A 72,089-nucleotide genomic window follows, 5' to 3' on the forward strand; every position below is an offset into this window, starting at 1 on the left:
TGTGTACTCACAATGCTTTTGTTCCCTGAGTAAGTCTCCTGTAGTAAAGATACTTTCAAACTCACGATAACGATCCCAGGGTAAAATACAGAATATTCCAGCAGGGGAAGGAGATGCTGCTGAGCTGCTAAGCTGGTGGGTGTGAGCTGCATACACGTGGCCGCCTTTAACGAGCCACAAAGAATGAGAGGCAGGAAGCCTCTGTGCTGAATACAGGAGGGCTGATGCAGAAAGGCCGGGTTTGTAAATCATCCCCCTTTAAATACTTCATTTTGAAAGTCAAACTGGCTAATAGGCACTAGCAGCGTTGTTCTGGCCAAGGAATTCAAAGCTTTGTCCCTCCTTTGCCCACACAGGCAGCACAAGACACCTGGCAGGTGGTGCTAAACCCCCTAGCCCTCAAGGCTTTGCTGGGGCAAAACCCTTATTGTTTGCTCATCGGACTCACTCGCTGACCCTGGCACAACAGGAGGAGGAGAGGAAGGGTTAAACCTGCCTGGCAGGATTAATGCCCTACCAGGACAGTAAGTAAGTACTTTGATATGCAGCAGGTATTGCACTCGACATGAGGTAAATCTGTACGTAAATAAATGACTTGGATTTTAATGATCGCTTAATGCTATTTTTTAAACCAGATTTCTTACAGTATAAACAAGCACAGAGAAGTGCTTGTTTATACTGTAAGAACAAGCACAGAGGAGTTGTACACATATAAAAATAATACATGCACACAGAGACACACACACATGTATATATATTTATGCATAAATACAACCCGATCCAGTATCAGATGCCTGTGAGTCACTGTGCCTGGCAAAAAAGGGAAACAGAGGGAGAGGTGGTTTTGAAACTGTTATGCTTGTTTCAGGGACCAATAATTGTAGCAGTTTAGAAATAAAGAAAATCCCAGGGGTTTTAAGGAAAGATGAAATAAGATAACAACTGTTACAAATAGAAAATTTCATAAGGAAAAAACTAAAGATATCTGTTAAAAATACATCACTAGTATTGCTAAGGATTATATTAATAATATAAATTAATAATATAAATTCAATGCTAGGTAGGTATAGTGTAGGATGCCAAAAGAATGAGTACTCTGCTCTTGTTCAAAGAGGGGAAGTACGCTGTCTGCGATGATACTACTAACAGGCAACATAAGCTAAAAAGTGATACAGGGTTTGATTTTTCAGTTTAAGAATGAAAGAATGCTTATACAGTCAGTGAGAAGGAATATGATTTTATGAATAGAATTAGCTATAGATACTCTGAGGTTTCTGTTGCATGTGGGATCCTGTTGAATAACTGAAAAAATTAGATGATATAAATTAAATGTAATACTTCAAGGAGATTGAGACCACGACGCTGTCATCCTGGCACAGTGAGGTCAGTGATGAATCGACATTGAAATGTTGAGTTTATAGTGAGGGTTAATGACACTAAATGTCTTGAAAGATAATCTGTAGAAAATATTAAGTTATATGTTAAAATTTGAAGACAAAAATATACTTGTCAGTATTGTCAAGAGCAGGATCAGTACTAAGCCAGTTACATCCAAATACAAACCCATCCTGGCTAAAAAATAACACCTCTGAAAAGATTTTGTCAGGGTAATAGACAAATATTTTAGTATGAGCTCCTGTGTGGTGTCATAACTCAAAAGCATAGAAGGGAACAGATACCAGGGGAAATGTTACAATTTGATATGAAATTGAAGATCACACTGTCTGCTATGTTGTCACTTCTGAAAGAATGTTGAACAATTGAAAAAATAGACAAACAAGATAAACAATAAATCAAGAGCTACAAAAGATGCTTTAAAGAGTGTAGTGATTGTGAAAAGAAGTTGCAAGAACTTTTCTACAGGGGGAGACAAGTGTGTCTGTCATGGGCTGAGTTGAATCTGCTGCTGATATTCAATACCATGCTGCTGCCATGCCAGCTTCAAAATGAATGTGCTGGCTGGAGCAAAGCATGATGGAGCTTGAAGTTCAAATTGTAACATGGGAGACTTCCTGTTCTGGTTGTTGCTTTCAGTTTCCAAGTTTGTGGTGGTCTTTTCTGCTGGGTGGGCTGCTGGTCAGGAGGTGAGTTGGGTTGCTGGCATCTGCTGCTGCTTCTGCATTTTGCTGAGCTTTTCTGCAAATAAGTTGAGGTAGCTGTGCATTGTATTGTCTCATTATATTCTTTATCTCGAACAAAACAGTATTTTGGGTGCTATTTCCCCCCGTCTATGTGTATGTAGTGCAGCTTGTGAGAGTGAACTGTGCTAACCAAGGACAGTGCCAAAAATTGAAATAGAAACTAAAGAAACACATAGCAAAAACAAGGCTGAAAGATGAACAAGAATACAAACAAAAATTAGGAAACTGTTTTTAATAATGATAATGGTTCACCGCCCCCCCACCCCCAGTAAGACTGGTGGATTATTTATTTTGGCATGAAAATGATAGTATTTTTTTAATGAAAATATATCTCACCTAAACAAGACTCAGACTGAATGCTGATTTAGCTAAATAGATCAAAAGTCTTTCAACTCTAAGAAGCAAGAACATTGCTTTATTACATTTTCTAGATGTTGAGCATGCCAGTAGGTTGTTTTTAGAAAGGTTTTTAATGATGTGTCAGTTTCCAAACATTACTTTTGTGACAAAAATAAGCCTTCGAAATATTGATCCTTGATGACAAAAGATTTGTAAAACACTTAAAGCAACAGAAAAAGTATTGGAAAAATATACGTGGAAGAGTATTCAACAAAGTAATGAACTAAAATCGGAGAAATGCACTAAAAAGTCAATGCAAGATTACAGATATCTGAAGTATGAAAAAAAAAGCAATATGCTGGAAGAATAAAATCATAGAGTGTGATAGGACCCAAGCTTACTTTATAGCTAAGAACATCCCTGCAAAAAAGCTAATGTGGTGTGTAATGGCCATAACTGTATTAAAAGCTACAAGGAGAGCTAAAAATATCTCTTATCTTTGAATTGCTCTGTAGCGGGGGAGATGTCACCTTGAAGGTAGGAAGAAAATAGCTATTTACTTTCTAGAAGAGCAAGAAATAAGTCTCTGTTGGAGCTGTGCAAAGCAGGTATTTCCCAATTAAGTCTGATGTACTGAAGGTATAAAGCCTTTGAATATCTTTGCTACCAACAGTTCCAAACAGCCTTGTTCACTTTTATTTTTAATGATTTGCCAAACTGAATATCTATTCTCAAGTGGTTAGTCAATGATTATAGCACAGGGTCAAACTGAAGAGCGGTAGTGGAAAAAATTCTGTAGATAATGATCTTCTTTAGCTCTACAATTGGTACCGACAACTCTTAGATAGAAGGTTTGGTTTTTTTCTGTCATATATATTTATTCATTCCTCTTATAAAACCACTGCTGGTACCAGTTGTGTACAACTAGGACACAGATGAGGATAAGCGCTAGGAAATTGCCATTGCTAGCTGAATATGGCTCTGGAAGTGGTTAAAAAGGAGAAGACACACCAGAAGACTCTGCCTCAGAGTTTCTTCCTCTTCTGAGAATTCTTAGAAATCTCCAAGTATTAAGGAAATTAGAAAAGGAGTATTGCTCATATAATAGCCAATTCACTTTGATCTGTGTTAGATAGATTCCTTTTTTACAATCTCAATATTTTGTATTTGCCTGTTTTCAGGTGTCTTAGAATGATTTTCTCATTTGATTTCTGCAGTGACAGGTAATGAGTCAGACAGTGGCATTGGAGCTAGAATATATTCGCAGTATGCATAAGTTTTGCTAGCTGTGCTTGAATTAAAAATTAATAAAAAGTAAATTTAGAAATAGTTTCCCTTTGGATATTATCACCAGTTGGAATAAGATAATTAAATTAAATGACCATGTACTCCCTTAAGGAAGCTGTGGATTCCTTTCAATCAGTCTCTTAGATACCGTGACTTTTCCTTATAACAAAGCAATTATTCCAGCATCTAAAAATGGACTTATTTCCAGATAGCACTTAAAATAATGTATTTTAATCCACACTTAAACTAGTAGCAGAAAAATGTATCTGAAGAGCTTGAATTTAAGAAAGCGTATTTCTGCTCTTTAAAACCTGAGGTTTTACTTAGAGAAATCTTTATGTAAAAAGCTCTTTGCTCAAGGTGAAGTTTTCTTGCTGAGATACATAGGAGGTTTACCTGTTTCCTGAAGGCATGCATTACTTACTGCAGTCGTCTAATAAGCTAATGACCTTGCCATAAGCCTTCTCACTGAAAACTGACATTTATATTTGTATGGTTAAATAAAACATGTAATGAGGGAAAACTCAAAAAAGAACTGAATATAATTCAAAGAAACATATCACAGATTTTATCATCTTTACTGACAATCAGAACCCATGTGTAATGATGATGTCAACTACAATTGCTGTTAATTTGATCTCCTTTTATATTAGGCTAGATGATTCAGAGCTGTTGTAATAAAATGAAATAAGTGTAGTACATATTTGAGAGGGCAAGATCAGAAATGTAACTGCACTTAGTTATGTTATCAAGCCCTGATGCTAACTGTTACAACCATCAGAGAATTCCTCAGTAGTGTATGTGTCTGAAGTAGATTGTAGACAATAATAACATAATAGTCAAGTTGTACAGCACCCTTGGGCACCAATGTAAACATCTGCTTTCAGTTAACCTGACTTCTTAAGATTCTGGGTTTTATACTGCAATGTATTTCTGAAAAAAAATAAAAATCAATAGACTTCCAAGTAGAGCATACTGAAAATACTGAATAAAAAGTCTTTGCAGCCTGTTGCATTCAGACTTTTGTTTTTAAATTAGCACGTGCTATGCAAACATCTGGTGAAAGTGTGTACAGCACAAAGAGAGGGGATTAAGTATGCATAAGGTAGCAAACCCAAGTAGTGCTGCCTTCTCTTGGCAATCTCCATCAAGCAGTAATGGATAACAAGATGAAATGTTGTAGCTATGTCCATCACTATGAATCATACTCAACACATTTTGAAAGGTTCTGTCAAAATTTCAAGAAGTTTGTGCTTCTTCTTGGGATTTTACTGCACAGGGCATTGTACCACGTACGTACAATTTTGTCACTGCTAGTAGTAGGTTTCAATCTTGGTACTGGCTTTGCAAATCTTCACAGTTGAGAATTACAAGATGTTGCCTAAACTTTCTTTGTTCTGCTTGAGGGTTCATTTTTTTAAAAATCTATTGCTATTTTATTTTATTTAACCAAAGCAGCAATTTTGCAATGGCCTGTTTTTTCTTTTGATTTTTTTTTTTTGTGATAGTCATGACTACTTATGTTCTGGAGAATGGATTTTTTTATTGCACCAATCTAATAAAAAAGTGTAGAGGAACAGGAACAGTAGTAGAGGCCCCGAAAGTGGGGACATTTGGATGCACTCTAGGGTGGAGTGTACAGGAAAGAGATTATAACAGAGATGGACACAGGCTAAAGCCAGAGATCTCTGAACAACTCACCAGGAGATGAGGATCTAGAAGCAGAAGAGAACTGCTTTTCGGGTAACAAAGATAAAGTACCGCAATTATTTTACAGATACAACATACATGATACACAGTAACTTTGGAAGCTGGGTCAGAGAAGGAGGAACAGATGTAAATTATTTTAGCAGATGTGGAAAGAAAACAGGTGGGTTTTGGAATGAAGTGCAAAAAATCATAAATATACTCCTGACCAGGAGGGTGAACATATCATCAGAGAATGAGTGCATATCTGTTTTAATTGTGTTATTGACTACTAAAACTTTGTCTGTAACAGATTTTTTGTTTTGTTTTTATTTTTTTAAATATAAGTTGATCTAAATGACTTATTCTTTTATTAGACATTATATTATCGGTTCCAGATTTCTATAATTTGAGTAATGATTTATTTTTTCTCACAATATTTTGAGAATAGCAGTATGTGTGCATAATATGATGTAGCGATTATGGAGTAGCAGAATGAATTTCATATATCCACACTAATTTTAAAGTGTAATACCACATTGAAGTCTAGTGTGTATAGGTACAACTCTGGTTAAATCGTGGCATGGGCACGTCTATACTGTACTCTTTGTCATACACTTATCTTCAGTAGTAGTCTAACATGCTTGGAGAGAAGCAAAAAGTTGCAGGACACAAGCTAAATACTCACTCTTGGGATTATGACTACAAAAAGCCATATACGCATTGTATTACACCCCTGAAAACTCTGAAATTGGTGGAAGTTTTCCCTGCAGAACAGATTGCTTCCTTTTACTTCATATCTCAGGTTAAAATGTGTGGAGGGCCATTCTGAGACCTGTAGTGTACTTCTCATGTTTTGCCATAGTTCTGACTTTTTGGACTCCCTACTGAGATAGCCAGGAATGGACAGCAGTTGGGGTGGTAGACTTTGTAATGGAAGCCCTGTTATCACAGCATTTCATGTAGGCATACAAATATCAGTGACAGGTAGGCAACCTAACAGACAAATTAATATAAAACTATTGTGTTTTCAATTAACATGGCATCTGGTGAAACAGTCCAGAAGAAAAGTTTCAAGTCTGTGGTCCTATGTGATAGAGCATAAAAAGTGCTTTTAAAATTAGATTTTTTTCTTTTAAAATCTCCTTCTGCTCACACTGTTTCTAACATCAGTTGTCAAGAAACACAGAGGTTTAAATGAGTGACAAATGCAGTACAGGAGAGTTGGAACTAAGGGACTGTGATTTCACTTGGGTTTGTGTCTTGTAGATAAGTCCTACATCTTGTCTGGAGATTTTCTTGTTAAAGGAACCTAAATGATGATCAAGACTTTTCCACACATTCCCACAGATTTTCCCACATTTGGATAGACTTTATTTTATGTAACCTAGTGGTCATATAGCTCTCTCCACTTTTCATGCTTGCCTGAATTCAGTCAGGGGACTAAAACATGAGTGCAAAGTAACAGAAAGACAGAGTAAAACACACACGTGCAGGCATTATCTTCACACTAGCCTTGTTTCTCTAGGATACTCATTCTTCCTAAGAAGGAAAATTATTTTGAACTTGTGATAAGAGACAGTAGTACGGAAGTTGTAATAACTATTTGATCAGTGAAAATCCTTTAGTTCTCATGGTTTTGTGGATAGCCTTCATGAGTGGGCTGAACTTAACAGTGACTGTCTAAATCTGAAAAGAGACTGTGAACAAAACGCATATGTACGTGTATTTGTATCTTAAATGCCTTTATGAAAGTTGAGGAAAAGGGAGAAATGCAGAATCAGGAATTTAATAAGTTCTGGTGACCTGAATCTCTTACATTCTCATGGATTTACAAGTTTCTAAAAGTAGGCTGAAATCTACCTGCTCTATCCAGACTGAGAGCTATAAAAAGAAAAAAAAAACCACCTTCTTATTCTACAAAGTGAATTGACCATTGTACATAACACGGTGTGAAAACAAATGTTGTTAACCCCCAGTGGCAGGTGAGCTGCTTGCACAAAGCATGCCATGTGGGGTAAAAGGGTGGTCTGCCACTCCAGAGTTTGAAGAAACTTCCAGTGAATCCTTTTGTTCACTCAGTCAAAGATCTTTATTTCACCCTCCTCGCAAGGCAATATAAAGACTAAGAGATTGTAAGAAGAGGAAGGAAATTCTTAAAGAGCCCTCATATTTTCTTTCTCCTGAAACTCAGGAATTATGTTGAAGCTGTGGAAAATTATTTAAATTAAGTAAAAGTGGTGTGTAATATTACATAGGCACTTTCAACCTTTTAAAGTACTGCCCGTAATGACCTGAAATCTTTTTGTCCCTCTGTGTTCTGCTTTGTGACTGCATTTATTTGTCTGTGACAGTATGCTGTCTCTAGTCCCATCATTACCATGGACTCTGTGTGATAAAATGCAAGAACAATTTAGCAGTCCATAAACTACAAATATTAAACATTAATTGATTTGTTCTACTTCTCAGTATTTTCTCAATAGTATTTGTATTAATTTTATATAGCTTTTAAAGCACACAAGAGTTCATGCTTAAATTTACAGTATATACAAAAGCAAATGAATGATTATTGTGTTCCTTGAATGTCTGTTATGCAGTTTAACTAGGAAGTACTTTTTTATCAGAGTCCTGAACTTTCTCCTTCCAAACAAATCATACTTTGGGGAAACACCCTTTTGTTTAAATTCCCTGAATATAGTTTCCTCTGGTGTTCATGCTGATTTTCTCCATTCAGATTCTGGTTGTGTAAAATTATGTGCAAAATTATCTCTAGTATTTAGGAACACTCACCTAAATCATATTGTAATCTACAGGTCCTTAATTAAATGAGGGGCCCATAATGCAGGCACTTTGTGTACACAATTGTTGTTTCTAGAAATTTGCAATCCAAACTCAAATGCTAGACCCATGGGCAGTTATGAATGCAGTAAAGAAAAAAAGTGATTTCTTTTCATTGTTTTTGTTTAGAGTGACAGAACTTAAGCACAGAAAATTTCACTCTCTTTCAATAAAGTACTAAATTAGGTACACATTTTCTTCAAGTAAACACTTGATCTAATTCCTTTTCAGTAAGCTTATACAAGTATGTTCTTGACATCTACAGAAATAATTCACAAGCTTTAGTGCTTTTTCAGAATTCCATTCTATTGAGTAGTAAACTCTTCGATATACAAAATAAATTAATATATGAGCTGAATACGTACTTAAAATGGCATAACTGAGCTTGGGCCCGAATAGTTTGTTTATAATCTGTACTAGAGGCATGAACCGAATTTAATGTCTATTTAATCTAGCACTCACCATAAAACCCTCTCTAACGCTGAATTTTCCTGTGTGAAAACACTATAAATGAGTGAAATTCACATGTGGACATTTTCTCTTATTTTTTTTTCTGAAAAGTAATTGCTCAAGAACAACAATCATAGAAAAGGAACCTGGAGAGATTGAGTCTATAGTATGTCTGTAATTCAAGGTCTTCTGGAGCTTTCATATTTAGCATTTTACCTTTGTTTATGCGTCCAACTATGAAGTTTGGTACATGAAACATTTTGGCTGCACTGACTAGATTGCACACTAGTGGTTTTATAAACGTGGCTCTTTCAGTATCTTCATGTCTTCAGTATCTCTCCTGTGGATATTAAGACTTTTACACTTCCGCTTCATTCCTTTCCTTAACACTGTTGCAGCTTTATGTGTCCTCTAGCCCTCCGGTACTCCTTGCCTTTAGTGTGCTATTAAAATTTGCCAATAGTTTTCCCATTTCTCTACCTGCCTTCTGCAGAACTCTAAAATGTAATTCCTCTGAGCCTGAAGCTCTCAATGCTGTGTATAGCTCTAATTGCCTAATTACATGTTCAGTGCACAACGGGGAAGAATTTTGACATTTTCCTTCCTCTGTTTGGATGTCAGTTTCTATCTCCCCCTCCCCCTTCCACCTGTGTTAACCTTCTCAGTTTCCAACACCAGAATATCCCATTCCTCCGTTTTCTGTTTGCTTTCCATAACTGTGTGCGGTGAGGCAGATCTCGTGGAGAAGGGCTAAACTCACTATGAAAGGACACCGCACAATCCAATGTGGATCAAAAGCGAGTGACAACTTTATTTAGTAGACGCATGCTTATATGTGTTACAGATAATATATGCATACATGTAAGAAGCTAAATGGCTGAATCTCTAAATACCCCATTTGCATGGTGCACCTACTTGCTACGTGTAGCTGCAAGCAGCAAACCTACTTCTTATCTTATTCAGAGTTAGCTGGATTCTGTTCTGCTTGAGTTGTCTGCTGACTCGTCAAGGACAGTGCCTCCCTAGCTAGTTATATTAAATGCTGCCTTTGTTTATTCAATGTGGCCTTTGTTTCAGTGTGGCCTAGCACAGCCTTAATTTAGTTCTATATACTCATCCTGGTTGCCCACCTCTAAGTCATGTCCATTTTCCTTTAGCCATTCTGCAGCAACTGTGTAAATAGAAGAACTTTTTACTGTATGTCTTGATTTATCCTTTTATTTCATAAGCTGCTTTTATAAGACACCCAACTGTCCTTATTAGTTTTCTACATTTTGAAGTATTTTTCTATAGAATAATCATTATTTTCTTCCCGTGGACCTTCAGGTGTTTGTGGTGAAGAATATACTTTTCTCTAAACATTCTTTGCTTTGTGTTACTTATGCCCACACTCTTCTTTGTATCAGATATAGCATTATTTGTATCAGATAAGTAGCATTATTATTCATGCATCATTTGTATTTAATAAGTGTATCTTGTACCTATCAGATTGGCTTAAAAAAGTTCTATTTTCATTCTATTTTTACTTTGATTACATGCACAGCATTATTACCTCCTTTCACAGATTCTCTTTTAATTTTATATCCTCAAACATATCATTTGTGCTACTTTGATGTTACTTATTTGCAGATTTAAATGTGAACACTATTTGATATTACATGTGTGCATCTACCCATCTTCCAACATCGTTGCCCCTTGTAATGTACTCTAGGCTTTACCTTGGTAATATTTTCCCCTTTCTTATTAGTACTTTTTATACTTTTATTTGCTCAGTCAGTTATTGTTTACTTTCCCTTTCATTGTTGAGTTTGCACATTGAAACACCTACTACCTCAGTCCATAAATATTTAAGCTGGTGTAGGTTTCACCAGATCCTAATAAGAAATAGTGGTAGTGTACATCTCATACAGACACATACAGTTAGCAAAATATATGTCTTCTATTGTTTGCATTACACATTTGTCTTAAATAACATTTAGTGTTGTAAATACTACGGTAACCTTAAATAAACTTGCTTCACAATTCAGTGAAACCTAACAGTTCCTATACTGTTATGCACAGTATTGCCAAGGAGATAGGTAGTGACCTACTCCCTGTTATCCTTTGGAAAATGCTTTTCTAATCACTTCAAAAGGAGGAAAAGAGAATTTGTACTGACTTTTGTATGGAGATCCATCTAATGAGAAAAAGAAAAATTGTCTGATGAAGAAGTAGTTTTGTGACAGAAAGACTGTTGATATTTCAAAGAGCATTAAAGATTTGTGAAAATAGCATAATTCTTTGGTATTACACAGCTGGAGCTTTAGTTCTCTCTATGAGTCTCATGTGAGCACTGTTGTTAATTTCAACACATGGGTTCAGCCTGGAAAACTACTTTGTTTCATATTTCTGATTAATTTATTTTTACTGTCTCTGGGGCAAGTATTCCATTGAGTTTTTGTGTCGTCTTTGCTGGCAAAAAATGTTCTACTCTAAGATTCACTGATTTTTAGATTGTAAGACTTGTTGCAGTATTATTTTAAAACCCTTTCTACTGAAAAGACTGAAGTTTAAATGTCAAGGGCATTTTCTTTTTGTAGGTGAAATTCTCACAAAATGTGAAACAAGTAAAATAATAAGCAATGTTTGGTAGCAGCACACATAATGTTTTGTCTTCTGAAGAACAGGTAAATTGTTGGGCTTGATGATCTATCAGGTCTCTTCCAACCTTGGTGATACTGTGAACAAAATAAGAAAAATAATGTGTTAGAAATATTTTCACCCAGCCCATTTTCCTCAAAATGCAGGAAATTCAGGGACTCTTTCCTACTCTGTGTAGGAATGTACCTTAAACAATGGTTAGCTGCTTGTTTCAGAGGAACAGCATTATTTCTTAGACTAACCAGTTATGGTAATCATCACTTGTTATTCTCCAAATGGTGTATAAAGCTGCCACTTTAAAGACATTGGGTATTTTGTCTCTGGAATGATCCTGTTTCCATTTCACCCCTTTCAAAGTGTACATATGTGCATTCCTGATGCTTTCTTTGGTATGGATCACTGTTCACACATCATTTATTTATGTCTCTAATACGTTCCTAGCAGCAGTATTTCCCTCTCTCCCTCTGTTTCTCTTTCTTTAGAAAACAGGATAATCTTACTATACTGACAATACTGTTTGTAACACCCTGTGAAAAATTACGCTTCTCTCAAGCTTCTCAGCATTGTGCCATGGTTTGATATCTTGCTGTCTGATTTAAAGCAAGCTGAAGATTAATTTTTTTCCTATGCAATCTCTGACTGTCTTTTCTATTTTTGACCAAAAAATAATATTTTTTAACAGATTTGCTAGTCTTTAAATATTAAGACTGTTGATGCTATTGCTTTGTAGATTTTATGTGCCCTTAGTTGCAGTGAACCAAAACCTTTTAAGATGTTAAGTACTATTTGCAAGGTGTGCTTTTTGGTGTTGAGTTTGTAACAGCAGAACTAACCTTGCTTGCTGAAATGTTTCCTGGTGTAGCCGACCATGCACCGTGCAGATGGTGAAATGAGGGAAACAGATAGTAATCTCAAGAGACACTAGAGTATGTCCATAAAGTGCAATGCACTGCTGCAGAGAATCCCAGAGCTCTAAATGAGATGGTTTTGGAGCTGGAAACATAATGTCATGTGTAAGGTAATTGAGCACCCAGGCTTGGCACTATTGGATATCATGTGGATATATTAGTGCTCTTGGCAGTAATTCAGTCATCTCTAACAACAGCACTGCTATGAAACATCTGTTCTCAATTTCCTATCCATTTCTAATCTGTGGGATTACTGCTGTATGCTTGCAGAACTACTGTGCAGACCATGTTTCATATAATTGGGAGGGTAATCTGGATTTGTGCAAGTGGGTGTGTGTTTTCAAAAACTTTAAATGACAGTTATGGGAAATATATTTTCCTCCTTGTAAAAGTGCCTCATATAGATGACATATCCTTGTCCCACTGCAGCCACTCTTTGCAGCTGCCGGACAAGCCAAAACCCAGACCTTTGCCTGCAGGAGAACTTCTTTTGAGTTTCTGGGACTTGGTTCACATCCAAAACTGAGGTTTAAAAATTCCTTATAACTGTCAGTCATGTAGATTCACTTCTGGTTGCTCAAACAAATATTTTCTTTTTAATTGTTTTTAAACAATCACAATTACTAGATTTCTGGAATTGGAGGGCAGCTGACAATATAGTATAGAATGGGTCAGTGTAGTAGTTGAAAAAAGTACTATCCAAGTAATTCTTTCAGAATTTGAAGCAATCCTACTGTTTCTGATTATAAATAATTAACCACAGTAAGTATTAGTTAAGCATTTACTGGATTATTTGTCTAATTACTTTTTAACCTGCGACTCTGTGGACAGCACATTGCTCTTCTTTTTCATACTGTGTGTGTTCAATTAAGTAAGTCAGTGCTGTTGATTTGCATTCTAATATTTTCAAAATAATGTGGTAGTCATTAGTGTCAGTATGTAAGGATAGGACACTTTTTATTACATCTGGTAGTATTTTTGGATAGAATTTATTTTCAATAAACCTGGACAAAAGTTTGACAGCAGAAATATAGTGAAGTAATCAATCTTTTCACTATACTGTATCTATATTTTCTAAAGTCAGTGGAGTGTCTTCATTTTATGCTATGGACCTATAAGCTTTAGTTGCTTTCTTTAAGATCAGCCGCCTGCTTCAGACAGAAGATGTCAGAAACAATTGTTATGCTGCAGCAAAGTGTTTTGTGAAGTACTCCTGATTTATTTTTGTTACAGCTAATCATAAAAAGAAATGTGCAGGAGCTAAATGAAATAAGGGGGATTCAAAGGCAATAAGTGTTTTAAATTCTTGGGTAATATTGCGAAGTTGACATTCATTGAACGTGTTTGTGAGTGCCCACATATTGTAAACCATTGCAATTGATACATGTACAAACTGCACAAGTTATAAAAGCATAACAATACTTTTTTTTCATGGTTCTACTGACAAAAGAAAAATACTTCAGATTCACTAACGCAGCTATAGTGTCATCCACCATTACTCTTATAAAAGATGTCTCTGTGCTGAGCAGTGGAATATAATTTAGTTTATGCTCTGTCTTACACTTATTGCAGTATCTGAAGAAATGCATGTTCTTGAGTCATTGGTAAGCAGAATTGGCATATCTTAACAGATACTTGGCTTCAGATTTAGTCCTGTGGATGCTGCCAATTTGTAGAGTGTTGCCGCTGGCTTCACTGCTGACTGGAGAGAGTAAGTCTGGAATCTTCTGGATATTGTTTTGTCCTGTAATGTACAGAGTGTTTAGTATTCTGCATAACAGAAATAAGTATAGCTCAAACCAAGAGAAGAATGGTGTTATTGGCTTACTTTCCTGCATTTTTACTTTCTTCAGGCATTCAAATTTACAGTACAGACCAGATGAAATCTAAATCTACCCTTTATCAGTTAAAAGCCATTATTCCTTGTCCTGTCACTACATAGACTCGTAAAAAGTCACTCTCACCTTTCCTGCAGGCCACTTTAAGTACTGGAAGTCTGCTGTTATGTTTTGCTAGAGCCCGTACTTTTCCAGACTAAACTACCTCAATTCTCATTCAGAATCTTGCACTTGGCTTCATTGTTTTTTTGTTTGACTTCATGAAGTTTGCACAGGCTCTCCTCTCAAGCCTGTCAAGGCCCCTCTGGATGGTACCCTTTCACTCTGGCACCACATAACTTGATGTTCTTGGCAAACTTGCTGTGGGTGCAATTGATCTTACTGTTCATGTTGCCAAAAAAGATATTGAGCAGAAGCACTCCCAATACCAGTCACTCAGCCACATCATTTGTCACTGGTCTCCACTCAGAAATTGAGCCATTGACTGCAACTCTTTGAGTATGACCATCCAGCCAACATCTTGTCTGCCAAGCAGTCCATCCACCAAATTTTTTGTCTTTCCAGTTTAGAAACAAGGATGTTGTGTGGGACAGTGTCAAATACTTAGCACAAGTCTGGGTAGATGATGTCAGTTGCTCTTCCCCTATCCACCAATGCTGTAACTGCATTGTAGAAGGCCACCAAGTTTGTCAGGCACAGCCTGTCCTTATTGAAGTTGTGTTGACTGTCACTATTCACTTCCTTATCTTCCATGGGCTCTAGCACAGTTTCCAGGAGGATCTGCTCCATGATCTGGCTGGGCACAGAGATGAGACTGATTGCCCTGCAATTTCCTCAGTCTTCCTTTTCCCTTTCTTTAAAAACAGGGAATTGTTTTTCTTTCTACAGTCAATGAGAACTTCACTGAACTGCTACGACTTCTCAAACATGAGAAGGATATTCACTTGGACACTTCATCTGATAGTTCCCTCAGAGCCCAGAAATACATATCATCTGGTCCCATAGACTTATGTACCTTAACATTCCTTAGACTTTGGGATTACACAAAATTGTTATTTAATACAGGTAAGAAACTGCAAAGCCAAGCTGCTTTGTATGACTCATGATAAAAATGCTACACTTTTTTTTAAACAGTGTTCGATTCTCCTACTGTTATTCTTCCTTGAAATGCTCAGATGTAATTCTTGACCTCATCAAATTTTGTTTGACAAAGTGTGACATCCTCTCTTTTCTAGAGATATGCCCACCCTGACTCTGTGCCTCCCTCCCTTGCCTTCCCACTCTTTGCATCTTCTTTGAGTTGATATCTAAAACCAATTTTAGTTTCTGATAGGATTAACAGTCCTACTTTTTTTGAAATGTAATCTCTCTCTTATGTTATTTCCTTTAGAAATAATAATATTTTTGCCTTGCCTTGTTTTGTTTTTCCTATATCCTCAAGCAAATCATCAAGATCTAATATAAGTAGCTGACTAGCTGACAGGTGGAAGAGATAAATCTGATTGGTAGTCAGTGGTTCTGAAATATTTTAAGCAAGGCTTCTGCATCATTTGGTCAAATTTCAGATCTGCTTCAGTAAATTTAGAAGAAGTCAGTTGTATCCTCACTCATTTGTCTCAGAGGCATTTTGGAGCTCTCTGCTCAAGAAGTACATACTGAATTTTAAGATGAATTGTCTTTTTCTTAGTGTCTTTATTCATCTCTTCAATCATTTGATCTTCCTAAGATGTCTAGAAATCCATTCTGAGCCTCCATTTTTAAGATGGATGTGGTTGTCTGGGAAATGCATCATTTGTACATTTAGGAGACAGCTAAATAGCATGCATAGTTCAGCCTATATGAACAAAAGTCCAGGGAGTCATAGCGTAGTTGAAATTCAGATGTAGCATCCTGTCCTTTTCCCTTGATGCCCATATTAATTCCAAAACAACTTCCACCATGACAATGTAAGCATTTCAAAATGCTGTTAGGTTTCCATTATTGCTATCTCAAAGGAAAGTAAGGCACACTTTGAGTCTATGCGTGTTTCATGAAAATGAGTAATTATAAAAGACTGCATCAAAATGACCTTGGCAGATGTCAACACCAGCATTGCTGATGCATTTAAGTGCCTTTTCTAAGTGCGAGTCATCAGCTATGCAATTATCCAGTAGTCAAGGAAGAAATTGTTTTCATGCTAAGTGAATGGTATAGGACTTACAGAGCTTGTCTGTGTTGCTGCAAGGTACCTTACCATTACTCCTCAGACAGATCTCTGATGCCAAATTCTACGTGTGTGTATGTGTGTTTTTTGGATTTTTCTTTTTGCAAAGCTTCACCATGGAATTTTTAGCAAAAGTAAATAAAGTAGAAAATATTCTGTCACTCTTACAACAAACATTTGAAATACACTAAAAACAACCTGTGGAAGACACAAATCTTCATAACATGAAGTGGTTTTGTTTTTTTTTTTAGTGGAATATGCATTATAGAAAATTGTTCAAGCTGGATTCAAAATTCCTCCTTATTCTTTGAGAGTGCCTCCTCATTTGTCTGAAGAAGAAATATACCTTTTTTCCCTCTGTCCGTATTTAGAGATAGTTTAGCTTAAAAATATTTTGAAGTTGAGTTTCATAGGATGAAGGGTGAAAAACTATGTATTCTTCCCAATGCTAATTTAATCCATAAGTAATGATTATAATTCTCACAAGTCTTAGGTTCACATCTTGATTTCTCTACAATGAAGATATTTTATGGCTTTGTACACCCTTGACTGGCATCCTGCTTTTATAAAATATCAGAGTTGGAATCTTTAGCTTTAGTATTTTCTTTTATCCTAGGTGTAATAACCAGGTCTTTAGCAGTTACTGGTTTTATATGTACATGATTTATTTAAATCATACATGTTGTCCATTATTAAGAATACCACAGAGGTATACAGTCAGACTTGTCTGAAATTGCTCATCCTTGTTACAAACAATACAATCAATGAGTGCACTTTGCTTTTATCCTTAGTCTGCAGTGATGTAGTCATAGCTTAATTTCAGTTATAACAGATATTTGAAGCATAAATATGCTTACAGTTTGTCACAAATGTTAGTCTTTGACCCTAAGACCAGAACAGATATGGGTCATAAGTCAGGTGAATTGACAAGCTTTTGTGCAATCCCACTCAGCAGTACAAGTAGTTTGTCTCTTGAACAGAAATATTGATTAATTGGTATCCTATCAGAAAATCACCCCCAAAACTGTTGGTTTTTTTCCCGTATGTCTTCATGCAATCATGTCAGAAGCCACAGCAACAACATCAGTAAACATATGGGAAACTTATCAGTGGCGTTATGTAAAATTTAGAAGCATTAAAGGAGCTCACTTGAAATATTTGCTTACTTTAAATGCTATGTTTGATGTCTGCCAGGATAAAGTGGTAGGCTGCACACATTGTTAGTGGCCAGAATACATATGAGCTAGATGTAGATTAGTACAAAGGCCTACTATTCTTCAATTTCAGTCTTGGTTTGGGTTTTATTTGTTTGTTATTTTTTTTCTTTGGGTTTTTGCTTGTTTTTATTTTTTTTTACATGAGCATGCCAATACATTTTCTGTGCTTATGTTTCAAATCGCTTCTGTCTTGTGGATCAAAACTGCTCAGTAATAACTGCTTAATTTTGCAAAATTGGCATGGTTAATGTTATGTGGCTAATACTTGTAATTAGAATTAGATAAATACAAAATGAATTTCTGAATGCTACTTTAGCCAGTAGTTTTCAAAAGAGGATTTAAAATATATAATATGAAAGGAACCTGACTCATGAAATTAGGGTGATACACACATTTTAAGTTCAATCAACTGCAGGTGAACCAAATGTCTTTGATGTCTAAAGTAAGATTAAGTGAACATACACACATTATACTCAACCTTGAATGTCCCTGAACATGTCCAAGAACATTAGTAGAATCAATAAAAAACCCATAAATTTAATAGATGTGCATATATTGCAATTATATAAATAAATATAACCTACTTGAATAGAGTCAGTGTGGCCTCTGTAAAAGGAATATTTGCTTCTTGCAGGTTTTGAAGATGTCAACAAATTATCTGTAGAAGTGGTCTCCTTGATAAAATATATTGGATTTTTTCTGTGCTTCTAGAAACATCCCTCAATAAAGACTTATAATGAACTCAGGAAGTTACTCCAGAAGATTCCCCCCCCAGAGTTTAATCGGCATTTAAATTGAATATTCATTTTTTTTCTAAAAATATGACTAAATGACATGAATGCACCTTCCTCATTCACAGTGAAGTTGTTTAGGGAGTCTGTACTGAAACCTGTGCTATAATGACCTAGGAGAGGGAGATGAACAGTGAGGTGGGAATATTTGCTGATGATAGTAGCTGTGAAAGACTAGTGAATAATTATGGAAGAAATTTGTGAAACTGAGTGACTGGCTAACAAAATGGCATATAAAATTAATTACAGGTAAATATCAAATGGTGCATGTGTGAAAAAATGTCTTAATTTCTCATAAGAAATAATGAACTCTGAGCTATTACCACTCACTATTGAGATTTTACGGCACTACTAGTCTTAGGACAATAGCCCTATGCTCAATAACAGTCAAAAAAGTATACTCAATACTATTAGTTACTGAAAAAGAAATAGAAAATCAATCATAGCTTCTTATTATCCTGCTGACCACACCATGAATATATCAGTTCATAATGTACCCTCTTCTCAGATTGCTTTGCAATTTGAAAGTCAGGAAAACAAGGGCAGGACAAGAGAATGTCTTCCCTTTGAAGAACATCGACAAGGAGAAGGTGAACATGGGTGTTTTATTCATTCTCCCTTCCAATATGAGAAAAGGGGCCTCTGAATGACAGATTATATATAGAGAGAAGTAGGTACTTTTTACTCAGTAGGCAAGAAATGTGCAGACCTTTTTGGAAGATACTGTTCATGAGGGCAGTTTAAGATGAAAAGTTAAAAGGACTTGGAAGACAAGTACAATGAGGGCTGCTGAACAGCCAAAGCTCAACAAGCTCAGAAAATCATTCAAGACAAACATACTTGGATTCTGGGAAGTGGTGTTGGATACAGTACTCACATATACTTGTGTTGTAATCTTCCCTTAGCAAGATCTTAAGGCCAGAGGGAGACCAGCATGCTAACCAGACCCTTGGTCAAAATCAATTCAGTCATCCCTGTTTTCTCATGCTGTGGACTGAACTCATTAAGTACCATATTTTTTGATAGTAATTTCCCTGCACTGCTTCTTAGAAGGTGCAAAGGTGTGTTGTAGTAGGAGAGAGCTGAATATGCCGTTGTAGAAATTAATAACCAGTTATGAATATTATGTTCATTATAATTATTAATATTTTAAAAAATTGGGACAATTCCCTGAGATTATTTGGCTTTTCAGTTGACAGGAAATTGTTTCACAAATGGTGTTTATAAACATAGAATTAAGCAGTTTAAACAATCAGAACTTGGAAAATAGGAATGTGAAAACAGGAAAATTTCTAGCTATGTTTATGGAGTCTTAGCATTAACTCTAGCATATTTACTCACAATGTCTTGATCTCTGAGTAAGTTTCCTGTACAAAGATGCTTCCAAACCCATGATTATGATTCTGAGGTAAAATACAAAATATTCCAGGCTGAGAACCAAGAATCAGTTTTTGTGATTGCTTAAATACAGGAACCTATAACCACATTAGTGTGGCCAGGCATTCCACCTGAGTTTTAACTTTGGATTCTGAGGATAGTCCATAAACAGCTCCTTTTTTCAATGGCACTTCTAGATTCTTCTACTATATTGTAAGTGCCTTTTTCTTCAGTAGTCCTGATTAAACTTCTGGAAATACAGAAATTTCATATGGACATGTATCACAAAATAAAATTTCACCTTTACATCTTATATATGGTGAGTCCTCAAGACACTGTATTTAAGGATGACAAGATAAACTTAAGTGCCCAGTTGATCTAACATGCTTCACATCAGGCTTACTGTCTTCAAATTCAGCAGTGCTGGTACATGCACATCTGTTTAGGACGAAGACTAAGAAGCAAGAGAAAGCAGGTACATACTAACTTAATGCTGTAAGCAGTGAAATTGTAGAAGAGAATGCAATCGATTCCATTTTAAACAAAAGCATTGGCACTACTGAATTTTCTGAACAGAGTAAGTCTGAACAAAACTTGCCTTTGAAAATCAGCTAATAACTTAAATCAAAGGGGTAAGCAATTGTTCTGGCAGGGCATAAATCCTGCCAGGCCAGTTTAACCCTTGCTCTCCTCTTCCTGTTGCAAGTCCAGGAGTAGATGAGCAAACAATGGAGGCTTTCGCTCCAGGTTCTTTTGTGTCCGTTTCCTGCACTTGCCTCTTTGGTGGAGCAGAAAAACATACCTAGGCAAGGCAGGACGTGTGTAAGTCTATTTTGGGCCTATCAGGCCTACCACAACAACTCCACCAGTGCTACAGGCAATGTATCTGCTGCCTTGTTCCATTAATCATATTTCTCTCAACTCTTCTAATATTGCAAAGTGTAATATAGTATAAACAGTGATTTATTTCTATATGGCAACATCCTAGCTACTGATACATCAGTTTAATTTCCTCCTTGCTATTATGGAGAGCCTTGTGACTCCTGAGTCAGAGTTTGATTTTTATACTTACTTTGGGTATTGAACATCTTTGATTTTTTTTTGAGAGATGCTACGTATTCTTCACAAAATTACTACATTTGTCCTTATTTCAAAGAGTTGTAAATCATTGACTAATTTATGTTAGTTACACTCTGGGTCCTTTAAAAAATGTAGCACGTGTCCATTCTTTGTTTGTCACTATGGAGAATAATAGAATAAAGCAACAGAGAATCTTTTTATGTATCTATAGGGTTAAAATGTGTTTAAAATCTCACCTAAATTCTGCCTACCTTGTAATCAAATTAGCTTATTAATAATTATTTTGTTTGAAATAATTGTTTAGGGAACAGATATCATGAACAACTGCTCAGCAAATTTTTAAATAGGACTATTGTGACAGCAGAATTAAGACAAACAGCTGCCTGACTGCCATGTAAAAGCAGACTGATCCCATGGGTGAGGCATTCCTTTGGGCAGATTAGCCACATTACTTCCATGCTGGTTCCTAAAGGTTCTGCTGCCCTCTGACCACTTACAACAGTGTGGTGTGGGATGTGGAAAGGAAGCCCAGCAAGCCCAAGGCTTGGGTTGTTTATGCTTTCAGCTTAAAATAAATGATAATAATAAAAATTACTTATTTTTAATAATTTGCATTTTCAGTTATCTGAGGATGGCATATACTAACATTCATTCTCAATTTCTTTCTAATTCCTTGGGGAAGGAAAAAAGACTGCTAAGGTAGGATATGTATCAATAATAAAAAGAATTCTTTACGAGAATGTTGAAATTACTTCCACAGTAAGGATTCAGGTCTTCCAAATTAAAGTTAATCTACCCTTGAAAGAATTCTAATCACTTTAAAATCAGAAGTGTGAGATTAAAGTCACCACATAGTCTTAATTTTGTCCAGCAGTCATTCCTAGTGAGAAAAAAAAATTATCTATATAATAAAAAATATGCCATTAAACCCCAGCTAAATCTAATCTGGGATTTCAAACTTTAAAAATCTATTTTTCATAACCATATGGTTATTACCTCATGTCACTGTACAGCTGAGGTAAGGTTATTGCATGTAGCATCTTAATATATATTTTATCTCGGAGTTATATATATAATTCATATTTATTGGAATAGTTTATTAATATGTCCAAGGTGAGTCAGTTGACCCTGAAAACCTCCATGTTGGGCTTTCTAACTGAAGCTAACAAGGCCACTCATCTGGTGCCATTAATGCAGCCAGTGCTACAAAGATCGGTGTTAGCACATCAAGTGTGCACTGGGATTTTCTCTTACCCTCTCTGTCTGTCTTCTTTGTTAGTGCAGACATGGTGTAGGTAGGAAGGCCAGACCAGGACAATGATACCTATCAGGACAAGACAGAGCTTACTATTGAGAAATATAGTTAATTTTTGTAATTCTCAATATTCATTTGCTTATACTAGTAAATAATTTTGGGAAATTATTTAGAGTTTCATCAAAGTCCAGGGTTTTTCTTATAAAGTCTGTTGATATGGACAAGCCTCATTTTACAATACATTAAAATAAAAAGTTTACGTATTCTTAGGTGTAGTTCCATAGATCTGTAATTCGGTTCTCTGTCTGTAGGGAGGGAGAAAAAATTAAAACCAGGAAGTCAGAAAAGAGGTATTTACTTAATTGTTCAACATCTTTGTCAGTGCCATGGACAGAGGCACTGAGTGCACCCTCAGCAAGTTTGCTGACGACACCAAGCTGTGTGGTGCAGCAGACAGGCTGGAGGGAAGGGATCCATCCAGAGGGACCTGGACAGGCTGGAGAGGTGGGCCCAGGCCAACCTCATGAGGTTCAACAAGACCAAGTGCAGTGTCCTGCATCTGGCATGATCAGAGGGCTGGAGCAGCTCTGCTGTGAGGACAGACTGAAAGAGCTGTTCAGTCTGGAGAAGAGGAGGTTCCAAGGTGACCTTCTTGTGGCCTTCCAGTAGCTGAAGGAGGCCCATGGCAGGGGGGTTGGAACTAGATGATCACAGTATCACAGTATCATCAAGGTTGGAAGAGACCTCATAGATCATCAAGTCCAACCCTTTACCACAGAGCTCAAGCTACACCTTTTCTCTTGTACTCATTGTGGAGGAAAATCTGCAGCCCTGGGGTCTGCATATGCTTCCCTGCCTGCCATGAATCCTCATGCCAGTGATGCATGGTAGGAGTTTCCTTAGGTGGGCTGTGGACACACAGCTGCCTGATTTCCTCCTGCTGCTTCCAGCAACGGGTGAGAGGCGAGTAGAAGTGCAGCTGTAGAGGCTGTCCCCTTCCTTTCTCTCCATCTCCCTCCTTCCAGCACCACCTCCCCTTTCCCACCCACTCTGGGCCTTTCCTGCCCCACCCAGCAGCCTTTTATCCTCCAAACCCAGAGCAGCTGGGTGCTGTTGGAGTCTCCTCCCACCCCAGGTGTCACCAATTAGCCCTCCCTGCTCACTCCCCTTTATAATCGGCCCCAGGAGAGGCAGAAGCCTCAAGCTTGCCCAAGTGGGCAGAGGGATCCTCCTCCTGGCATCGCTGGTGAGTGCCCATGGTGCATCCTGGGTGAATGGGAGTGGGATCTAAAGGCTGGGGGGCCTGGTGGCCCCCCAGCCAGGCAGGGCTAGGCTTGCTGCTTACTCTGATGTCACTGACCTCACTCACAGGTGCTGGTTGGGCTTTCTTCCTTAGTCTGAGCTCCTCTCTGTTTAGCTGCTTCTTTTTGCTCACTCCTGATGAGCTGAAGGACTTGGCTGAACAGGAAGCTCCTGGGGGAGCAGCTTTGTGTTGTCATGAAGTGTTTGGAGAAGCAAGTTTTGGCTGGAGTGAAATCCTTGTGGTCCCTTCCAACCCTGACTGCTTCTATGATTCTATGAATTGTTATAATAATAATCCTTCAGGTAATATTTTTAAACTTAGATGTAAAGATGAGAGGAAGAGTTTGGGCTCAGTGCTTCTCCCATATGAACTCAGTGTGAGAGCAGATTGAGGAAGATGCTGTGGCAGCAATCCTGTCACTGTCCAACTTAAGCCAACTCACAGCAAAAAAATCTCCTTTTTTTATTAGAAGTTCTCATTTCTAATTTGCTCTTTTGTTTCTGAACTTTGGAGGGCATCCTAGAGTTCAGAGTTGATATTAATCCAATCTCAGCGTTATTAAAGGGATAGATTATTTGACTGTTCACATTCATAATTAATGACAAAGGTGTCTAAGAGGGCACTATGCTTAATTAATGATTTCTGTAGTTTGAAAGAAAAAAAAAAAGGTTTTGAAAGAAAATGTGACATCAGAGCCTCTAACGCCTATCATTGAGAAGCTAATTAGAACAGAAAGAAAATTATCCAAGGCTGGATGCACTGTTAAGTGGAGAGTGATGTGAGTAGGCTCCAGCTTCTTGCGTCTGCTTAGTGACCAGATCTGATACTGGCAGTATCCCTAGTCTGAAGCAACGAATAGCTTTGTGAAACTGCTCAGCTATCCTTTCCCCTTTTCCTTCATGAGTCCAGCCTTGCAGTCTCCAGCCTCTCAAATATAAATAGTATTGGAAATGTGAAGAACATAACTGCTGTTATGAAATATGAGTGGCAAAGTCTCCTTGTTGTTTTTCCAACTGGCTGTGGATGCACTCACTCATAGGAGTGATGCATTCATAGGTTGTAGGAATAGTGGTGTTTTCTGTATGTCTGTTCCATATAGGCCAGATTTTTGGGTTGAAGTCATTCTGTCTATTCAGAAATCATACTTGAAAAAGATGTTGCTTCTTAAAGCTAGCAAGTTAGTGATATTTTAATTAAAAAATAATATTTTCATTTAAAATATTGAAATTAAAATAAATTTGTTCAGAGTGAGCCTTGGTAATTCAGTAAGGTCCTGCACAACTTCTCCCATGAGTTAACCTTTTATTTTTTTAATTTATTTTTCCGTAGTGATCCACTCAACAAAATCTTATGAATTTACATGAAGTCCTAGAGGAAAATCATCCTGCTCACAAACCAGGAGCAGGGAAGGGAGGCTGAGGGAGGTTATTGGTGTCAGAAAGGCAATGATGTGACCCTGAGAAATGTCAAGTTATAAAGACAGAGGAAAGTTGTGCTAGTTTGAGGCAAATTGGAATATTTTAATGAGAAAATTAGATTATAGGCTGTGAAAAGGAAACAGTGATGACTACTTCATTCATAGACTTGCTGAGATGCATAAAAAAAAGAACACCAAACAGATAAGGCAGAGCGGGAGAGTCAGTGTGTGTGTCTGTCTCAGTTAGTGCCTTGGGCTGCTTCTGTGTAACTAATCCTTCTGCTTTCTAATCCCCCTTGCCGATCCTCTAACCTCTCCTTGCACATAAGGTGAACTCTGGGATAAAGTAGAAGGATGGAAAGAAGGTGGAAGGATATTTAGAAGCCCCTCCTGGGGACTTGGATTTCTTGGAGGGGTGTTGTGTTTCTGTATGGCTTTTAAATCATGTATTTCTGTATATAGCTGTAAAGATTGCAAATATCTGCTTGTATTTGTGCTAAGCTGTAAATATAAAGCATCATTCCTTAACTTGCAGCTGGCTGAGTTTAGTCTGGGTGATTTCATAAGAGTTGGGGAGCAGGTAACTTCCAAACCATCACAGAGGTGGTAAAAGAAGTTTGAAATGGTGTATGAAGAGCTTATTCTTTCTGTACACTTTGACTGTTCCAGGTCTAAACAATGGTGACAGACATGGTAGTATCATTGCACAAGATGGATATTAACTTATCTAACTTAGTGGCTCTTGAACTTTCTGCCACACAACTTTCTTTTCAGTCCTTCTATACATGTGAGATAAGGCTGTTGCTCAGTGCTTTCAGTAATGAGGATAGGACAGGCAGTTGGGACTAATAGGTTGAAAACTCATTTGTTTTCCTCTCACAAAGGCGCTTTTATCTTTCCCAATTCAGAAAACCAGTAGGCAGAATTTTTTTATAGTGTTTTTGTCTTTCATATATCTCCAGAAAAAACAAACGATGAGCGTCAGATCACTTGCCACCTGGGAAAAATTAATCTTTGTAAAACAAACCTACCAAAAATATTCTTTATAAAGCCACTCCATACAAAAATTGTGTGAAATGAACAAGCAGAGTTCCCCGCAGGTAAGATAGGTCTATATAATTGAGATCTGACACATACTGAATATCTCTAAAAATAATTTAATCACAGTCTGATCAAAGTTTCATAAAACAGATAGTGCTTTACATTTGCTGAAGGCTTATGACAGTTAATTATAATTTTGATTATACCACAGTGCTTTAGGCTTCTTTATGTGCTCCTCTTATTAGATAAAAGTAGTTTACTTTTATTTTGCTTTGATGGGTTGCCACTAGAGGACAGGTACCTGGTGCCTCTCATTTGGGTGCATATGTTCAGTAATGTCTTTGGGTAACAAACATGTCATCAACATATGTGTGTATATATACAAAATATTATTATTTTACGTGTATCACATAATTTATAGACTGATTATGTGTGTTTAGTCAAAATATACAAAATTAAAACAGCTGTGTTATACTTTTGGTTAACCAAACCTAGCAAGCATTTTGTTTGATGGCACTTCAGTTTCTTTATTGCGAAGTTGAATGCAACCATCTAGTTCTGAAATTAGTTTCATATAAGGGATTTAAGCTTTGGCAATGCTTTTCTGTGTGGGAAATTGAAAATGTTTTTGTTTTTCAAGTATGCAGTCGGGTATTAAGGGTGTAGATCATTGTTAATAACAGTAGCTTACTCCTGTCTCTCATCTCACCTTGTAACCAATACTCTTGTGTATGGCATAGATGTAGTTATGAGATGAAGACTTTGCATGAGGAAAAAATGGTGCTACTAATGCTTAGAAAGTGCTGACTTCCTGATTAAATGATAAAGTCATTACTGAATATGATACATAAGATGTGATAATAATAGCATAAATCATAGTGTTATTAAAGACTGCTGTAATGGAGAGTATTAATTAATGCAAGATGGGATTTTTTCAAAATTAATATTGTTCATTAATTTTGATATACAGGACTTCCTCACCACCCACCCATTAATTTTTAGTAATATTTAGGTTCTTTGCAGTGGTCATGAAAACATTATATAAAGGAATAACTGGATTTGGAACAAATAACTAGCAATAATACATTAAACTCACTTGAACTGGAAGAGAAGTTCTTGCAGTCAGCATACCACTTTCCCACTAGATGGACTCAAGAGGCTCCTTTCTGTTTAAGACAGAAGGCTCGGATTTAATTAGATTCAATTACATAGTTTGCCACAGATTTGCTAAAGAGGCTTTTCACTACTTACTGACAAAAAAGTTATTTCTTGACTTGCAGAGCTAACTACAGATTTTAGACAACACCCGTACTTGCAGAGAGTTTCATCGGTGGCTTCTTAACCGTTCCTGTCTTCCCAGGCTCTTAGCGGGGGTGCTGGGAGAAAGCAGACAATCTTTGACCTGGTCCTGGTTCCTCTTGGCTCCAGACTCAGCAAGGAGGCTTGCAGAGGGGCAGGCAGGATGTCTTGTGGATGTGCAGTCTTGTCAGAAGACTTGCAGGTGTCATGCTGGCTAAGCAAGCCTATGGCGTGGAGGCATTTGGTGCCTATTCCTGGTAAACTCGAAGTAGTTTCTAGGCAGACATGCGCCTAAAGTATCAGCATTTGTTACTTTATAGCAGAGCTAGCTTTATCTTAGCAAACATAATGCTGTAGAGCATGGCAGGATGCAATAGCAGTGAGGCAGACCACTGCCAGATGCAGAGAGCACGTTAGGGCAGAAACAGTGGCAGCAGCAACAAGCAGTAAGCACATTGCATCTACCTGCTCTCTCTTTTATCAATGTAAGCTGAGTCTAATGGGCCTTTGGACACAGTAGCCAATCAGAATGGTGGTTAGCCAAGCTTAACCATATTTGGTGAAGTCAGGGCTTGCTTTTACCTTTTAGGGCAGAACATGAACAGGTGTATAAATATGTGAGGGTACCCTGTAAACAAATTTGGACAGACATGGTGGCACTAGGCCCTTTTGTCTTCATTTCCAGCAGTTGCTGGACAGAGAAGCAGAAAAAAAACATGATTGGGCAAGTCAGGATGTGTTTAGGCCTATTTTGGCCCACTTTGGCCCTCCACAACAACTGGTAGTTGAGAAATCAAGTGTTAGGATAAGCTAATGGAGGAACTATGGTATCTGCTATGCTGAAATATCATTACTATGATACCAACTTGTTAAGCCAGCAGGAAAACCCATTAATATCCCTTATATTAAAGCATGTAAGACCATCCTCTGAAAGTAAAATTAGACTTACCAAAGGGCTATTGAATTTGATGTGAACAACATGATATTTGAGGGCTGCTGACTACAGACTTAGATTCTTAAGACGCCAGTCAGGCTGCTAAACCCAAATTAAGCATCACTGGCATTAAAAAAAAAAGGAAAAAAAATCTCATTTCAGCTACTGAAATTCTTTTGTGGTGCCAAGAGTCCCTCAACACTGAATTTACTGCCAGGACATGTATAGAGCTGCCTAAGTCTTTAATTGCCTGTTTTTTGCCGTATCCTTAATCTGTGAGAGATGAAAAATAAGGCATTTTCTGACTTTATCTATCTTGCACGGCTTGAACCAGGAGATGATCAGAGTGTACTGCGTGTGTAGTTGTGATTTTGTGCCTTAGAAGGCAATGACTAAGAAATAGAAAAAGGGCTAGAAATGCTTGGAGGAAAGAATTGCTTTAGCAGTCACAAAAGGCAGTAGCTCCTAGAAGCAAGACCAGGAATTAGGTTGTGTGTGACATGTGGGAAACTGAAACTTCTGTCACATGAAAATAATAATGACATTTTTTAGGATCTGCAGGATATGAGGTGTTGTTTGATAGTTTCCAGAAATGATGAAAGGTGGAAGTTAGATGTTAGACACAAGTTTGTAAAAAAATAATTATGTAATCCTAAACAAAGCGCAGCAGTGAAGAGTTTTTTTATATGAAAACTGAGACAGATCTTATGTACATTGTACCTGAAAAATCAATAACGTGCCAGTGGAAAGGAGGACATCAAGTGTTATTCAAATTAAAAATAGCATCAAAGACATTTCTAAAAATACTTTGACTTTATTCCAACTGCAACCAACAGAGTTGATAGACACCCATCCTTCTTTCAGGGCAGAAAAACCTCCTGTTCAGAATCAGTTACAACTTTCTAGGAAAAACTTGTTAAGGTTTTAGGTTTGTTTCCAGACCAGGATTTCCACCTAAATAAGGGGGTTTGGAAAAGAGAACACACTGCTTATTGTTGTCTTGACATCAACTAAAGTCTAATGTTGCCTGAGAGAGTTCTAATTGTTTTCATTATTTTCTCATTGACCATTCATTTTGCCTTTCCAAAGAACTCCATGCAAATTTATTCTGTCACCTTGTAATACTGCTGAATTAGCTCTCAATGTGTTAAAAATAGCTGGACTTTGGTTAACTTCCAATTCCTCAGAATCTCTATAGATCCAACTAAACTAGTCATAGTATCAAATTTTATTTGCTGCAACATTTTGTACATTCTGATGAAGTGGCTGGGATAGAATTTTCCTTTCTCTTTCATAATCGCGTTACTGTGCATTTTAATGTGTTTTTCAATGACCACAATGTCTGCAAGATCCTCCAGTATTTGTACATTATAATTCACTACAATTTTATCTGGGCTTTCTTATATTTGATACCTTGCAGAACAACCAGAACAAGCTAAAGCTCACAATGATACCACTAATTTATGTTCACTCTGGACAATTTAGTAAATCCAATTACAATAAGACTAAATGTTGCTGGGGCTTGGCCACATACCACGCACTCTGGACTGACAACTCTGCTACCATCTGTCTTTTTTTTTAAACGGGTTTTTAGGAGAATATTTTTTTTCTTGCACATCCATAAAACTCTCAGTTTCTCTTCACAGTTCTTATCTGACAGCCCATTTATAATTAGTGACAATCTCTTTTCTACTTTTCCCAAAACCCCATGCAGGTCTTTTTCTATCAATTTATGTCCATGTACATCTATTTGCTGCCTGACTAATGAATTTTCTTAGTAGGACTGTATTTCTCACTTAGTTTTGAAACTGAATCCAGCAGCTTCTAGCCCATGTTTTTTTTTATACAATTACACACCTTCTTTCACAGTATCTTCTTCCAAAGTATGTTTTTCAGGCCACTTCCTTTATACATCACTGTTCCTATTCTGCTGTCTATATATGTTACCATGAATACCAGAACTGAACAAGGACAGTGGGAACCAAAGTTCAAACACACATTGACTTACTGAAGTCTGTTTGGTTAGTTCAACTTTGCTTTCAACAGACTCTGTAAGTCCTAAAGTATTCTTTCTGGAGTCTTTACCTCTTATTATGAACTTTTTGCCCCTCAAGAATACTTAAAAGCTTTCAATTTCCAAATTGATGTTCTATGACTCCTTTTTGTTCTGCTACTGCTGTAACATTTGTGCAGTTCATTTAAGCATCTTAAGACCATTAAAATAAAATAAATAAATACTGTATACACCTGTAAGAGAAAGGCAATGAAGAATTAGAATAAGAAAATACTATTAATTTAGCTTCTGTTATCTGACACTTCACCTTTATATGCTAGGGAAGGTATACTGTAGCTATTACATATAAATGCCACCAACACTCTATACATGTTCATTATTTCAGCTGCTCTTAAATGCACACATGATGCACTAATTATGTATCTTCATATTATCTATTCAACATACATGAAAGGGTTTCCACTTTCTTCAAAATAATTTACTAGTTCCCACTCTCTGACAGTCCTTAAATATTCTTCTCATGAGTTCTAGTGCTGAAAGAAACCCCATTATGTTAAGATAAACAAACCCCAAACAGCTCACTGATGAATCTGATTTCTGTGTTTTAAGCTTTTACCTTCCATTATGTCTGTCCTCTGTCATTCTACTGAGCATTTCTTCTTTCCTATTCACTCCTGAAGCACTATAAAAGCTTTACTTTTACTTCAGTATTCACAAAAAAATCTGTTGCCATATTCTCAGTCTCCTTGTCAAATGAGCAGAAAAGTATCCAAAGATTATTTCCAAATACTGCTGATTCACCATTTTTATTTCTGCTATTCATGTCAATAGCTTCAACTTTACTCAGTTTCAGCGATATTACAGTAGGAAGTTTAACTTTTTTTTCCTTGTTCTGACTTGCCACTTTCTCTTTTATTTCAGCCACTAGATCTCATCACTCATCTTTTTGATGACTGAGTCATTTCTTTCCCATGACATTCTCTAATACTGCTTTATAATCAGGACACTACCACCCTAGGCTGTCTTACTAATTTATTATATTTTAGAAGTCACTTTTTCTGGTAATAGATTAATAGTTTAACAGACTCAGTACATGGTAACACACGAGAAAATGTCCTTCTATTTTGTTTAGCATTCAAATATTTTCTCTAGCAAATTGTGATAATTTCTTTTCCTCTTTCCTCTCATTGGTTTGGTTAATTAGAATGGTCACCTACATTTACAAATTATTCCTTTAGTAAAGTTGCCAGCAGCAACACACAATCTTTTGATGTTCTTGTAGTTACGTGATGGTGAGCTACTCCCACTTCAGTAGTGCAATAAAACCTGCCAGGCTGTATATTCAAAGCAACATCTTTATGATTTACATTGGCATTTTAATTAGATTCTACTTCACTATGTTGAGAATGATGTCTTAAGTGTGCAGTATTCTTGCTTCTAGATCCTTTGGTGGTTTTGTTGTATCATTAACCTAAAACCAGAGTCTAATAGTGGATCACAAATTGCATTCTTCTATGGAATGCAGAGAACTAAGTATCTCTGACTTAGAGAGGGAAAAGTATCTCTGACTTAGAGGGAGAAAAAAATCCACCATACAGCTATAGCCAGATAAAAGTGAGAATATGTGAGGAAAGGAATTCTGCAGTGACCATGATTAGTGAAGAAGGAGGGTAAGGAGACACTTCGGGCATGCTAGAGATTACCCTTCAGGCTATGGTGAGGACCCTTCTGTTCCCCTTCACCCCATGGAGGTTTGCATTGGAGGGGATATCCACTTGCAGTGCATGAAGAACCCCACACTGGAGCAAGTGAATGCCCACAGGAGACTGTGCCCCTGTGGGAAGCCTAAGCTGAAGCAGGGTCCTGGCAGAACTTGTGGACATTTGGAGCGAGGAGTACATGCTGTAGCAAGTTTGCTGGCAGGACTCATGGTGCCATGGTGGTCCCATGCTGGAGCAGTCTGTTCCTAAAGTACTGTACCCCACAGAAGGGACCCATTCTAAAGCAGTTATTGAAGGACTGTAACCTACAGGCAAGACTCATGGTCCTCTGGATGATCTCTGTATCTCCAGGACATCCCGTCCTGGCAGGAAACTTTCAGATGTAGGCAGAATGTCTTGTGATGTGCAGTCTTAGCCTGCATAGCCAGTGTGACATCATGCTAATTGTGTGGAGGCATTTAGAGACTCTCCTGGTAAACTCAAGACAATGGAGTTTCCAGGCAAACAATAAGGCAGTAAGCAATGGCAGCAGGCAGCAGCAGGCATGAATACAATGGCAAAGCATGTTGTTAAATTGTGTCACTTTTTATCAATGTGGGCTGAGACTAATGGGCCTTTGGACACAGAGTAGCCAATCAGAATGGCAGTGATCCAAGCTTGACTGTATTAGGTGAAGCCATAGGCTTGCTTTATCCAAATTTGGGAAAAGCATACGCCTCACACGAGGAGGCACAAGCTAAGCCTGAGTACCTTGTTTACCCCAGGAGAAAAACGTGCCTGGGCAAGCCCAGACGGGTATAAGCCTATTTCTGGCCCATCAGACCTGCCATGACATTTGGCTTCTGCAGTCCAATTTAAGCAAAGAAAGTGAGAATATGTAGCCAGTTAACAAAGGACTGAGGTCTCTTAGCTAGATGTGTACACAAATTAAATTTTTCAGTCTGAGAAGATGTTAGTTTGCACATGAACTTAACTCTGGCACCATATACAAATTTTCATGGGCATATGAAACCAACGTTTTAGGCTCAGAACATGAATTATCTTAGTCGATCATGATGAACCAGATGCCAAAGCCATGTCTGAGTAACTGCATTCTGTTTCTTTCACTGCTCTGGAAAACTTTGAGTGCATGATCTGTGTTTGTGCTGCTAGGAGTGGCCATTTGATTTTTTCTGTTTTCCTTCATGAAAAATAAAAGTCCCTGCGTGTAACAGACACACCAGAAGAGATGACAGAAGACCAAGTACTACCTGCTGTGGAGGGATGTAGCCTGCAGCTCTGCGTTAAACAAAGCTGCTGCTCTATAAATGAAAGTGAAAACTGGGATCAAACTTTATCTGTATTTGTGCCTTGTATGGTTCATTTGGGACAGATATTTTTAGTTAAGACTCAAGGCTGGTTAGGGACCTAGCTATAGACAAACTTGGCAACATAATCAAACCCATAGATAACTTTACAGAGTAAGTTATATTCTCTAAAGAAGACTGAGTAGGAAGAACTACTCTTATTTAAGTTTCTTAAGATCATTTCAATTTATACTTTAAATATTTCTGACAAAATACACTTATTTATACACTAAATGTATTTTTATGCTACACTTTATCCTGACAGGACCTAGGGAGCTGCTACTCAGACATTCTGATTTAGTTACTGTAAGTTTGATTTCCATATTGCTGGTTGGCAGGTTGTATTGGAACACTGCCTTATATTCCATTGTATCCTACTTCAAAATGACCCAGCTCAAGGTGGTTTTTTTTGTATTGTTGTTGTTTTTTTTTCAGAGCACAAATATTTTATGAGTATACTGACTGTGGCAATAGCCTGGGATGATTTCTGAGATGCAGGGCTCTTTGGTCACACAGGGCCAGTCTGAGAAAGCTTTCATGTGTGAGAAGTGGGGAATGAAAAAGAGGAAAGGCAGGCTGGCAGTAAATAGCAACTGCCAAAAGAGAGAGGAGTTCTGCAATATTTAAAATGAGAGTTTTTCACTCGGCAAATGTATTCTTCAGCAGTGCACGAGGTTTTCCTGACAGTTTGGACTTTATCCTATGAGGCCATAAAAAATGAGCTTCAAAAGTCTTCACAGCAATGAAATCATCAGTCTTTGCTCAGTTCTATCATGGTATTTTATAAATATTCTGAGAAGCTGCAAAAGCCACCTCACTGTTATTGTACCTGGTGGAGCTAGTGAACCAGCTGGAGAGCCTATGTGGGTTTGGGAATCAGTGCTTTTCATGAGTTTGTTCTCTCAAAAAATATTCTAAGATGACTGTCTCTTTACAGTCACCACCAGCTTTGTGATAATTTTTGACCTCTCCTTTGTAAACATCTGTAAAAATTTGACAGAGGGATGGACTGCAGAGCTTCTGAAAATACTAAGTAGTACCAAAGTAATGACTGGATCCAAAGTAGTTTAAAATGAAAAGTTTATAGGCAGGTTAGAAAATACAACAGAAGCAGCCCACCTCTTTTCCTAGCATTGAAAGAATAATTTTTAGTTTTAAAAAGCAAGTATTATTTGGATTTTTATATTCACTGAAAGGTTATTGGGAAAGCAGATTTAAAAATCAATGTTATAATCTCCCCCTCAAAACACATGTATACTTTAGGAAGAAACTGTGATTCCTGAGAAGCAGCATTGCTTCAGTGTAGTCTGTGGTTGCTTTAAGGTAAAACAAAATAGACTTTGTAAATACAGGAATATTTACTGTCAAAGCATTCTTCAAAGGTACTGTCTTCCTTGTTCAGTCTTATAACTATCAAAATATGTAGATAAATATCAAATATTCGTTTCATTCTTCCTTTTCCATGCCACTGTTGAAGAGAAAACTATCTGCAATCCACATCCAGAAGAGTATCCAAGTCACAACCCGGAGATTCCACCTTAGTTAAATAGTAATATTTTTTTATTTGAATCACAGTACTGTTGGTGAGTGAGTCTCTAAATGAGCCTTAGCACCAGGTAGTAGTTAATTAACGGAATTGATTGTCCCTGAAAAGAAACTGCATTTTCTTAAACCAAAATTATCTTAAAGGAGAGGATAAGTTTAGATAATTTGAACAAATTGTAATTATCTACTGCTATGTACCTCTGGGTGTAAGTGAATGATTATTTTTAATGACTTTTCTCCTTTTCAATGATTATTTAGATATTATTTAGTCATCTCTCCTCATAGCATATGCAAATTATATTCTTTCACAATGATGACATTATAATTAAGAAAAGAAGTCACATTCATATCATCCTCTGTATATTTTGACAAAGCACAATTAAAAGCTTTCTGTGGGGAACAATAAAACAAATGAAAGAAAATGTCCCACCAAATATTTCCCCTTTGGTGTCTCCTGTTAATATTTTTATGAGCCTCTTAAGCTTATCTAAGAGATTTTTAATGCAGTAGGGTATGTTATTAGGTTTGTATTTTTTTTTTTCACAATATCATACATTTCAGTCTTTATCACAGTGGGAACAATAAAATAACAGACCACAATGCATTAGCATCATAAAGAAAATGTAATAAATGGCTTTATAACTGTAGTAAAAGTTGCATGAGCACCAGCAGCTGTAACAGAGATGTTGCTACAGCAGCATTTTATGACCTGATAGCACTCAGTGGGCTGATAATATTATGTGTGTGTGTGTGTAATGCCAGCAGTTTCCAATGCCTAGATTTCAATTCAGATAAATAATTGAAAGCACTTTTAGACTTTTCCATAAATTGTTTAATAAGAGATCAAATCTTTCCTCCCTGTAGTGGAAAATTAAAGAGTTTTTACAGGGATGATGAAACTTACTATTATCTGCAGAAAGAGAGGGTATTGTTTTTATTTTTATTTTTTTAATGTGGTTGTTGGATGTAAAATACATTTGAAGGAGCTCTTGTTGGTTTTGTTTCTGAGTACCAGTGATAGAAACCTACCGTTTCCATTTCCTGGTATTTGAAGACAAGGGCTATAATAATATGATTTAGTAAAATACTTTGAATATGATAGTAATCATGACACAATGTGTCTGTATTTCTGGAATGAGTAAAGAACAGGAGGGCTGCAGAAGAGTCAATCTTCTGAAAATGATGGGATTGGTAATCATAGAGTAAAAATGTGCAATTCACCTGGGGTCCTCCAGCTTTTCTAAAAAAGGGGGGGGGAAGAAAAGATAACTATTTTCCTATCTCCTTCTCAGAAGAGATGAAATACAAAATGACTGCTGAATAAGTGGATGAAAAGATCATACAATGTACAGTCTGCAAATTAATTTATAGCACACAAACCCCACAATATTTTGGTTTTTTTGCTTGTTTATTTGTTTGTTGGTTTTGGTTTTGAATAGATTTTTTTGAAACTCTGTCTCACAAAGGAATTATTTGTCTTAAAAGAGGTGACTGATAGTGAGGGATATATATTACTTTAACTACCGAATGGAGTGCTTGTTTGGCACATAAGCCTGCTCTTTCTATTCTCAGCTTTTGAATGCTTACATGCTGACTAATGCAAAATTACTTGTTTGTCATATTGCTCCTTCTTTGACCATCTTGCTTCCTTTCAAACTGATAGAAGTGGAGCAACTTCAAAAGTGTAGATATTCTGAACTCCCATTTATTTCTCACTTGGAAATTTCATCTTTATGCTTTAGCCGCAGTTAAAAGCAGATGGTGTAGCATAAAAGACTAAATTCTCCAAGTGTTATTAATTTTCCTTGTCTTCCATCCTCTCAAAAAGAAAAATAATTTTAAAAAAAGGATTTTTATAGTCATCAGCAGAAAGTTATCAAGGTCACTTTAAAACAATTTTATCTTTGTATTCTGGAAAGGCTGAAAATACTTAGGTAAAGGATAATGCCTTATGAAGCAAAGAGTACAGAGAAAGAATGAGAGGACACTCAGAGGTAAAAGAGAAGGGAATTGAAATTTACATGTTGAATTCTTTTTGGAATGATTACTTTAATGTGCTTCTGAATTTTTATATTGTGAATGTTATAATAGATCAAATAGATCCTCTGAAAGGACTTCTTTATTATTTTAAACCTAAATGAATTAATATAGTAATAAAAAAGGATGGAAATATATTTTTTAAAAATTCATATATATGCAATGAAAAATCCACAGAATTAGTTTTGGATGAGTCTAATGCAGCTTTTGGTGAGGCAAAGCAATTCCTTCATGCTAATCAAATATAAGTATGTAGAGCCTGATCTCATGCACCTTCAGTTCGGTTGAAAGGTTTTTGCCTTCAAACTGGGACAAAACATAAGCTGCACATTCATCTTTTACTGTTTTCTCTTTGCAAAATAGAGAATCTAATTTAGTGAGAAAAAAAAAAGGATGTTATGACAGCTGGCTTATTGTGTTTAATAAGAACGTTAAATGGACAGTTAAGTTATTTAGTCTCATTTGCTTTTAAAAGAAAAGGATCTTCTGTTGCTGACAAGCTCTGTGAACAGTACTTGGTGAGAAGAACAGTATTGCAGTTACTTTCATTTCTGTTGGAGAGAGTTTGTTTCAGCTACATCTCTGCTACAGTATAAACTACAATTGCTTTAGAATTGACTATAGAGTCAGAAAATCTTTACTTTTCACAGGTCTACCACAAAGACTTTACTATTTTCAGTATCATTTTTTCCTTGTGTAATATGGAAACTAACACAAGTTACCCCATCTTCCTGACACCCACCCTTTAAGTATTTATAAGCATTGACAAGATTCCTCTTCGATCTTCTTTTTTCTAGGCTAAAAGGCCCCAAATCCTTCAGTCTTTCTTGGCAAGAGAGACGTTCTAGTTCCCTAATCATCTTCATAGCCCTTTGCTATGTGCTATCAAGCAGTTCCCTCTCCTTGAACTAGGAAGCCCAGAACTGGACACAGTACTCCAGATGAGGTCTCACCAAGGAAGAGTAGGGCAGAGCTTATCAAAGCCTTCTTGACGCACCCCAGGATGCCATTGGCCTTCTTGGCCATATGGGCAATTGCTGGCTCATGGTCATCCTATTTTCCCTCGGGACTTCAAGGTCTTTTTCCACAGAGCTGGAAATAATTGTGCTCTTCTGTCATGTTATACTTGTTGTAAAACAGGATAACAGAAAACTGCAGTTTATGTTGATTGAGCTTTAAGAACCGAGTACTAACTATTCATATTTCTCCAGCTAATTAAATCAGGTGAACATAGGTTTCACGGTTGAAAGTAGGTATTTAGATTAAATTTTAGAACACTTTAATTATAATGGTTGAAAGGATTCACAAAGGGCATGGTAAGAGATGTGTTTTCCAGATTAGGACTCTCAAGCTCTGTAATAAACACTGTATCCTCATTAAAAAGTTTATCTTAGTTTAATGGTTAAATATGGAAATACTATCAATTCAGTTTACCAACTTAGCATTAAAGAATTGTTCTTGTGTCTTGTCAGAGAATGGGAAGATCTAAGACAGCTAAAGCTGCTAAGCAACATATAATGACAGGGGGAAAAACTCAACATAATTAGGGGCTTGCTTATATCCATTTTCCCCCCACTTCCTGGCTTATTTTCAGTCTGACTCTTAAGCATAACATATGAAGGCAATGCTGTTGGGATACTTTTCCTCCCCTTCCCCCCCCCACAGATGTTTACAGTGCTCAGTTTTCTTCAGCTGCACACAGCTTTCATACTGCTGACCATTGCTAGCTTTGTATAGGTAATTTCCTTGTAAGCACAATGTTAATGAAGTGGAAATGAATTCTGAATTTCCTCTGTAAGCTATTAGACAGTAGGCTTAGATAAATGATTTTTCTGTCCCTAGAGAAGTTCTTCTCCATCAGGGTGAAACTGATGCTTGGCTTCATCTATTTTCCTTCTGAAATTTGGTTTCTTTTTTCTGAGCTTGACTGTAAACACAGCTGTGTCTGCAGGAGCTTACACCTTGTGGGTCTGATGACAGATAAAGTGGTTGGGAAGTCTCTGAAGAGATGCTTTTAAAGCTGGTTTACTTTGTGAAAGAGAATAAGCAGATCCTGACAAGAGAACGGAGTATCCACAGAAAGTCTTTTGTGTCCTAAAGAAAGTATTGTAGTATTTCATGTTACATGTGTCTTTCCCAACTTTAGTCCCTGCTGACAGATAACCAAAGAACTTTTAACTATCAGCATTGTGTGAAGGAATACCTGCACTCACCATTTCACCCACTGCGTGCTGCAAACCCTGATTTTCCTTCCAGGTTGCAAGGACCTCTATGGCTACTATCTTAGTTTCCCTAGAAACCACCTCAGATTCATCCTCTGTATGTTGTACAGAACGAAATCACCTGGCTTTTTCTTTTGCTGAAAGAGACTGCTTAAGGTCTCTAAAGGTACTGGTGACAGAGCTGTCTTGACAGACAGACTTTACATAAGGCATACTTTGTTGGTTTTCTTTTTCTAAGAGGATATACCTTGATATTTGGAGCATGTCTTATTGTAAAGTTGTCCTTTGTATTTGGATTTTATTGACTACTGCTGTGGATAGGACAGGAGAAGTTCAGTTTATCTGCCAATAGCTAATACAGTTTGTATATGCATATCAGCATATTTGCCCCAGAATAACTAATGTTTTCATCAATTAGACTGTTTTAGGTTGTATCTCAACACATCTTTATCTTTTATTTCTGTGTTACTGTTTCTTTTCATGCAACACAAGGGTATTTGATATTTAATTTTCTGTTGACATTTTCTTTTTTGTAACACTTATGCATGTTATCATGCTGATTACAAAGTAATTAACGTAATTGAAAACAAAAAGCCTTTTCCTGAATTTAAAAATTATGAATTTCTATGATTCTCTGATTTTATATTTTCTTCTGCATGTGTGTATGCATACAATATATTTGCATTGTTTCCACATAGTGCACGGATAAGCTGTGGTGACAGCCAAATTGCAGAGAGCTCCAGCTCTGACTCAAGACACTGCAGATGCTGAAAAATGGTTCAAAAAGCCAATGAGGTGAACTCGTGGAAGGAGAATCGTTTAAGACTCTAAAAAGGTGAGAGCCACACCTAGAACAGGCTACTGAAAGCTGAGGGGGACATACTGGGGAAGTATCCCTGGATGTGTGCCCTGTTTGAATAATTTCCTTAGATGTCTCTATCAGCCAGCATCAGAGAAAGAATGCTGAAACTGCTGAATCTTTCATCTAAACCAATGTTCAGTCTGATGGTTTCGCACATTAATGTTACACTCCATTATGTGCAACTTCAAGGCTATTCCTTCCTTCTTTCACAAAGAAGCCATCTCTGAGAAATTCCGTAACATGTAATTTTAAAGAGAAGACAGCAACCTCCATTTGTTTTGTCTTGCATGCTTTTCTTCATTAGAGCAAAGATGTTGATTATACTCTAAAATTATCCTTTTCTCTACAATTACTATTCTGACAGATGCTAGTTTACCCTTGCAGGAACAAAACCAGCAACAAAATAAATGCATTAAATTGTGTCTAAAATCTGCTAAATTAATTGAGAACTACAGTTACTGAAGCAGAAAATAAGGTTGGATTTGAGTAACAAATGATGTCTGGCTAATGATACTGAACACCATTAAAGCAAGAGAGACACAGTTTTCCCCACATAGACTGATTGGAGAGTGGTTTAGAGTTGGCAGAAGGATGTGAGACTAGGTGCTGAGTGAGAAGAATGTTATTCACTGCAGAGAGCAGTTAGGGAAGTTCAAGAAAGAAGTTAGAAAGGAAGAGAATAACAAGCCCATGGGCCCTGATGAGATGTACCCAAGGGTGCTGAGTGGAATGGCTGATGTTATTGCTCTGCCACTCTCCATCATTTTTGCCAAATTGTGGCAGACAGGAGAGGTGCCTGAGGACTGGAGGAGAGAGCCAATGTCATTCCAGTCTTCAAAAAGGGCAAGAAAGAGGTTCCAGGGAACTACATACCAGTCAGCCTTACCTCCATCCCTGGAAAAATGATGGAGCAGCACCTACTGGAGGGCATCTCATGGCACTTGGAAGAGAAGAAGGTCATCAGGAGTAGTCAACATGCATTTACCATGGGGAAATCATGCTTGACTAAACTGATAGTATTCTATGATGCCATAACTGAATCTACCCATTGAGAGGACAGAGTGTCGGCCCAGCAAGATTGCTGATAACACCAAACTGGGAGGCTTAGCTGATGCAGCTGAAGACTGTGTGGCCATCCAGTGAGATTTGGACAGACTAGAGAGCTGGGCACAGAGGAACCAAATGACATTCAACAAGGACAAGTGCAGAGTCCTGCATCTGGGGAGGAATAATAAATTCCACCAGTACAGGTTGGGAGGTGATCTGCTGGAGAGCAGCTGTGTGGAGAGGGACCTGGGGGTCCTGGTGGATAACAAGTTAACCATGGCTCAGCAATGTGCCATTATGGCCAAGAAGGCCAATGGGATCCTGGGATCTATTGGGAAGACTGTGTCCAGCAAATCAAGGGAGGTTTTCCTACCCCTCAACTCTGCTCTGGTGAGACCTCATCTTGAGTACTGTGTTCAGTTTTGGGCTCCCCAGTTTAAGAGGGACAGGGATCTGCTGGATAGGGTCCAGTGGAGGGCTACGAGGATGATTAGGGGACTGGAGGTCATGGCTTATGAAGAGAGGCTGAGGGACCTGGGGCTTTTTAGTCTGGAGAAGAGAAGAACTGAGAGGGGATTTGATAAATGTTTATAAATATCTGAGGGCAGTGTGTCAGGAGGTGAGGGACAGGCTCTGCTCACTTGCTCCCTGTGATAGGACAAGGAGCAGTGGGTGTAAGCTGCAGTACAAGAGGTTCCACCTCAACACAAGGGGGAACTTCTTTACTGTATGGGTCACAGAGCACTGGAACAGGCTTTGCAGAGAGCTTATGGAGTCTCCTTCTCTGGAGACTAGACTTTTGAGGCCAGTATGGATGTGTTTCTGTGTGACCTGAGCTAGATTATTGTCCTGCTCTGTCAGGGGAGTTGGACTCAATGATCTCCTTGGGTTCCTTCCAACCTCTGACATCCTGTGATCCTGTGAAAAGAATCAAAGAGATAGAAAATAAAGAACAAACCAAGGTGAAAATTGAGATGATGCAAATCACCAATGTCAAGCATCCTTGAATTGACATTTCCAGAATGATGTGGTCTAGAAGCTGATGTGAAATAAAGATTTTTCATTATCATGACTGCCAGCAAAATGACCCAAGATTATAGCATCTGTTAGATATCTCTGTATTCCCCTGACCTCCTTCCCCAAAATGGTCATGGAAAACTGTATGGGCTTTTATTGTGTAAGACCAATTTGTTTTCTGTAATCTGTGCATACAGTGAGATAGCATCACAGATGTCTTTTATTTCAAACCTGATGCAGTCACAGCAAAGAAATCTTTGAGTATTTGCTCCTTCTTTAGCTTAAAGTTATGTGGCTGATTTTTCAGCCTCATTAGTTGGCTTAGCTCTAGAGACATGGATAACACTGCAAAATAGCCTCCTTGACTTGTCTGTAACTGAGCTGACCTTGCCTTCACTCATGTGTAGCACAGCAGGTTCTGGAGACAGAGCTCATGGTCCATTGCACTGCAGCAGAGAGAGTCTCAGGGAGCTCTTTCCCTGTGACCTATTGATTAGCATCTGTTCATTTGGGTACAAGATATAGATTGTGGGATAGGGAGACTGAAGCCCTGTGTTGATTATATTTTTAAGCTGTTCATATTAACAGGCCAGGCAGCTGTGGCACTGTTCTGTTAAGTAGGCAGCTGTTCTATTTCTGCAAAGGACTGGACTTAAAATACCAGTTCTTTTCAGCAATTGAGTGTTCCTGCTTTTAGTTAGCTAAATGTTTTAAATGCTGAAAGCATCCTCAAAGATGCAAGTTGCTTGTTGTTTTCTGTTTGTTTTTTTTTTTAAACTCTAGAGCTGTTTGTTCTCACTTCTGTGGATTTTATTCTAGGATTATGAATGAAGCTACTATAGAAATGCTATTCTTTCTCTATAAGAATAATGATAGTAAGATAAGTATCAGACATTTAACTGACATAAGGACTCAAGTGCTTCACCTGCACTCTGTATCCTTTTATTTCTTTATCTATAAAATAGACAAAGACTATATAACTACCTCATAAATAGACCTGCTAGGAAGCAAATAAAATGGTTGTATATTTGGTATTTTATTGAAGCAAAGGCCACTGAGGTAAAAATGACCTAAGGTTTGAGAATCATTAGCTGCGTACATAAGGCTTATTTCCAGTACTTCAACTTCTGTCAATCAAGACACAGCTTAACATGTATAGAGTCTCTTGACTTTCCAGGATTATGAAACTGGTTTTCTTTTCACTGTATATGTTTTAATTTTATGATAATGTTCCAGCTTTCTTTCCTTTTCCTTGCTGATGAGTACCACAACATTACTAGGTGTGCTTCTGTCTAACAATATCTTACTAATTTCATTCAGCATCAAAGAATTGGAAAGCATCCTTTTGTTTTTCTCACTTAAGCTGACCATACTTTGTTGCAACCAGGACAAGAGGTGTTGAAAAACACTGGCATGACACTGATTTATGATTTCACAACAAAAGCGAGATGCTGGCTTGGGAAAGCAGTCTCAGATGACAGGATGTCTACTTTCCTTAGATCCAAAATTAAGCTGATGTTGAGAACTTATAAACCCAAGAATTTGTGATGAGGAATTTTTTTATGCTTTGTAAAGCTCTCTACATACCAAATACTAATTAGTATGAAATGATAGCACCTGCACATAGCTGAGCTTAATTTGTTTTTTTACTTGATACATTTCTTGTTTCAATTTTATTCTAATTAAAATGTGGGCCAATATCCATGAGTATAGGCTAGGAGACCAGTGATGCAGAGCAATGAGCTGGAGGCCACTGAGGCATGGCATGAAGCTGGAGGCACCGGTGCGAGACAGAAGTAAGACAGTTTTATGGAGTAGCATAAGAGACTCTAGGGAGCAATGATATGTTAGAAAACATTACTAAAGTACCATAATCTGAGAATTACTAGAGGAAGACAGATGGATGGGATGACCAATAAAAGACAGAAATCTGTAGAATGGCTGATTTGAGAGAACTAATAGGACGAGCCTATCAGGAAAAAAAAGCACAACAAATGTGGAAGCCCACTAGTGGTACAAATCACCAAAGTATGGGACAGGTGAGCTTTCCAAAAGCTTGATTAGCAGAGTACACCCTTTGGTTTGCCTGAGCAAGTCACCCAAAGTAAACCTTGAAACCTAAATATTAGTCAGGGCAGCCAAGAGGTTAAAACACACATTCTGCATCAGGTCAGAAATGATGGACCAGGGAGGAAAAATGCATTTATATTTTTACAAGTGATTGTAGTGTGCTGAGCCATGGTGATCGTGGTCATTCAAGTGGCAGACCTCACTCTCTCACAGACGTGTCAGGGTGAACTAGAGAACTAGAGAACTGGGAAAGCACTTGGTAGCTATAGGTTGAAGCTTGTCTCTGCGTAGATTTGAACACCGTGTGATGCCCTGCTCTTTGGAGGTCACAAAGCAAGCAGCTCAGTGCTGCAGAGAACACTGTGCCAAAAAGCTGTCTGCATTCAGCTCAGTGTCTGTGCCAAGAAACTGAATAAATTATCCTGTAAAGAGAGCTGCATACTGCTGCAGCTATTCTGCAGTGAGCGCTGGAACTGTTTAACTTACTTATAGCTTCTCCTACATGCAGTAGAGGTACACCTACCTTACACTGAAGGGCATGATGTAGAGTTGCTTATGAAAAAAAAATTAGTTATACCCTATATATATATATTTCCCCCCCCCCAAGAAGTGCATTTAGAACTCAGAAAACTGGAAAGATGTTATGCTCATTCTGGAATATCAGTATAGGCAGGGGCTTAACTGAGTATCTGGATGAGCTTTTTCTATTACCCAACCAATTTTCCTGCATTTGTCCCATTATTAGAGTTTATGCCTGGAATTAGACTGTTATGTCTTAGAACAAAAGCCACCTGTATTTATAGAACATTTCTCAGCTTTGTGAATGTTTCCCTGAAACTAATTTTTAAGCCCTGTACTAATGTGAATAAAAAAACCTGATTAAATAGATCAGTCCAGTTGTATGCTATTAAACTGAGAATAGAGATACTTCAGACAGCAGATTTTAGTACCTCTTTACAGTTGATTTTTTCTAAACAGCTACATTTTGTATAAAACTATTTTATATCTCACTTTATTTTCATACAAGCTAGGCACAAAGCTGAGAAAGAAAAACATGGAGTTGTACTTTTAAACATTTTTTTTCCATCAGCACCTGAATAGGAGTATTCTTTTAACCCTCCAGGATTTTTTCTTTAGGACTTATAGCCTTTTTTCGTGTTTCAACCTCAATCACTTCTGTCACTCTCATATCTATTTCACAAAATAGGATTTGCATAATGAACAATTTTGCAGAGATTCAAAATATAAATTAGTTTTTCCTGACAGTGCAGTGAGAGAAATTTGTAAAGATCTGATCTTTGTGACTGTCAGAGTCAGCAGGGGTGAAAGTTAAGTTGTGTAGAAAGCATAGCAATCATGCTTTTCATTAGGACTTGCATATTTTCTCATTGATCATTCTCAGTGCATCATGCAGATGGAAGATCAATCTCAAGCATGGCCTGTTATAGTATGTGTCATATACAAGCACAATAATTCAATGCCTTTTCAGTTACAGCATAAGATCTTAACACTGACTGCACTCAGTTCTGTAGTCAAATAAGCCTAGTTACTAAAACACCTAGTAGTGATAATAAGCACTACAGGGAATGGCATTAGCACCTTTAACCACTAAGAACTCTTTCCTGCTCAGATGGAATTCTGGATTACAAAATTATTATTTGAAAGAGGATCAAAAAGAAACTACTTTAAGGAAGGTGATAAGAAATTTCAAGGCTTGCTGTTATGCAGAGGAGCAGATGAAATGGAAATTGTTCCACTTTGAATGCCAGCACCTGCCATTGGTCAAAATAAAAGCACTTGCACACAGTTCTGAATGCTTTTTCATAAGGATTTTCATATGTGAATGTATGCATCTCTGAGGGCTGTGACAAGAAGACAAGTTGCAAGAGATACCAGTGGGTTAGTGAATATCTGTAGCATGACTCTAAGGAAAGAGAACTTTTGAATTTAATGCTAGGTAAAAGGAAGTTGAAGCTTCAGAAGGAAAAAAAAAAACAACCCTCATCCTATTAGATTCCTTTTACAATTAGGAAATAGGTTTAGGTTCTTTAGAAATAAATAGAAATGTGTAACAGATGCATTCTGTACTATTTTTCCTTTTCTAAAGACACAGCTTGCAAGGCTGAGAACCTTAGGTAATTCTTTAGACAAGAAAGGGATATGATGACTGAGGAACTGTGCACTGATGACCAATTTCTCTAAACAAAACTAACAGAGTGTAAACCAGCCATATCTATTCTGAAGAACTTTTGGTGATCCTAAACATCATGAGATCTATGAGTGGCTGAGGGAACTGAGGCTGTTTAGTCTACAACAAAGGAGGCTGAGGGGAGGCTTTGGTGCTCTCTATGACTACTTGAAAGGAAGTTGTAGAGAGGTAGGTGCTGGTCTCTTCTCACAAGTAAGTAATGATAGAACAAATTTATTATGGACAAATTTAGAAATTTAAGAAGTCAGGAAATGGAAAAGGTTGAACTCTCTTCAGCCCTGCTAACCTGCATGGGGTTGTGAGAAACATCTCTGTGCAGCCAAGATGTGGGAATTACCATCCTGAATTCTATCCATATCCCTTTCCATTCTGTTTTGGGGATTGCTTGTGGTCTTTCAGCCAAAACCCAGACAGGTGGAGCAAGGCATAGATTCTGCCATGAATCTTTCCTTAAAAAATTCCAGTAAGCCCAAAATTTTCAAAGTAGACCTTCCAAGACAGCAAAATAAAGAGCCTAGGAAACCACTGAAACAACCAATATTCAGGTCTTTGGCTGAATACACTGACTACTTGTAAATGAGTATTTACACTATTTAAGCATCCATGTTAATGACTGTAATCCCTGTTGCCCTAAGATTACTTTTACCATGCAGTGTCTGGCATTTAGATGCCCTTAGCTACTGCAGCAGTGAGTGTACTGCAGACATACTTAAATAGCCCAAATTATTCATTACATTTCCAACCATAAGTTACATTCTCAGTCCTCCTACTTGGCCTCCGTGTGATGCTTCATAATCAGATTTTTTTAAAGTAATTTGTTACAGCTAGCTTAATCATATAAGCACTATAACTGTCACCACTTCTGTCCTATGCCTAGAATAATAGTTATTTATATAGTAAAAAAACCCACTATCTTTTAAAGAGCCCTACTGAACATATTTTTACTAAATATTTATTTCTGACAAATGTAAATGTGTCATCCCTGCTGTTAAGTCTTGTAACTGTACAATATTTTTCAATTTGTATGTGTCATTCCTACTACATCTGCTTTAAATAACTCAACAAAGAAATTATTGTCCAAACTGTTCATCTGATCTCTCTATCTCCCTCTTCCCCCCCATTTTCTCTTCAGAAGGACTCTTAACCTTAGCTAGTAAATTTAAATGCACATTTTATGGTTTATTACTGTGAGAATAGGGATATTATTGATGAAACTCCAAGACTTTTAACACTTGTCTTGGAATTGAGGTTATAATTGCTGAGGGAGCATACAAGGAGAATACATTTACAAAATATTCAAGGCCCTAATTAAATGGAAGGGAATTGTGAAACTTCTGTGTTTCAGATACATCTAAGTATTAAACAATCTTCTCCTGTTGTGGACAGAGTGACTTTTACATTGCACCTGCCATGAAATGCCAAGTGCCTAAGCACAGAATCTTCAAATACAGGACTCTGTGGGATGAGAAATAAGCATGAACTCTGCAGAGCAAAAGTTAAGATCATTTAGGATTGCACTGGGAAAGGCCTTCTCATCCCCACACACCAAACTTGCCTTGTGCTTTGTATCCTCAAGAGAAGTGTGAAATCCCACTCATTTTGTCCCACCACCTTTTTTAAAGGGGATGATTTGAAGAGTTTGTACTGACTCTGAAAATGGAGAAGAGCATAATCTACCAGATCAAACAGCAGACTTGAGAAAAATGCAAATGCTCTTTCTCCTAGTGCATATACAGATACAAAGCAATCAAACAGAAATGGGATTGTGCAGATAATAAAATCAAGAAGACCAGGCTAGCTAGAGCCATTTACGGAATGCCATTGAGAGTTCCATATCACTTCTGAATGGCTACTGGCAAATATGTGCCAACACTTGATCTCTCTTGGGAAGCTATTTATCTCCAAATCATCTAACTCCCAGGTGGCTGTTTACCTCTTAGCAGTATGTTTCTCTTATCACTAGATGATTCCTGTCATGTTTGGCCAGTTTTTCTTATGCTTGCTCTTTCTTTGTAGATTGTTTATCTCTGATTCTCTCACTCTAAGGGAATTTGTGCATACTTGATTGCCAATAATAAATGATGGATATATTTTATTATGTGTCACTAGTGTTTCTGTGCATAAGAACAAAAGAGAAAATGTTATAAAACTTTGGCTTTTTTCCATTTTATGTTTTCATATTCTCTTTCCTTAAGTGTAAGTAAATATATATATATATATATATATATATAAAATTTGGTTCATAAACTGTAATTGGGTGGTTTGATCTGTTTTCTGTATAGTGACAAAATATTTTTGGTTACTTAAAAAAATTAAGAAATGGCTTAAAATACCCCCTCAACATCAAACCCCAGCCATTTGATATCTTCTATCACTTTACTAGGTCCCTGACACTCCATCAGAAAAAAAAAAAACCAAAATTATTTTATTTCCTCTAAGCACACTGACTACCTTCTGCTTTCTGCCCTTTAAAGTCTGAGTTTATTAATGACTTGGGCTTGCCTAGTCAACTTATATTAAGTAATCTTAGAAGATCAAACTCTCTTTCCTTTGGCCACTTTTGGTAGTCCGTTGCTTTTCACCTATGGGATGGATTTCACCTACAGTATAGATTATACTGTAACCCTGTGAGTTATCGACCGTCCTCTTTCTGCAGATGTCCTGTAATGCAAAGAGGCTGGACAGGAGCGTATGGGGGCTTCTTCAGGTAGGTCAGATAAGAATGCAACGAAATCAATAAGAGAAGGCAAGGGTGATATATTGACAAACAAAAGCAAAGATACCATTGACTATCTCCCGGTGTTTTGCACAAAGGTTTTGATGCTGTCAAATACCAAATGGAACCATGGTGTGATTCTGCATTAGGAGCAGGAGGATCCTTCTGAAAATGCCTTCAGTGTGTTAGCCTTTGGTCCTCTGACTGCTTTGCAGGTTAAAAACCTGTTCTGATTTATAATATATGTATGCACAGGAATTTTATCCTCATTCACCCTTGTTTCACCACTGCCCTTATTTTCAGTATTAGCATTAGATATTCTCTACTTGATGCATGAAGACAAACCAGTTGTATTGTTTTCATTGTACATTTTAGATTGCTGGACAAGCCTAGTTTTCTAGTATGCCTTAGTAAGACAGGCCATGTAATACTGTAATCATTCTTACATGTTTGTATTGATTCCAATCCAAGTACATATTTTGTGCTAATGGTTGTGCACAGTGTTCTACTGAACTCTTACCAGCTTTCTGCAAACTAGAATTAGTGCACATATTTCCTAGGTTTACCTGAAAACAGCTTGATGGCTGCATTTTAAGCTTTCCTAGCCTTTTCACAAACACTTCATTGATGAATTATATATATAATGTGATCAAAACAAGCACCAATTTCTTTTATTCAGTCACCCCAGTCCACTGTTTACAGGCTTATTGCAGAAATCAGCATTATTTTGTTCTCTGTGTGAGGCCTTGCATTCTGTACTATTTCTGTATTTTTCTATTCTCTCTTGTACCTTTCACCCCATTTTTATTTCATCTTTAGGATGATGGTTGTGCTCCATCTGTACAGTCTATCCTCGGTTTATAATACCTCTCTACCTTACTCTGTCAATGGATTTTGCTAGGACAAATCTATGTTTTGCAGGAAAAATCTTACTTCCCTCCTACACTTGTGATTTCAGTAGGCTCTTTCCTGATTATTTCCTTATGCATTTTGCCTCATCTCCTAATAGAAAGTAATTATCAGTCAGTGACCTATCTGGTAGGAACCCATTGTTCCACTCAAGAAGGACATTCCTTTGAAGGGCTGCATTAATGATGTTCTACAGATAGGAATGGCAAAATGAGAAGGTGGAGCAATGATAACTGAGCTCTTCCACTTCATATTTTACTAGAATTTTCTTAGGACTAAGTTGTATGGCAAGTGTTTGTTTCAACCAGCATCTACTTTCCAAGGCATTTATAGTGTGAATTTGTACCAATATAACAGCTGGGTCTGGCTGTATTTTAAGCATCTTTGGAAGGGACAGCTCTCCATGATATGCAAACAGCCATTCCCCTATCTGAGCTTAGCACTTAAACCAGCAGCTGCGGATCATTTGTGTGGCTGGAGAATTAAGATCTGGTTCAGTCATTTCCTTCTTTCAAGTGGAGAGTTGTGGGTGCAATATTGCCTCTTCAGGACTCATATTTCTGTGAGTTCCTGCTTTTGTTTGTGAAGACACCAATGGCAGAGATTGGAACAAAGTTATTTTAGACCAGCTCATTATTTTAGTTCACAATCCTTTGTCATCTTGGGCAGAAATATATATAATATATATAATAAATTTCCTTTATATGTCAAAGATAATAGAAGAATAACTACATCCAGTGATTGTGAGGAAGTGGGAAAAAACAAAGTATTGCATATTTTATAATTTTTAATCTTCAATATTTGTGCTGTCACAGTGAACAGAAATATATTTTAATTAGATGTTCTGAGCCCAAATTCTGTTGGTCTTTAAGAATAGTTGGACAGACATAAGTGGTTGCATAAATATTACTCAGAGAATGACACACGATTGTTATAAAGAATATAAAGAGGCTGCAATAAAACATCTTTAAAGTATGTCCAGGGTCTTTTTTTATGCTTTCTTCAGTGGAAGATGTCTTGGGCAGGCCCTGCTACCTGCCTCCTCATGGCATTAGATACAAAGGGTTAAGCCCATGAATACAATTTAATTCACTTGGATCCTTTCTCACCCAGGCCTTCTTGTGGTTGCGTACAGAATGTGTGATGGCTTAGGTGCCTTTACAGAATCCAAGTAGTGCTTATTTGGAAATTAATTGACCTCATTTCTGAGAAAATACTCTTAAAAATACATCCATACATTTGTGTGAAAGTAGTATCAGAAGTCAAGCTAATAGCTTGCAGACAAGAAGTGCTGCTGCTTAACCAAGTAAGATAACTAGTAAGGTTTGTAACACATAAGCAACAGATGTGCATTGAAGCAGCAGCAATCTGACAGGATTTTGCAAATTACAATATTGTTGATCCTTATATATTTTTCAATGCCTACTTTAGAAATTCCTGTTTTCTGGTGAACTAAACTAACTCTGAGCTAATTCTCAGACATTACTACTTTTCCACTGCCTTCTATTGGATCTTCTTTACTTGTTACAGACAAGGGCTGAATTACAACATCCACTGGGTGTCATGTGCAATATCAGCCAGATCATGGCCACAAACTTTGTATTTGATAAACTCTTGTATATCCAGCTGTGGGACTGAAAATACATCTTCAGGCATGAGTTGCTCTTTGCTCAAAATCCAACACATTACAGTTTCTTAGTAGTGGTTTGTTTTCCTGCTCTGACAGTGCAAGTTCTATTAATAATCTGTGTTCATACAGCCACTGGCAAACCAGGAAAGTAAGTGATGTGGTGGCACAGTAGAAACAAGAGCTTTTAATCACACCAACAATGTTGTCTGGAGGGAAAAAGAGAAAGCCAGTGCTAGATGTGCAGAGGAAGTAGAGAGAGAGACCAGAGCAAGCCCATGGAGGGTTTTATAATCAAGAAGTTCATTTTGCACTGAGTTCTGAAATTAATGAGGAGCCAGTGGAGTTGTCTGACAATGGGGGTGGTATGAGTTAGTGTCCAGGGATCACAGAAGTTATTCTGAGCCCAGACATATTGAATCGTTCATTGTTTTCTTCCACTGAAGAGTCCTATAATTCCAGTACTTAATCATAAAGAATAATCAAGTTCTCTCTCTGACTTTAGCTTTTCTGCCTTTCTCAGCTGGCTGATCATGCCTTAGATAATCAGTATCATCTCATCTCTCAAGCATAATATATACATGATAATTGCCCTCTCCTTTGTACTATAGCTCTCTTGACTTCTTCATGTTCCCTAGCTGTTGTTTGCTGACTTCTTGTGTAGTTTTGTTGTGATGACAGCCTGGTTTACAGAAATAATCTTAACCCCTCCTGCCCCTATGTGCTGTTACTGACTTAAACTCTTCTGTTCTCTTTCTTGTTTTGTTTTGTTTCGTGGTATGCCATTTCATTTGTGACTTGTTATCTAGAGATGAATATATGAAGCTCAGGTATCAGGATATTGTAGATTTCCCTAATCACACTTCTCTTCATGGCTTTGTGTCTCTTTCAGATTGCATTTCACAGCCACATTGCTTTTCATGGCAGTCCTATTGACTTGACTGAAATTCTGCCTTATGCAATCAAAGAGAATTTCTTTGCAGAACAGTAACTGAGAATTTTGACCTCCTTCACTTACTCTGAGGATAACATTGAAAAATGGAGTGCATAACAAGTACAGAATTGCATTTATAAGCTGGCAGTGCTGCCTGATTGCAAGTCTGTTATGTAAAAGCATTTAACACTGACTGTAGAGATTGAGATGTAAGCAGGTAATAGCCATGATAGAGAACAAATAAAATTACCTTGGAACAAGAAACTTCAAATTTTGCTTTTATGAGTCTAACTGTTCTTTAGAGCAAACAATCAAATGCACAGTGTTCAGATGTTCAGATAATTGCTTGTTTCCTTTTCTCAAAAAATGAAAGAAAAATGAGACAATCAGAAAAGTTTCAGGAGACTTAGCAATGTAGAAGTCAAATGGATTCATCAAAAGAAGCAGAATTGTACCTCTTTAGAGTTAAGGAGAATAAAGTAAATTCTAGCCCCACTGGGCTTTAAAAATGATAAATCTTTGGCACAAGAAAAGGCTTTTTTAAATTAAATTTTCTTTGCAACCCAAGGCTTTTTTGATTTATACTATCTAGCCCCAAGCAAGAGTCTTAATTATTTCTGATTTATTTCCTTTATACCTGAGAAATATATTTCACTTTGGGTTTTTTTATTATTATTATTGCAGGCTTTCTTTTTCTGTAGGCATATCTTCATTTGCTAGCTCCGATTTCTACTGCTAAGCTTCCATATTGTCTTTCCTTTTGAGGTGAAATACTCTAATGAAAGCCTTCAGGTCTTACTCAGAACCCCCTCAGCTTGCTTTCATAAATGTGATGCAAGACTGAAGTAATTTCCTTTTAATTTCAGATTGTTAATTTTTCCTATAAATTCTGCAGTGAGATGTGCTGCCCCATCTTCTGAGGTCAAAGGTTTCTTGTGATCAATGTTCTTTTTTCCCCCCTCAACTATTATTTTCAGGTAAAACATGCTACACAAGCTTAACAGCATTTCCTCATAGTGATAAAATAGAGTATCAGTTTTTTTTCTTTGTGTAAAATATTTCTGGTTTATTATGCATATCATTGGGGGAAGAAAAAAAGCTTCTCTTCTACCATGGCACTCTTTCAGGAAAATGGGAGGAAAACATCCCTGCCCAGCACAGCCTGGTAATTAAAGCAGTTTCCAGGCTCCAAAACCCTTAATCAGAAAATAAATTGATTTAGTAAGCTGTTGCTGTTTTCAAGGAGGTTTTTACAGTTCTGCCCAGGTGGGATGCTGGGAGGTGTCATGCCAGCTTGGGGCTTTCTCTTGGGCTAAGGTGTAAGTGGCACCTGGGGCTGCTCAGCCCTAACAAGACCAGGCAGATCTGCCAAAACACAGATGTGAAACTGAGTGGCTTGCAGGAAAAAACAGAAAGCATGGGCATGGGCAGGGTGGGAGGGTGGGGGTTGGGGAAGAATTTAGAGTATCCTCAGTGAACTTTCAGTTTCCTCATTTAGCTTTTAATACCCTCATCTTGGGCTTCTCTTCTGCCAAAGTTCTGCTGAACTTTGTGCTAGTGAGATGAAGAAAGAGACACTTTTCTAGCAGAAGAGTTTAAACATCTGTTTAAGCCAAACATATGAAAGAATATTTAGATACTACAGTGACAAGAGCTCTGTAAAATACATGAATAAATACCTGTCTGATTCTTTAAATTTCCTTAACATCTACATATTTCTATAAAAGAAACATTTCTAGTGATGGACAGTGTTTTTCTTAGGATACCAGCACTACCACCCCATGCTGAAGGTTAGCTCAGGCAGGAGGAGTTTTACTGCAGTGGTGAAAATCTTGTCCACAAACCCTATGCTTCAGATTTTTCTGTGGGAGTGAGTGCCCATATAGTCACAAAAGTGGACAAAAATCTGTTTATGCCTGACATTAGGTGACAGATTGAAAACAATTCTGCTAAGCTTTGAAATGTCTAGAAGCTTAATTAGAGATTCTGTATCTAGAAATAAGCTGCATGTTTGAAAAATGTTTTGTGGAGCTACAATTGTATTACAGAGCTACACTAGAGAAATGAGACCATCAGCACACTGGTTCACTGACAAAACAGTTGAGTTTTTTCTCCCCACTGCACCCTCTGGGCTAACTGCAAATCCTATTCAAATAGTGAGAAAATACTCAGCAGGTACTTGCCCTGTGAACCATCAGAAACATGAATTTTCCTAGAAAAGAGTATAAGAAAATCCACAGTTCAACTTGGTGATAAGGACAAACACATCTAAGTAATTATTTTTGTTCTATTTTAACAAAAGCCAACTTCACTCTGTATAGAAAACTGTGGTTGTGTCCGGACGAGTACTTTGTGCTCTTCAAACCCTGGAACACAGAATCATAGAATGGTTTAGGTTGGAAGGGACCTCAAAGATCAACTAGTTCCAACCCCCTGCCATGGGCAGAGACACCTCCCATGAATATTCTTTCCATGGGAAATTCAGTAGTGCCAGTGCCATTTATTGATTGGAACAAGTGCACAATGGGGAATGTTGTCATTGCTCCATGCCATTGCAGGTTCAAGAGCAATTTTTTCTTTGATACATCTGAGGATTTTGTTTCTACATCAACAATTTAAATGCTCTGAACTGTGTTTTAACATAAAGATCACAGAATCATAGAATGTTGGAGGTTGGAAGACACCTTCAGAGATCATCAAGCCCAAGCCCTGTGCCAAAAAATGGGACCACCTAGGGTGGTCTGCACAGGGTCCCTCTTCTTTCCCCAGTCCTTCTCTGCTGGGGAAGGGTCAGTGGGTGACAGAGCAACTGCTATAGTTTATCCTTGGGTACAGAGTAGACATAAACAATGAACTGAAGGGATTTTGTTAATGTGGCATAGATCTATAGCTATTCTAAATTTCCCACTGATCTAGTTATCGGTGCAAATCTGTTTTAATTCTGCCGTTGTGATGCAAAGGGCATATGGAACGCTGTTATTTGTCAAAACCAGGTGCAAAATAGAAGGCAATAGAGGACAGGGTTTGAGTGATCTAAATGCTGTTTTCCTTGTTTCATTGCAGAACATCATATGTTGTAGCAAGCAAAATTAGATATCTTGTCTGGAGAGGTAGAAATTTTATCTCCTTCTTAATGCCCACCAGAGCATATCCATCTGCACACTTCTAGGAACTGTATCTAGGAACAACATATATCTATTGATGCTAACAGATGGGCTTTTCAAGCTCTGAGTACAGAGCCTAGTAGAGCAGACATGGCGTGCTCACAGTCTCTAACACCTTGGATATGTCTTCAGCAATACAGAGGATCAGATCTACAAACCAGAAAACTTCATAGGCAAATAAAGTACTGCTGATGGGTGTGTGAGCTCATATTACAACAGCTGAATTTTGATCAAAATGGTATAGAGAGAACTGATATATCTTATCACTCTTTACTGTACATAAGATTAACTCAGTCTACATAGTAACAATAAGTCACTCAATTTACATCAAGCTGTCTTCTACTTTTGGCATTTGTGCCAGTATTCATTTTTTTACAAGCTACTGCAACATTTGTAAAGCTTTCACCTGCATCCTAGAGGCAGATTCAGCAGTAGTAACTTTAAAAGCCTGATAACTTGAAGAATAGTAGGACACTATTCTATATTTAGTTGAATAAACATGTCTGGCTGGGTAGATTGTAATCTGACTGCATTGAAGCTTCATTTGTAGGAACTGGATGAAATGATGTTATACTTGTTTTGATGGCTTGCATTCAGAACACTGCATTGAGTATTCTCAGATACAGAAGGAAGAAAAAGGGTAAAAATAGTTCCGCCAATTCAGTTTCTGCCATGTAGTTGCCTTTCCTTATAGCTGCATTGGGAATCAGTCTAAGAATCTCTAGAGAGCCAAGAAAAGTGTTATTCATCTTCTTGCTCAAGCTCAGAGATTGCATGGCCTAGTGAGTGACATATTACCCGAGCGATCATTAGCATAATGTATAAGTGAGTAGATTTTTCTCCCTTAATTGCTGTATTTTTGGGAAAAAAAAAAGAAGAGAGTGTGAGAGAAAAAGGGTAACTGCTTCATATATTTGTCCTTTCCAAAACCATTTTGGTGGCCTAGCAGGCTTCTGCTCCCTGAAAATCTAGATTGTGTTAGAGTTTTGTGTAGTTCTCAGTGAAAAATTATTTCAAACCTACAAACTCTTTATTCATTAAAACAAAAGAGTGTATTTTTTTTCATGTCAAAAGGATAAAAATGTGGTTCTAGAGTAACTAATTTTAATTTTGTATATATTCATTCTGCTCTGAAATGAAGGAATGCAAAAGGTTTATATTTTGTTATTTTTGTCTTTAACCTTTAAATGTTACATGTTTCTCATCGATATTTATCTTTGCCAAAAGCAGATTAAAAATCTAATTTCTTTTTCTGCCTTTGTAGGTTTTTGTTGTGGGTGGTTTTAGGTGTTTGCTTGTTTGTTTTTAACAGCCATGAAAATTACTCCACTGTCACGTAATGGAAGCATTTGTTCTTTTCTTAAGGTTATAATTAGCGCTGTAATTATTAGTCTGATTTTTGACCTATTTGTTCTGCTTAAAGTTTTTAGGGTAAATTCTGCCTGTGGCTTTTACCACAAGGGAATTCTGCAGGAGCTAGAAGTTAATTGTGCTAAACTTTTGGGGAAAAAAGAAGAATTATTAGAGAAGAATAAAACAGCTATAATCTTATGCTGAGGAGTCTTTTACATTGTTGTGATGGTCTGGGTGTTCTCCACCCCTCTACACTTAGGAAATCACCCAAACTAGACTCGGAGGCTCTGGAAATTGAATGAAGCTTATATTTACAGCTTAGCACAATATACAAGCAGATACTTAGAGTATATACAGTTATATATAGAAATATACAAGGTAGAAGGTAATACAGAAACACTGCACCCCTCTCAGAAACCTGAGTCCCCAGGAGGGGCTCTCAACCACCCTTCCACCTTTTCCCACCCCTCTCAACCTTACCCCAGATGTTGCCTTATGCCCAAGGAAGATTGGAAGGTCGGCCAGGGGAGTTAGGAAGCAGGCGAATTAATCAGAGAGACTGCAGGTTAGGTTAGAGAGAAAAAATGCAGCCCAAAGCCCAGGCAGAGAGCAACTCCTTTATCTATGTTTGGATTTGTGTTCTTATACATTTCAGCAAGCTATGAGTGAAGTAGACATCGCCATTGTTTTCTTCTCACAGCCTGTAATCTAGTTCTTCTCACCAAAATATTCTAGCTAGCTTCAAACCAGCACAGTTGTATTCTCTTATTTGACAGTACCTGGGGGTACTGGTAGATAGTAGGCTGAAGATGAGGCAGCAGTGTGCCCAGGTGACCAAGAAAGCCAGTGGCACCCTGTCCAGGATCAGGAACAGTGTGGCCAGTAGGACAAGGGAGGTTATTCTGCCCCTGTACTCAGCACTGATCAGGCCACACCTTGAGTACTGTGTCCAGTTCTGAGCTCCTCAATTAATAGGAGATGTTGAGATACTGGAATGTGTCCAGAGAAGGGCAACAAAGCTGGTGAGAGGCCTGGGACACAAACCCTATGAGGAGAGGCTGAGGGAGCTGGGGCGGTTTAGCCTGGAGAAGAGGAGGCTCAGGGGTGACCTCGTTGCTGTCTACAACTACCTGAAGGGAGGCTGCAGCTAGGTGAAGGTTGGTCTCTTCTGCCAGGCAACCAGCAATAGAACAAAGGGACACAGTCTCAAGTTGTGCCAGGGGAGGTATAGGCTGGATGTTAGGAAGAAGTTCCTCACAGAGGGAGTGATTTGCCATTGGGAAGGGCTGCCCAGGGAGGTGGTGGAGTCACTGTCCCTGGAGGTGTTCAAGAAAAGACTGGATGAGGCACTTGATGCCATGGTCTAGTTGACTGGATAGGGCTGGGTGCTAGGTTGGACTGGATGATCTTGGAGGTCTCTCCCAACCTGGTGGATTCTATGATTCTATGACATTTGGGAGTGTGCATGCAGACTTTTTGCTGTTGTAAAATCCCAGCACTTGAAATTTTAAGCAGACAAAGTTTCAGAGACTATCTCAAGTTCCAGACAGGAAGATATGAGGATATTATCCTATCATAGATAAGATTTGATTGTCCATAAATATCTCTATGTAAATGGAGCATAGCATTTTCTCCAATAATAACAAATGTTATATATGCTTTTATATAGTCTTTTAAAAAATCATATTGGAATTCACCCTCCTTTTACACAAAGCAAACAATTTATTTAAAAAGTCACAGAATTGAGAATTCCTTATTCCCTCAAAATCACTAACTTCAACATGTTTCTTTTAATTATTGATTGAGTAACCTTTTACACTCAGCTGGCATAGTGCTTCTCACTGTATGCTATGTCTACAAAATCTCAGTTCACCCAAAATCTATATATATTATCTGCTGGTCACTAACTTGACAATGAATAGAGTGAATAGCAATAGAAGTTCTCTCTTAACAACTCTAGATCAATCTGTCAAATATTAATCACTGGAAAAGTACTGACACCTCTTCTACTTTTTTTCCTTTCTTCCACGTTGCAGACACAGCCCTGTCTGTGTTCCACCATTCAGCCTGTTTTCCCATTCTTTCTTCAGTGCAAATAGTGTTTACAATGCCCAGCAATACTTACCTGATTCATCTGGACCATCTGACACAGCTCAGATAGCTTACCAAAGAAATCAGCCTATGAATGCCTGAACTCTTGAAGGAATCAGAAACTATACTATATAGATAAGCATTATATACAAGTACTTGTTGTCATGGTTACACAGATAGGCTCACTTCTGACTTTTCCCTGGTCTTTCTGAATAGATGATAGAGATCCAGAGAGACTTTCAAGCCTCACTCAACAGACATTCCTCTAATTTCAAATGTGAAGCTGAGAAAAAAAGAGGGTAGGTGGGCTGTAATCCACCTACTTCATCCCTTAAAATATTTATAGATAGCAGAGTGTAAGTCAACATAAATAAAAGAAGCCTGTACAGGTTGTACTGCATTTTTTCAGAGTCAAAATAGTGTTTTGCTGTCAGGGAAATCAAAATAAAGTAGTTAAAGTATTGTAAAGAGAAAACAGAACTAAGAACCTGTCAGTACATTATTTCAGCAGCCATCTTAAGGCACTGGATCTTTTTGAGAAATGTGTATGTGTGCCTGTACATAGCAAACCATAAAGAATGTACAAAACATGGGTGCTGTTTGTCCTTGACAAATGCACCCTGCAAAAGTCGTGTGTCTCAAGCCGAAGGTTTAAAAACAGATAGTGTAACTTTTGAGTGAGAAGGTGCAGCCTAGAGATTGAGATCTGAAACAGATATTTAACGTGTGGTTACCTCCTTGCCAAACCACTAAGGTGTGATGGCATTGTTTGCTTGGCATTCTGAGGTACTGACAAATAGTTAAATTCATTGTTCCTGTGCTTGCAGGTTATCTATCTTAAGTGGCCTCTAACTGGACCTGAGTGTCTGGTCTAAGAATTTACAATTTATGGGGTCCATGCCTTCATTTCTCTTACAATAGGCTAACAACTGTATCCCCTCCGTTGATTAGGTTTGCCCCATCAGGGACGCATTGGTCCATATATTTGCTACTTTTCTTTTAAGGACAAGTAGCTGGAGGTGAAAAAAATTACTTGCAATTTCATAAATGTAGTAATCTTCAAGCTTGAACTAAACTGCACAACAAAAAAACCAACCAAGTTGAATCTATATGCATACAGTGTGTTGAACACTCTATTTGGAAGGACAGACTAGTTTAGGTGCTGCAGACCCTTCAGGAGAAAGAAACTGCCTGATGTCTTTCTACAGAAAAAAGCCTTTCAAATATGGATAAGCTTTTTGCTCTTATTTCCACTTGAAAGATGGAAGTTGGAAACTAATACCTGACATGTTTCGTCTTTACAACCTGGACTTACGAATTTGACTTCTGGAGCCAGCATTGCTAATAGTTTTGCAGCTACAGTCTTGTAGCCTCAAACAAACTTCACAGACATTTCCTCACAAGTGGTTCCTTGCAGCATTTATTTTTCATTACAATCAACTCAGGAATCTTTCTTCCTGGCATCATGAAATCTTGATTCTACTGAGACTTTGGAACAAACCAATATTTTTGTCTTCGCCCATCACAATGCTGAGAAACTGCTGAGACCTGCTCCAGCAAAACATCTAAGCATTCAATAAACTATAATCAGACAAGAATCCTTCTTTAATCCCAATGGTGTCTCTTATGCAGAAATACAGGACCAAAATTAAAATTATCTGGTCATCTATTACAGTAATTTGCATCTATTTTTTTTCCTTATTGTCTAAGTGATCTTATACCTTTCCAGACTCTTTGGTGAAACCACTGTGCAAAGTACTTTTTCTTTTTACTATCAATATGGTGTGCATTTGCTAATTTAATTCTGTTTCTGAGGAAGTTGTCTGAGACTTTATCTCCTGATTTTAGGATTTTAATTATGTTTCTTTTTCCTTGTTTAGGTCAAAATGTATACATATTTTTTTCAGCAGTAAAGCTTTTTCTTCTACTTTTTTGTTTTTGTTTTTCTTTGTATACAGGTTCAGCTGCCCACTTTCCTCTCCCTAATAATGTAATATAATTTTTAGTGTTCAAATTACTTGGATATTAATTTCCCTTTGACTCCTTTCTTAACTTAGTAATTTTTTTTCTGGTCTTTTAGCTGTGTATAAGGTAGGTCTACAAAGTATTGAGATAACTTCTGTTAAGTCTCATAAACACTTTGAAAACTGCAAAACCCTGAATGATGGCCAAACAGACTTTTTAAAAGTGTGAAGTAATGAGAAATTACTTAGCTGTCCATGTCAGCATAGATCACAAAATCATGTTAAGTAATTTAAACATTGCAGGCTCGCTGTAAAACTAAAGATCCTCGGGATTAAAGTGTTAGTAGGGATATGATGTTATCTAGCAGACTGATGTGGCAGTATTTTGCTCCTCTCCTCCAGGCTTCGGGTAGTAGATTATTAGGGGTATGATGTCTGAGATAAAGTTGCATGTTAGAGAATAGAAGGTCATGGTAGTACAGGGAACTCCAGAGCCTATGCTTTCAAACTCAACTGCTCTCTGTGAAATATGCCTTTTAGTTTGTTTTGGATGTTTATAGCAGCTTTTATGCACTGTCTGCAGGCTATTTTAAAATATATTATTGTAACCTTGGCGACCACTCAAATGATTATTCTGCTTTGGTTTGCACACTTTTTACTCTGTCTCTTTGAACTCTTCCCTTGCCTATTCTTTTAATATTTTCCTTTCTATTTCCTGAAATATTTTTCTCACTTTGTCAGTAAAGGGTTTCCATCTGATGCCTCTTTGCTACACTATGCAGCTCTTCAGTGGCAATCTGCTCCCTATTATATAGTCTGGAAGCTGGGGTTTAATCTAAAATTGGTCAGATGCTTGTAACTGATGTTTTTTAGTTTCCTCAAGATTCTGCTTTCTCTGGAAGGAAAAGTAAAACACAGAATAAATCCATCATTAAGTATATTCCAAAATTAACTTAATTTTTTTGGAGACACTTATCTTCTTCATTAGACCTAGAATGACTAAAAATGCCTAGAGAATCATGAATCTGAGTACTTCTTTCAAATGGACCCATCCTGTGTTCACTTAAAAGCAAGCAAACAAACGATTTTCAGGAAGAAACTGTGGGAAAATTTCCTTCCTTACTCTTCAAGAATTACATCCTTCTAGTGTAGCAATTTCCTGGTATCTAACACACAAATCCAGGCTTTTTGAATGGCAGTTTTTACCTTGGTCGTTGATATTCAGTGAATATTGCAACCATGAAAAGTTAAAAGCAATAAACATGGTTATGTTATTTCCTAGCCTCCTTTTGAGAGAGGGAGCTCACTGGCTGTTTGGTTTGGAAAGCACTGATAAGCTTTCCAGGGAAGGCAGAAGCAGTCTGGTTTATTAGAATCTTATTTTATGTCATTGTGTGTGAGAACATGTATTTTTAACTTAAGGTTTTACTTTAAATGAAGTTAGATCACACAAAACTAAGCTATTGAGACATTGCATGGATTTACCTTTAGGTTTCTTGGGAGTTTAACCTGTCTTCTCACCTTCAAGCCTCTAGGACATAGCGATGCAGTGCTCTACAAAATATATCTGTCCAAAGCACTGTGGTTTTGTTGGCAGCACACTTCTCTCAGACTAATATACACCACTTCTGAACAAAGTTAGGAAACAGTGAAGTGATACTTAAAGAGAGCTTTTGCTACCTATCTAGAGCTAATTTTGACTCACCTTTGTTGAAATATGGTAGCATATCATTACCTCCTGGGTATATCATTACATTCTGCCCAGAACATTAAGTTCATTTCTGGCTATCATTTTACCAGAAAGCTGTTGACAAATTAGAGAAAAGAACAGTGACATTAATTGAGGTTGCACAAATTGAAAGCAATTATTCATAGTAGTAAATGTTGTAATAACTATGAGAAATGAAATTAAATTAAGATGCAAAATATTTTAACAGAATATTAGGAAGTGCTCTCTGACAGTGAGATGTATGAAGCTGCAGGAGGGTTTCCAAACAGGGGTGGCAGGATTCTCACTGCCTGGAGCACTTGAAACTGTACAGAAGAAGAAATGTTAAACATCTTGGAAAGTGTCTGTGCCTGAACTGGCAGTAGAACTGAGTGACCTTTTCCTTCTTTTATTCTGTGAATAATAAAAATGGTACTTTTAAAAGACTTTATTATCCACGTCAAAAATTTTACCTACCTTTGCCTGTATTTTGAGGTCTTTTCTTTCTATTTTTAATCAGTATGGAAATGTCACTGAATACATTAAATGACACACTCTTTATCTCATTAAATTCCTGGACACTTCTTCTTGTTCGTATTATATCTGGCTGATAGTGACTGCTAATTGATTTTTCTTAATCTTTCATGATTTTCCTTTCATATACATTGCCAAGAGTTCTTCCATCTCAGAATATTTTCAGTTTGGATGGTTGCTTAATATTTCATCTAATGATGATCACTCTGAGAATTTAATTTCTCTGTGTAACTATCAGCATGAGTTTATGAAAGGCAGGTCCTGTCTGACTAATCTGGTCTTCTACAAGCAAATGACCCACCCAGTGGATGAGGGAAAGGCTGTGGACATTGTCTGTCTGGACTTTAGTAAAGCTTTTGACATTACGTCCCACAGAATTCTTCTTCAGAAACTCATGGCATGAGGCTTGGATAAGTGCACTCTGCAGTGGATGAAAAACTGGCTGGCTGGACACAAAGAGTGGTGTCAAATGGAGCTAAATCTGGCTGGCACTCAGTCACTAGTGTCCCCCAGGCTTCAGTAGCGAGGCCTGTCCCCTCTATTAATGATCTGAATGAGGGGATTTGGTGCACCATCAGTGAGTTTGCAGATTACACCAAGCTGGGTGGCTTTGTTGATCTGCTAGAGGATAGGGAAGCTTTACAGTGGGATCTGGACAGGTTAGATTAATGGGTCAAGGCTAATTGTGTTAAGGCCAAGTGCCACATCCTCCACCTGCATCACAGCCACCCCATGGTAAGCTACAGACTTGTGGATGTGCGGTTGGAAAGCTTCAACTTGGAGAGGGACCTGGGGGTATTAGTTGATAGTCAACTGAACATGAGTCAGCAGTGTGCCCAGGTGGCCAAGAAAGCAGTGTCCTGACTTGTATTAGAAACATGGTAGGCAGTAGGAACAATTTGGTGATCATCCCCCTGTACTCAGCACTCATGAGGATGCATCTTGAGTATTATGTTCAGTTCTGGGCTCCTCACTACAAGAAGGGTATTGAGGTGCTAGAACATGCCCAGAGAAGAGCAGCGAGACTCATGAAGGACCTGGAGCACATGGCCTATGAGTACCATCTGAGGAAGCTGGGTTTGTTCAGCCTGGAGAAGAGGAGGCTGAGGGGAGACTTTATCACTCTCTACAACTACCTGAAGGGAGGTTGGAACAAGGAGGGTGTCCTGGTAGGGCATAAATCCTGCCAGACTGGTTTAACCCTTACTCTCCTCCTGTTGTGGACCTGGGAAGTTGAGTAGATGAGCAAACAATAAGGATTTGGCCGCAGCAAAGCCTTGAGGGCTAGGGGCATAGCACCACATGTCAGGTGTCTTGTGCTGCCCCTCAACATGCCTGCATGGTCACACGAGGCGGCACAAAGCTTTGAATTCATTGGCCCAAACAATGATGCTATTGCCTATTGGCCAGTTTCATTTTCAGGATGTATGTAATGGGGGGTGATTTAGAAATCCTGCCTTTCTGCTTTTCTGCCTTTCTGCACTGAGTCTATCTGCACCCTATTCATGGCTCACTAACTGGGAATCACAGCAGCCAGGTGTATGCAGCTTGCACTAGCTCAGCAGCAGCAGCTTGGCTCTTCTCTCCTTCCTTCTGCCTGGAATATTTTGTATTTTACCTCGGGATCATTTTCTTCAGTTTTGGAAGTGTCTTTGTACATGACACTCAGGGACCAAAGCGTCGTGAGCACATATGCTGGAGTTAATGCTAAGGCTCCATAAGCATAGTTAGAATGTTTCCTATTTTTGCCTTCCTATTTTCCAAGATCTGATTGTTTAAACTGTCTAATTCTGCGCAACTGCTTCCTGTTGACCAAAATTCCAAAGAATCTCAGATAATTTCCCCGATTTTTAAAATATTAATAATAAAAATTAATAACCACACATAAATTAATATCAATCATTAATAATAGATTATTAATTTCTACCACAGCAGGGCCAGCCTCTTCTCCTTGACGACAGATGACAAGGCTAGAGGAAACAGTTACAAAGTGTGCCAGGGGAGGTTTAGGATGGATATTAAGAAATCTTCACTGAAAGGGTTATCAAACATTGGAATGATCTGCCCAGGGCAGTGGTGGAGTCACTGTCCCTGGTGGTGTTCAAGCAGTATGTGGACCTGGAATTTAGGAATATGGTTTAGTGTTGACCCTTCAGGATCACAGAGCACAGCACAGGATCACAGAATTAACCAGGTTGGAAAAAACCTCTAAGATCATCAAGTCCAACCTATCACCTAACGCTTCTAAGAGGGTTGGACTGGACAATCTTTGAGGTCTCTTCCAAACATATATAGTCCATGATTCTGTGATTCTCTGGTGACCAGTCTGACTAACAAATTATATCAAAGAATTTATTGTTTCTTTAGTTTCAGACCTGCTCCTGATTCTCTTTAAAGCTTGTTTAAATTTCTTGTTCTCTCATTTGGTTTATGTTTCCCTAAGACCAAAATGTAATCTATACAGACCTTTAAATTCTGCAAAATATGTACAAAAGGATTAGTTTTCTTGACTATGATTGCTCCTCAAAATATAAATATCCTGTAGAAAAAAACATTTGCAATGCAGATTTGAGAAATGCCTCAGTGGTGTTGTTACTTCTCAGAGCTCTAATGAAACATACAACACAGCAAACTTGTTGGTATTAAACTTCACTAGAAAGAGGTCTGTGTTGTAAATAATCAGTTTGGTCTCTTCTATCTAGTTACAAGTGACAAGATGTGAAGAAATGGCCTCAAGTTGCACCCTGGGAGGTTTAGATTTGATCTTAGAGGAAACTTTTTCACTAAAAGGGTTATCAGACACTGGAATAGTTGAATCACTATCCTTGGAAGTGTTTAAAAGACTCATAGATGTGGTATTAAGGCGCATGGTTTAGCTCCAGATTTAGTAGGGTTAGGCAATGGTTGGACTTGATCTTAAGGTCTTTTCCAACTGAAATGATTCTATGATTCTAAGAGAGGGCCTGAACTCATCTTAGAAACAAGTCTGTTTCATCTTAGCCACCTATCTCTTTATGATTTAACCAATAGTGACAGTATCCTCAAGACTACCCTGTGGGAATCTTGAGGAGGTAAATGAAATGTTAAAAACAAAAGCTGCCTCCTGTAGTGCTTTCAATGAGCAAGAAGTGCTGGCCTTGACATCTTGGACATCTTCCCTTGGCTCTTGCAAGTGATATAATCCAATGTAGTCCTTTCTCTCTTACTCTCCCTCCTAAATTCTGACTCTTGCCATGGTTTGAAACAAAACATGCAGATGCCTCATTTTTTTGAATTATGGTCTGACCTCATTGTATGTATGTGCACATTGGGAAAACTGACATGACAAATGATAGGGTAGAGCAACCTCTGATTTGAGGTTGCTTATTTTCTTGGGAACAGCTGAGAACTGACTTGTTGGAATTTGTGAGTGGCATAAAGACATTTTTATCTAATGGATGTAAATCTAATGCCATTAAACACCTGAAGTTAGCTAGGTGTTTGCAGAACTGCTTGAAAAGAGGCACTGGAACACAGCTCACATCTTCTGGCATGCAGTTCATTCAGGAGGAGGCTGAAATATATTTTCAGGATACACATGGGGCTCTTCACCTCATTTAATTTGCACAAAGCACTTTTTAAGGACCTTTTCACTGAGGGGTGGCCTGATTAATGTTTATAAATATGTGAAGGGCAAGCATCAGGAGGATGGGACTAGGCTCTTCTCAGTGATGTCCAATGATAAGACAGGGGGAAATGGGTGAAGCTGGAGCATAGGAGTTTCCATGTAAACTTAAAGAAGAACTTTTTGCTATGAGTGACAGAGCTCTAGAGCAGGCTTCTCAGAGATGTTGTGGAGTCTCCTTCTCTGGAGACTCTCAGAACCCACCTGGATGTGTTCCTGTGTGATCTACCCTAGGTGATCCTGCTCTGGCAGGGGAGTTGGACTGGATGATCTTTTGGGATTCCTTCCAACCCCTAAGATTCTGTGATTCTGTTGAGAAGTAAACTTAATTGGAAATTTGTGATGGGGAAGGTTTGGGTCCAAGTCTGCTTTATATGTCTTTCTAACACCAGTGTCCTTTTTTAATTAGTTTGGTTTCTTTTGTGTTCTCTGTGGTGAGTCTCTTTTCACATTGTTCAGTGTTCATGGCAACTTCTGCTGTGCTTCTAAAGACTCATTTGGGGTCTTCCATTAGCACCACTCTTACAAGCTTTTCCTTTATTGTACAAGCACCATGTGATTTCCAAATGAAATATCTGTAACTTCTTCATTCTTCTCTTCATAATTAATGTTCTTCTGTGGTCATCTTTTTTCAAAATGCTGTTGAATAAGAAAGCAAATCACCTTTATACCTCATTTTCCCAGGGAGTGCAGCACTTTCCAGACCATTAACACAGAAGTTCATTCTTCATTTCCTCTGCCTGATTTAACTGAAAAGTACTAAAACATTAAGATACTTCAGATGAGGCTTCTTGCAGAAAAATCTCACTTGTTTTTGGCAACGTATTCATCGCAATTGCAAACTACAGCACAGTTAAACATTTCCCCAGTTATTTTCCACATTTTATGGTTCTGGCTTTTATAAAGTGTTTAATGCCAATGAGATTGCTGAGCTGGATGTTTTAGCAGTTTTCTGCTCTTGTGTTCTTGAGAAATCACAGGGCGCTGAGGACTAAGGCAGAGGTCTACTTCATAGGGGTGATGAATTATGTCTGATAGGTTGAAAGCCACATGACCCCTGCTGTTTGCAGCATCAAGTCCCACACACCTCCTCTAAGTTTATTTTTATGAGTCCTATATTCCCCATAGGCAGGCCTGCTGACTTTGTACCCCAAGGTTAGTTCTTGGTGAAGGATCTGCCTCTCCTTTCTCACTGTTTACAGTAAAGTACAACAGGGGAATCTTTTCTTCCTTATCCTCTCCTACTCATTCCTCTGCATTGAAATTTTACCTAATTTGCCTGCCTTCCCTTTGGAACCTGTTATTTAACACATATAGTTGGAATTGACAAATGTGCTATGGATGAGAGGAGACAGGTTTTTATGAGATTGTAGCCACATTGATAATGATCTAATGAATGTTTTTCAGCTCCTCAGAGGAGCAGGTTCTAGAAATTTATATGTTGCAACTTCAAATTAATGTCCAGCTTCACAGAAGACCAAAAAGTCTGTTTCCAAGAATAAATATGATCATGAATTTGTCTGGTGGTGCTAGAAAAAATGAAAGCAAGCTTACCAAGAGTAAATATGATCATGAATTTGTCTGGTGGTGCTAGGAAAAATGAAAGCAAGTTTACCAAGTTAAGATATTTATTAGGCAGATTCAGAAGACATAGAAAGAGAAAGTGGTATTAGTTCACAAATATAACTGAACCTGATAGATGGGTAAAGTGAGAGAAATTCATCCAATCTTATGATTTAAAGTATACTGCACTTAGAATGAATCATTGAATCATGGAATAAATTTTATGGTTTGAGTTGGAAGTGATCTTTAATGGTCATCTAGTGGTGCAATCCCTCTGTAGTGGTCAGGGACATCTTAAACAAGATCAAGTTGCTCAAAGCCTTGCCCAGCCTGGCCTTCAGTTCTTCATGGATGGGGCATCTAGAACCAATCTGATCAACCTGTTCCAGTATTTCACCAGCTCTTCCAGTATTGCAGTGTTCCAACTTACCCCAGTTGTTTCTCTTTTGTTTTCTCATTAACACTCAGAATGTATGTCTTGGTGAGGGAATTTATACCAATGTTTAAGCAGAATACCTAACAAAAATGATATAGTTGAACTTTTCTTTTATCCTTTCTGAGAAGATGAAGTTTTATATCTTGTAAAACTTTCTGTAAAATTCCAATTGACTGTGTTAGGGCTACATATATATCCTTAAGGTAAAGGAATATGTTGTTTTAATTTCACCTAAGTTTTTAATTACCTTTCTGGAGCAAAGTTTTAACTTCACCTCTGCTTAGGCACGTATATGTAAATGTATATTGGCTTGGGACATTTTATGTGCCACATACAAGAACCTTTCTTAAATAAGATAAACATGATACCTTGGGTGGCAGTATTCATTATAACATTGATCAGTTATACAAGATGAAGCAAAGTAACGGAGTCAGAGTTATTCTGACTACTATTTTACTCATTTTGCACTAGCTACTGTCATATTCTCTTACAAATTAAGTGGAGGTAGATTCTAAAATCCTCTTGGACAAGTACAATATACATTGTGAAGCAGCAAACCAGAAAGAAGATTATGGTACTTAAGTTATGTAACTTTCCTGCCCAATTAGTTTAACCTGAAATTCATGCTACAGCACAAACCAAAGTAAAATATCTGCACTGACTCTGAAGTACAAAGTACAAAAGAATTTGTCTCCACCACTTTGGGCTCACACATGACTTATGCCCTACTACAGCCAAATACTGTTTCAAGCTTCTTTCAAACATACCAAAATCTAGTGCTGGAGAAAGGTTTTTTTAGCCTTCTGATAAGCTGGGCATGAACTGAAATGATTTATTAATGTTTTTTGCACTGACTGCAAAAAAAGTCTTGCTTTGTATGCTACAAGGCATTTAGTTTGTATATAATCCAAAATCCATAAGGAATCAGTACAGGCAAAACTCTTCTCTTTTTCAGAATTTAATGATTCTGTTTTCAGGCATTTGGATTCAGGAGGAAGTCTCATATCAGAAGCATAATCCTTTAGGGCCCGGGAAAACGATCTGAGAAGTCTCAGAATATAGTAGGGATAAGTTGAGAGTTACTTTTCAGCGAACAGTTGAGAAGAGAGGGAAGGTTGAAAAGGGCAACAAGATCTTTGAGGAAGGCACCACTTACCCTGTTTCGTGGTGTGATACACAGTATGCTGTCCCATTGTCTTTTCTGCTCTTTGTTAGGACATTGAATTTCCCCAAATAGCAATGTCTTTTTTTTTTTTTTTTTTTTTTAAGATATAGAACCTTTTTCATCAGGTAGCTACTTGATTTTTATGTGAGCTGAGATATAGCACTGCTTTCAACCTGCAGCAGTAGATCTAGTTTCCTCTGTTGAGGGGAAAGCAGATTTAAGGGCATTTGATATGGTACCTAAGAAGTACGAATACTGGTCATTTATGAAAGGTACAGCAAGAAATCTGTATTACAAATAGTGCACTATTTTCCAGACCTTTGTTAATTATATATATCAGCTATTAAATCCAGTATCGCATTTTTATGTTAAATGAAGAAACAACTTGTCCAATGACCAGTTTCACTTTGGAAAAAAAAAATTAGGAAAAGTGTTTCTGCGAGGGTATGGATGTCAGTTGAGTGATGCCCTGTACTGATTATTGCTAGAATTTCAGGGGAGAAAATGAAAAAAGAAAAAATACCATCACCTCTGTCTTTGGCACAGCATTTTTGATAGATGGTCAAAGACACAAGCAAGTGTGCTCAAATTTCTTGTTTCACAAGCTGTCTGTAGGAAAGCCCCCAAAAAAGGGCATTTGCACACAGCTGCCTTACATATCTTATTTGATTTACAACCAGCTGCTCAGTTTATGAGTGTTTTACCATGCACCTGGACTTTGACATCTTGGTGCTTATTAAATAATTTGAATTTTCGTGTCTTATAATCTTTACTATGAGGAACTATGCACACAAATTTTTCCCATTCTGATAAAGAAACTTTTTCAACTAGAGAAGTGGTAGTAGAAGGAAGCCAGAAGTCATCAAGCTAGAAAACAGTCCTTTAAAATGTTAGCATAAAGACATGTTCTACCTTAAGTGTGCTGCTGATAAAAGAGCTCTCTAGCTCCAGAGATATGAAAAAAAAAAGAGATATTGTACATCAGAGATAAAAGATCACTGTGCTGAAAGTGATCATAATTTTTAGTTTACGACTGCATTTTCATTCTAAAGTTTCCAGTGATTTGTTTTTCCCCATATATTTTCATAAAATAGTGCCTTTTCCTGAGAAACTACCAAAGTGTCTTTAGACATATAGTTTTTTAAAAGAATCGAGCTCCACCTCAAAGGTTTGTTCACTTAAGGTTAAATTCTCTAAACAATCAGTCTTTTAGACCAACAGTATTTTCCTCTTCATCAGAGAAAATACTTTAATGTGCTGACTATGCAAAAAGGCAAGCTGACATTATAAAGACTGCAGAACAGTCTCCCAGGTATACAGTTAGTCTGAGTGGAAATGCCAGTTGCTGTCTTGATGTAAATATAGTAAATTTGTTTTTGAATTACTGGAGACTTCCCTGTCATGCACAGTCCAAATAATTCCAAGTTTGGCTGGCAAGATATTAATGGTTAACATTTGGACATTAAAAGCAAAAGGTTGTTATTGTTTATTGTACCCTTCCTGAATGGAGCTTTCTTTCACATTCCACTCCTGGCCAAGATTTGCTTATTATTGTCCAATTTTGTATTGATACAAAGTATTTATCATAATTGTATCTTCTTGACTTAAATGTTTAATATATTAGCCTCTCTGAAGGAGGACTAGCAAAAAAAAAAAAAAGCATTACTATTAAAAGAAAAAATCAGGTTGCTAATTTTCAGTATTTATTAAAACATTGACATTCATTCTGTAAAGTGAAGTAGCAGTCAGTAGGACTTTGTTGTTACTGTGGGATCTGGCGGCAAACATTTCAAGGTATTAGATAACTCTACAAATTGTTACTCTTCCAGCAGGATCTGTTTAAAAAGACTTGTGTGAAACTTCCTCCTCCTATTCCCATGATATGCATTTTTTTTTGTAAGGGAACACAACCAACATCTGCTATATGTGGAGTGGAACTTCTCAGGGTCACATAGAATCAACCAGGTTGGAAGAGATCTCCAAGGTCATCCAGTCCAACCTATCACCCAGTCCTATCCAGTCAACTAGACCATGGCACTAAGTGCCTCATCCAGGCTTTTCTTGAACAACCCCAGGGACGGTGACTCCACCACCTCTCTGGGTAGCCCCTTCCAATAGCCCCATGCA

General features: G+C 37.6%; 1 long non-coding RNA gene across 2 annotated transcripts; it reads left to right on the forward strand.

Moving 5' to 3' along the window:
- The first annotated feature begins 23,241 nt into the window (after nt 1-23,241).
- Nucleotides 23,242-52,591, forward strand: LOC135178223 (uncharacterized). 2 transcript variants are annotated; one of them, XR_010303438.1, is made up of 5 exons: nt 23,242-23,296; nt 25,733-25,870; nt 39,628-39,764; nt 48,791-48,841; nt 52,279-52,591. It is a non-coding gene; the product is annotated as an uncharacterized LOC135178223 (long non-coding RNA). The 2 variants fall into 2 exon arrangements; XR_010303439.1 differs by lacking the exon at nt 25,733-25,870 and having other exon boundaries at nt 23,248-23,296.
- The last annotated feature ends 19,498 nt before the right edge of the window (nt 52,592-72,089 follow it).

Source organism: Pogoniulus pusillus, chromosome 9 (genome assembly GCF_015220805.1).
Source record: "Pogoniulus pusillus isolate bPogPus1 chromosome 9, bPogPus1.pri, whole genome shotgun sequence".
NCBI lineage: Eukaryota > Metazoa > Chordata > Aves > Piciformes > Lybiidae > Pogoniulus > Pogoniulus pusillus.